The 72,089-nt window shown below is 33.8% G+C and overlaps 1 protein-coding gene across 2 annotated transcripts; it reads right to left on the reverse strand.

The window, feature by feature from the left end:
- Positions 1-9,815: 9,815 nt before the first annotated feature.
- LOC139847076 (probable polyamine transporter At1g31830) lies at positions 9,816-27,914 on the reverse strand. 2 transcript variants are annotated; one of them, XM_071836675.1, is made up of 2 exons: positions 27,570-27,914; positions 9,816-11,446 (listed from the first exon to the last, which is right to left on the reverse strand). In XM_071836675.1, the coding sequence occupies exons 1-2, from the start codon at positions 27,786-27,788 to the stop codon at positions 9,977-9,979; spliced, it is 1,689 nt and encodes a 562-aa protein (XP_071692776.1). In that variant the 5' UTR covers positions 27,789-27,914; the 3' UTR covers positions 9,816-9,976. The 2 variants fall into 2 exon arrangements, with proteins under 2 accessions (XP_071692776.1, XP_071692777.1); XM_071836676.1 differs by lacking the exon at positions 27,570-27,914 and adding an exon at positions 11,854-12,068.
- Positions 27,915-72,089: the final 44,175 nt, after the last annotated feature.

The raw sequence follows: 72,089 nt of genomic DNA on the forward strand, positions 1-72,089 counted from the left end.
TGACCTCTGTATCCTTTATCTCTATTATTATTATTTTTTTTGTTTCTTTCCTGCTCCCAACTCGTGAACCTGTGTTGACATTTTCTCCATTTTTTATCAACCGATCTCTATTATTACAACATGATTATGTATAATTGCAAATCAAATAAAAAGGAAATCCAATGGGATTAAAGAGCACAGCGATATTTTTGTTTTCTTCTTCTCTGCACGCTCCAATTTTTTTTTTCTCTTAATTCAATTTCGAATAAAGTTTCAAAATCTAAAAATGCAGAAAGGTTAGAAATCTTTCTTTGAATCTATCTGCAAAATCTCAACTCTCAAATCTTTATATCGATCTTGAATTTTGAAGTCAAAGTTTAGTTTAAAAAAAGTCAACAATTGTTCTTGAGACAAATTCGCGTTCGTGTATATGTTTCTGATCAAATTGACGATTCCAGTAGTTTTTATACATGTTTAGAAAACTATTTCGTGTTATAAACATTATCTATAATGTTATCTATTACGAAATCAATTTTTTTTGTTTTGTTCCAAGAACCGACGCTGCAGTAGGCCTTTAGTGTTTTTTTTTTATTTTAGAACCCAAATTATTTTTTTTTCTGTAATGTTTTGAAGCTTTAAAGGGAACCCCGATTTTTTATTTTTTTTTGGTTATTGATGTTTTGTTGAATCCATGAGACTTGTGGAGAAGAAGAGGAATAGAAGAAAAACAGTTTATATATAAAATTTAAATTCGATATTAGTACAGAGAATCAGAATTGGTGGGATGGTCGAGAGTGTTTGCGTGTGAGCATGTGGTCACGAGATCGAGTCCAGAGGACGGTAGTTTCTTTTTTTTTTTTGAAACTCTTTTCATGTGAGGTAGTTTTCTTTTCTAATTTTATTATTGTTATTATATATTAATTATTATTAGTATTATTATTATTATTGTGATTGTTTTGATTGTTATTGTTATTGTTATTATTAGTATCATACTTGTTATCATATTTGAAAGTATTATAGACATTACTATTATTATTATGATAGGTATTAATAATATTATTATTAGTAATAAACTTATCATTTTAGTATTTTATCATCATTAGGATTATGATTATGATTATCATTATTATTATTATGAAGGAAATAAAAATATATTATTATCATCAATATTAGAATTTGTACCGGTTTATAAATAATAGTATCATCAGTACATTTACAATTAATAATATCATATTTATCAGTATCATCATTAATATTTACTAGTATTATTATGATTATCATTTATCATTTTATAAATATTAGAACCCTTATTATTAACATAAGTATGGTATTAGTATTAATATTATTTTAGAGTTATTATTATTAGTATCATTAACAGTTATCATTTTCATTTTTTTTGCTATTAGTATTATCATTATTAATAAAATTATTATTATTATTAGTAAATCATTATTATCTAAATTATTATTTTAACAAATAAATCTTTTGTACACTATATATATACTTATGGTATATACTAGGATTGTATTAATAATTCACATAACAAACTAATAAAATTTCATAAATACAATACTAACCACAAATATATGTATATAAATATATTAATGTCACTATTTATATAAACGTAAATCATTATAGATATATATACATAAAATCGATATATATATAAAATATAACTTAAAATATAATATAAGTATACGTTTTAAAATAAAGGTTAGAATAAATTCTACAAAACTATAATATATAAATAATACATATTAATAAATGAAATTTTGTAACTTACATTATACGTATTAATATATACACAATTGATATAGGTTCGTGAATCCGAGGCCAACCCTGCATTGTTCAATGACGTCATATGTATTTTTACTACAAAATACAGTATCGTGAGTTTCATTTGCCTTTTTACCCTTTATATTTTTGGGCTGAGAATACATGCGCAACTTTTATAACTGTTTTACGAAATTGACACAAGTACGTGAAACTACATTCTATGGTTGGATTATCGAAGTCGAATATGCCCCTTTTTATTAAGTCTGGTAATCTAAGAATTAGGGAACAGACACCCTAATTGACGCGAATCCTAAAGATAGATCTATCGGGCCCAACAAGCCCCATCCAAAGTACCGGATGTTTTAGTACTTCGAAATTTATATCATGTCCGAAGGAGGATCCCGGAATGATGGGGATATTCTTATATATGCATATTGTTAATGTCGGTTACCAGGTGTTCAATCCATATGAATGATATTTTTGTCTCTATGCATGGGACGTATGTTTATGAGAAATGGAAATCTGAAATCTTGTGGTCTATTAAAATGATGGAAACGATTGTTTAAGTTAAACTAATGAACTCACCAACCTTTTGGTTGACACTTTAAAGCATGTTTATTCTCAGGTACGAAAGAAATCTTCCGCTGTGTATTTGCTCATTTTATAGATATTACTTGGAGTCATTCATGGCATATTTCAAAAGACGTTGCATTCGAGTCGTCGAGTTCATCAAGATTATTATCAAGTCAATTATAGTTGGATATATTATGAAATGGTATGCATGCCTGTCAACTTTCGATGTAATGAAAGTTTGTCTTTTCAAAAACGAATGCAATGTTTGTAAAATGTATCATATAGAGGTCAAGTACCTCGCGATGTAATCAACTGTTGTGAATCGTTTATAATCGATATGGACTTCGTCCGGATGGATTAGGACGGGTCTTCACATATTAATTGCTAGAAACTTTGATCCTCTTTTCTTGAATTAGTCCATGTTTATAAATATGTTGGTACAATTATGCATGAGTATAACGATGTCAATAAAAGAAGGTTGTTTATACATTCTTTGGATATTGACATAGAACCCCGGCCCTCATGAGTTGTTAATAATTGTGATTGTTGTCAAGACAATGGGTAACAATTGTTAGGCTATTTAACGGGTAGTAATAATCTATTGGATAAGTCACAAAACAATCTTTATGATTGTGAAGTGACTATTTTGTTACTAAATAAAATGTCCATGATATATTTATTCATTGATGAGGTATGTCCATAACTATTTGACGATTTATCAAATTGGCACAAGTTAGTGAAACTAATATGTTTTAATATGAAATAAGGATTACATGTTGTTTATCCGTTTCAAACATCGGTTTGCTTTGGAAATTGGTGGTGTGATGTATGTGATTACATCGAGTGACCAATATAGTATGGTGATAGAAAGATTAAGCATGGTCTAGTAGAAGAATATTGTGATGGAGCTTAAGTACTTTAGCACTTGTAAAAGAGAACCATGAATTATGGTTTAATTCACAATGGAAATCCTTAAGGCATATACATTATTTTGAGTTTATTATTGATCAATAGAATTATACATCTACAAGTTGTTGGTTTTTTAACACTTGGTATAGATGGGGTATCTTGGATCAAAAAGGTTGATGTTGAGATTATGGATATTATAAACTTGTTGTCATTACTTCTTGGTTTTAGAAGTGGATTAACTAAGGTATGTTTATAATTATAATCTTACTATCTAATGTAATGGTAATAATTGTATACACAAGGATAATGGGGATGCATTATCAAGGGTGTATAAATTATAGGTTTACATTGATTACTTGTGAAAGGTGGACATATGCAAGGACTAATCAATCAATTGGTTTGGGTACTCACAAGTTTCTTATGGAAAAATAAGGACTTGGTAAATCCTTGGTTTAAAAGGATTGTAAAAAGGGAAATTGATTGAAGTCATAATGAATAAGATGAAAGTTCATGGTGATCCCTAGTTATGGGATGTCCTTTGACTAAGGCATGTTATTGAAACAAGTGAAAGTCTAGACAATTATGCCTTAGACAAATTGTGTTTCGTGGGTTGGTCACGAATGAAGTGATATATGTGAAGTTTGTTGGGTCACAACAAAGTTTGACTAAATCACTTGATAAAAGCATTAGCCGGATGTGCGCAAAAGTTGGCTAATGTTGTGGGATTGAAGTCCATTTAAATCTTCCATAGTGGGATACTCAATTCCCTTCTAGTACAACGCTAGGAGCTGAATTCAATGAGGAAAGCCTACTATCTGAAGATTGGAACACATTTAATATATGATCCCAAAGTATGTGTTCGGACCCGTGAGATAAAGAAGATTGAAGTTAAATACTTCTTAATAGTTATCATGAAAAATTGCATCGCGGGAGCAAGATTAAAGAAACTACCTACGTGAACATGAGGTTAAGCCGCCTCAAGAAAGCTTGGGACTTAGCTTTTGATATGTTCATGAGAGGATTGAGACACATGGCTTATAACAGTTTCGGGTTAATTGTAGAAAGTATGGAGCTAGTGTGTATATTATCGACAGGTTTTCAAATGAATTGATGGGTTCAAACTATTAGAGCACCTTGATTTTCGAATTCTTGTACGTGTAATATACTATGTGTAAATTCAATCCATGTGACATTTACACTTATGCACTAGTTATCTGTTTGTTGGTATTTTAGTAATCAAGGATCATACTAAAATGGGGGGAAATTGTTGGTGATTTTAGCATGATCCAGCGTCATTTTAGTTGATTGGACTGCTAAGTTGAAAGTGCTCGAACCATTGAAACGCTACACGGATTTGGGGAGTGTGTAGTACACGTTCGTAAATTGTAAAATGGTTTGAGGATATGTTAGTGAGCTTGGAAATAACATTTGGAACTTAAGGAATGCGAAACACGACTTGAAAGAATGCGAAACGCGACTTGAAAGGCTAAACACACTTGAAAATAAGCTTAAACTTGATTTTGGTGTGCAGTAGCTTTAAGCCGAAGCACGGCTCATGGGCCCGCGGCGCGGCTTAAAGGGTGATTTTGAGTTCGAGAGTTTTGGCATTTTTGGAAGTGTTAGCCCGCGACGCGGCTCCTGGACCCGCGGCGCGGCTTAACACTGAATTCGCTGAAAATGTGCCTTTTCAACCCAAAAGGCACATTTGAACCCCAAACGTTATGGGGTTGTTCCAGGATGGCATCTGCTATTAGGGATGTTGCCAAGGAAACCTTAGGTGTGGCAGTAGGGACATCGAGAGGACATAAGTCTAATAGAGAATCATGGTGGATTAGTGATGAGGTTCAAACCAAAGTCGCACTTAAGCAACAGAGGTTTAAGGAGCTCATTACATGCCGGGACGGGACACGTGAAGATAGAACTAGGGCAGAAGAGAGGTATAAAGAAGCCAACAGAGAAGCTAAGAAGGCCGTTGCCCGTGCAAAAGATAAAGCGTATGAAGACTTGTATAGGAAACTAGACTCCAAAGAAGGAGCAAATGATATTTACAGGATTGCAAAAGCTAGGGAGCGTAGGAGGAGGGATATAGATAACATCAAGTTTATCAAGGATGAAGCCGGTCAAACCTTAGTGAAGGAAGAAGAAATTAGGAAAAGATGGGAAGGGTATTTCTCAACTCTTTTCGTGGGTGAAGGACCTGGGCGCCAAGAAGTTCCGCAGGACTTGGGAATAGGACAATTCCGGAACAACAGTTTCTGTAGGAGAATCAGGAAGGAAGAAGTAAGTTCGGCACTACGAAAGATGGGTAGAAACAAAGCTGTAGGACCTGACCAGATCCCAATAGAGGCGTGGCGGTGCCTGGGCGAGGATGGTGTCAGGTGGTTAACGTGTCTTTTCAATAAGACGCTTAGAAGTTATAAAATGCCTACGGAATGGAGACTCAGCGAGATTATCCCTATTTACAAAAATAAAGGGGATGCCCAAATCTGCGGTAATTATAGAGGCATAAAATTACTTAGTCATACTATGAAGCTTTGGGAGAGAGTGATTGAGACTAGACTTCGACGCGAGACTACGGTTTCAGAAAACCAATTTGGTTTCATGCCAGGGCGCTCTTCGATGGAGGCAATTCATATTCTAAGAAGCGTTATGGAGAAGTATAGGGAGAAACAAAAGGGCCTAGAGATGGTCTTCTTAGACTTAGAAAAGGCCTATGATAGCGTACCGCGAAAGCTGATTTGGAAGACACTTAATGTTAGGGGTATCCCAAGTAGATATATTAGAGCTATTATGGATATGTATGATGGGGCGAAGTCCTGTGTCAGGACGCCTGTGGGAAACACAGAGTATTTCCCGATAGAAGTAGGCTTGCACCAGGGATCGACCCTTAGTCCTTTCCTTTTCGCTTTGATTCTAGACGAGCTGTCTCGAGGAATACAAGAGAACATCCCTTGGTGTCTGATTTTTGCTGATGATATCGTGCTTGTATCAGAATCAAATGAGGAGCTTAACAGAAGACTAGAACAATGGAGGGAGGCCTTAGAACAAAATGGGTTACGGATCAGCAGACAAAAGACAGAATATCTTAGGTGCGAATTCAGTAGGAGTGAGGATGAACTAAATGGTGGAGGGATTATCAACATTGGGGACCAGATCTTGCACCCACAAGAGTCGTTTAGATATCTAGGTTCGGTCCTCCACAAATCGGGGAGGATAGACGAAGACGTGACTCATCGTATTAAGGTAGGTTGGTTGAAGTGGAGAGCGGCGAAAGGGGTCTTGTGCGACAAGAAGATCCCACTCAAATTAAAAGGGAAATTCTTTAAAGTAGCTATTAGACCTGCCATGTTGTACGGATCAGAATGTTGGCCAATGACGAAGGCCCAAGAGAGAAGGATGGAAGTAGCAGAAATGAGGATGCTTAGGTGGACGTGTGGTAAAACCATGTTAGATAGGATCCCAAATGGTGTGTTTAGGGAAAACCTTGGAGTCTGTAGCATCATCGACAAGCTAAGGGAAGAACGGCTTCGATGGTTTGGGCATGTGATGAGGCGACCTCGTATTGCCCCGGTAAGGAGAGTCGAGGCACTCACGGTCGATGGCGTAAGGAGAAGGGGTAGACCTACACGTAGGTGGATGGATAGACTTAGGCTCGACATGAGGGAGCTTTCGCTGACTGAGGACATGACTTCTGATAGGGGTGCGTGGAGGGCTAGAATTAGAATAGTCGAGTAGGGTTACGTCCTTTTATGTTATTTTTTTATTTTTAATAGTATTTCTCATTAGGTTTCTTACTTTTGCTTTTTTTTGCTTTTTATTACTTTTTTATTATTATTATTACTTTATTTATTATTATTATTATCTCTATATTATTATTGTTAGTTTTTATTATTATTACTATTTTTATTATTGTTATTTTTATTATTACTATTATTTTTATTATTATTATTATTATTATTATTATTATTATTATTATTATTACTATTATTATTATTATTATTACTATTACTATTAGTATTATTTTTATTATTGTTACTACTACTATAATACTCTTGGTATTACTAGTACTGGTACTATTACGACTACTACTATTACTTTTATTATTATTATTTTTATTATTATTATTATTATTATTATTATTATTATTATTATTATTATTATTATTATTATTATTATTACTATTATTGTATTATGGGTGTGTTAATATTAATTATTAATATTATTTGTGGTATTAATATTATTACTATTGCTTTTAACTATTTTTTACTAACACTAGTACTAGTATTAGTATTTTTATTTTTTAGCCGCTTAGAGTCTAAATTGATTTTCAGGGAGACTTTTAAACCCATGAAATTTTGATCCTATCATTTTCATGGCGTCTCAATATATATATATATATATATATATATATATATATATATATATATATATATATATATATATATATATATATATATATATATATATATATATATATATATTTTTTTTTTTTTTTTTTTTTTTTTTTTATTTTTACTATTTTTATAAATAAATAAAAAAAGGCCGGAGGTCCACTCGGAAGCAATCTCTTTATCCGCCGAATAAAGAGAGGGATGACTTTCTCTACTTTTCTGGGTGGAGAAATGACTTGTTTTTATTCTCGGATAAGGGAAGGATTGTCTACATCTCACCTCCCCCATACACCACTCAAGTGGTATTGGGTACTGTTGTTGTTGTTGTACATGGGTATAAACTTCCAACCTATGTATGGGGTATCATGAAAGGTTGTGACTTTTGGTGAACACCTTTTGACTCATTATAAATATATGGATTCATTTCCATATGAATGGTTAGACACTTTACACAATGTTCCAGATTTTGGACATGTCTAACACACTTTCAACACAAAACTTACAGATTATACTTTCTAGAATTGCAAGGAACAATTATCTTTTTGTCTAGACGATTGTTCATACTAGTCTTATCCTAATAGTGATTTCGTGTAACCCGTGACCAAGTGGGTCGAAATAATCTATTAAGAAAGTGTTTACACGATTCTAGTATCAATCCGGTTATTGATTTTTTACCCACTAATCCATATTTCCCCAACACATATTACGCATAATTAAATATTAAGTTCGACTAAGATTTTATTATAAAAATATACAACAAATATTTTTTTAAGCTAAAATTATATTAATATTAAAGAACAAAATATAACTAGCAAAAACTAGTAAATATAATTAATACATAAAAAAAACTACACATTCGAAAAAAATTCGCCTTAGCCAAACACTACAGTAGCCTGAAACAAAGTCTACTATGAGTCCGACTTCGAGAATTAATAATCATCAAGATCCTCATTGTCCACGTACTAATTCTTCATCAAATCATCGAGAGAACTTTTTGCACCACGTACGTTCATCACAACATGTTTTACGCTTAATTTTTTATTTTTTTTTAATAAAGTGTTGTCTAATTAGGAGCCTAGTGTTTGATTCTTGTATCGAAACAAACCCCCTAGCCAGGGTCATCCCTAGAATCACGTATCAAAACCTTCGGCAGACGAGAAACATCAACAAAATTAATGGGCCCCGAATTAGCCAAGCTTGCATCTGGAACACGAGATGACATCAAAGTATTCAAGATTTTAATAAAAATTATCGACATCCCAAATCTCTTCAAACCTCACAGATCCAAAACGATTTCTGATTGGCAATCACTTCATTGCTAAATACATGTCCCAAACTAAGTCGTATTGACTAAATAACCTCTGGCAATTAGCTCAACCTAGTTATTCGGTAAGTTAAAAAACAAAAACGAATAAACACGGTTCCCACGAATCGAATGACATGAATTGGATCCATCCCTGAAAACATAGGCATAGACGCATAACCAGTCAGCCAAGAACTATACGTGCAAGTTTCCCCAAATGTGGCTCGTCTGTGCTTTTCTATTCGTTGGAAGTACCAATACCCACTACTACGAAGAACCTTACTGATTTCTCCCCTTTTGAACAACCATTCTCCCCCGAGTTGAAAGTCACGCTCACACTTTCTCCTTAATCATGATTCAGAAAGATCTTCACATTGATCGAGTGACATCGAAGGTTGAATGGGAAATTCCAGCCAGAATATCCAACCGGAATAAGATACCAAGAAAGAGAAACGTTAGAATTTCAGTTTATTTTATGATACACATTCATTTTGTCATTTTAATTTTATTTCTTAATATATCAAAGAAATACTTGTTTCAGTCTTGTACAAGTTTCCCAATTTTTAAGGTTTTCATATTCTAAAGGAACGAGTACTTGTAAATGTCTTCCATTTAATTCAAAGTCTATGATATGTATGTGCCTAGAAATGTTTGTGGTATGTGAATTATGTGAACTGAAACACGTTTTAAGTTGAATGCATAAGTTTGAACCAACTCTAGTAAACTCAGATTTAATACATCCAAGATTTTGTGCGTTTAAAATCTCTGGCGTATATTTTTCATTATCACCACATCATAAGAACACATCTTAAGGTACAATCTGTAACCACGTTTCGTATACTGACAACCGATAGCTTCCAACGAGCAAACGTACATGTTGAAAACAACCATACATTAGAAAGAAAGAAAGCTTTACCATAACTTAAAGAAGTTGTAAACCAACCACAAACCGTTAACGACCTACTATCACACCGAACCCATATCTAACCACCCATTTAAAAACCACACCCAAATCAGCATCAGCGTTCTAGCCCATTTCACGTCACTATTGTACTAACGACTCAGAATGCTCATGAGCATTAAAAAGACCGGGAAGATCAGCACTAGTCGAGAACCGGACCCACCTTTTCTTCTCAACATACTTAAGACCCGGCTGCAACACTAGCCCAATGAATATAGCAATAACGCTTACGATCATAACCTTAAGCGAAGAAAGAGCCAACACAACACAAATCAATATAGTTGGAGGAACACACAAAAGAATCGACCCAACCGTCCCCACCGGTATTTTATAAGGCCTAGATGCGGCCGGGTACTTCATTCTTAACCTTACGAAAGCTATGAACTCCAATATCATCCCGAAACAGTATAGAAAGTTTTCAGCAGCTACAATTTCTTGAAAACTTAACCACGAAAGAAGAATCACCCCGGAAGCCGAAAACAATATCCCGATTGACGGGGTCCCGTGACGAGACCTTTTAGCGAAAAACTCGGGAATCATACCCCGTTCAGCCATACCAAGAAGTTGAAACGAGTCGCTACTCATTTCGGTCACAAACATACCCATGTTAGACATGGCGGCACCCGCCTGAATCCACCATCGTAACCATACGCCTCCAACTATGTGAGCCACGTCTGAAAAATACCCATCGGTCCACTGATCACGGTGTAGCGGCACTGCACCAGTGCCCATCAAAAGAGGGAAAAAGTAGCCCGAAATGACAAGGATTAATGCATAGAACAACGCTTTTGGAAGTGTTTTTTTGGGGTTATCTACTTCGCCAGCTAACGTACTTATCGAGTCCCAATAGTTAAGGTTCCAAAAGAGTGTGTTTAAGTATAAATTCCAATCAACCACATGTAAATCCACTACTAACCATCTAGCAGGCTCGATTTTAGGAATCGAAATTACACCCATAATTACAAAAGGAACTAAGGAAAATATACCTAATAAAACAGCAACCCACCCAACTATTGACAAACCTCTAAAGTTCATATAAGTAAGGGCAACAGTCAAAGCTAAAACTGCCAACACTCGTGGATACCCGCCTGCTAAAACGGGTATAGCCGATTTCAAATAATCAAGAAACAGAACCGGGTATAACGCGTTGTCGATAACACCACTAAGCCATTTCATCCAACCTTGTTGAAACCCCCAATAAGGTCCTAAAGCAGATGAAACCCAAACAACATAACCACCATCTTCAGGGAACATTGTACCCATTTCAGCAGTGATTAATGCTTCAGGTACACTCCATATAAATGGAAATACTAAAAAACCTATCAGAGCTAAAAGAGGCCCAGCAGCTTGAACACTGTCCTCAACCCCAAATGGGCCCCCAGAAACCTCATAAAATATGAGAAATATAAGGGGCAATATTGATAGAGTTTTACTGTTGTTGCTATCAGTAGCACGTGCAGGAGATGATATTGATTCATTAATCCCTACATATTGTACCTCTTTATGTTGCCCCATTGCAGTAGATGGTTGTTTGTTATCTGTGTTCTTCAATTTCTGCATTTAAATTAAATAACTAAACATAAGCACATCATGAACAAATGTAACTAACTCAATTTATGTTACAGGATGAAAACTATAAAATCTCTAAATCTAACGTAATAAACCTTAATTCATTTAAACAAAACCTAAAAGATAATTTTTAACGCCCTTTTTATGCAAAGCCTATAAATATTGAAATGGATTTAATTCTTAGATCTTTTTCACTATAACAAATTTTCAAGAAGTGGAATTGAAGTTCAATTGAAGAAGCAAGTAATTAAAAAATCTAGAATTTAGAACAAATATAAGATTTGAAGAATATTGGATAAAAAGTGGAGCAATCAGTTTAACATAATTATAGTTAAGATCCTTAATGAACTGAAAATTAACGATTTAAAATTTAAATAATTTAATTTACGAACCTACAGGGGATCTTCTATTCATGATTTAGGGGTTTGAGGTGGTCGTCGATCTAAATTGAATTTTCTATTGCAAGTGAGGGATAAAAGTGGCGTGGCGAATAAAGAGACCACGTGCTGATAAATAAATATTAAGTTGCCACGTAGCAATGAAATAAAAGTTAAAATTTAATTACTGTATTAAATTACTCCGCTTTACGAAAATTATTTTATTCGACTTATCTTTTTATTATTATTATTAATTATTATATTATTATTATTATATTTTTTTAGTAAATAGGCATGATTCATGTTAGAAATTGTGATTTTCTACGACACTTTATTTCGAATATTCACCAATATGTATAAGTAATTTATTTCAAGACTTGAAACCACAGTAATATTTATTTAAGGGTAATAGATAGATTTGTTATTTTCCCCCCAAAATCTAAGCCATATATCAAGTTATTGTTTTGGCCCTATAAAAAGTTAAAAGTTCCGCCACTAATACAGTAATTAATGACAGATTGATCTTGTGTGAACGTTAATTTGTTGGATGATGATATAAAGAAAAATAAATAAAATTACAATATAATCATGGGTGTATCTATCTATTATGTTATTTATAGCTAATATAGTCTAGGCTAATGTAACGAAAATGTTTAAAGATAAAAAGGAAAAGTCGACAACGAGACCAAATGAGTGGATTCACACTTCACAAGTCACATTACACAATGGTGAGCTATATACATTGTAGTCTTTATTATATGAGGCTATAGACTATTTAAAAATATCCTTTTTATTATTTAAAATATGTTATACGTGATGTGTATAGCTCACCATTGTGAATACTATCACAAGCACTGCTTAATCGTTGGGCTAAGCAGCTTTTTTAGATATGTCATGTGATAGTATTAGTTGGAAAATGTATGCGTATTTAGGGGTGTCTCGAATTGTGATTCAAACACCCTCTTAACATCCCGATATAAGCAATAATGTATATATAACTTTCAACGTTACAAGTAGAAAACTCCGTTATTAAAAGAGACAATTGTGTTGCATGAAAACATGATCATGCTATTTATAAATGTGGGTGTATTTTGAAGAGGGAAAAAGGTACTTAGAAAAAGTTTTCATAGTCATAATAATACATCAACACGCGTGCGTTTTTAATACAAACCATATGGAAAAAAGTTTCAGAAAAACAAAAAGGATGGAGGAAAAACGTATCATTAGATATGAAGTGGAAATGTAAAATACAACTTTAAAGTATCACCTTTTATAATTATTATAAGTATAAGAGCACAAGGAGTTGTAACACTGAACTCGGTGTTCAATTTCAGTTTCCTCCATAACACTGAGATTTAATACTGAATTTAAAACAGGGAAAATCGTTCAGTGTTCAATTCATTATTTAATTTTATTACTAACAAAAAAGGGAAGAAAAAGAAGAAAGAAAAAAAGAAAGAAAGAAAACTGCTTTTGTTCAACGTTGTCCACTCGACGCCGGTTTAACGCCGGCCTGGATTCGCCACCTCCACCATCCCCGACGTTAAAATTGCAAAACAGTGGTTTTGCACCACGACTCCGTGTGCTCTAAAAGAGTTGAGTATTGGTATCATAACGTATAGCTCTCACCTTTTTATATTTTACAAGTTTATAATGTAAACATTATAAAATATAATGCATATATTTTTTTGGTATCCTCAACAATTTATTATTGAAAATGACGAAAAAAAATAAATCAAAATTATTGATTTTGATAATGATAGTCCTTAAAACTATCGTTAACACGCTTTAAAATGGTGTGCATTTTGATACTGTCGCAATGAAAATGACTAATAACTACAATGTGCAATAACTTAATACTCAACGTGTTAATGACATTTTTAAATAACTTAATACATCTTAATGACATCTTTAAAAGTTGTTAACAAGATCGATTAGTTAAAACCCAATATTGGTAAAGTGTGCCGCACCCTTTGAATATACTGAATTTGAATATTAAATTGAATAAATAACTAGGAACAAAAACCCATAGCAAAGATAATAAAAAAGAAACAACTTTTATGCAATTGCACGCTTAAGTGACAATTTGATCCATATTATCTATATCATATAGATAAATATCCTATCGTTGTTCTCTAGTAACCCCCACATGTTCATATTGGTCGGGCCTATTATTCTTTAATTTCTTCATGTTAAATAAATGAGTGGTGATCTCAGATACCAAAAATTGATCTATACACACTAATTAATGTAAACGGACCAAATAACCCTTTCACAATTATTTATTCCGTATTTTGCTACTTCCAAACAAATATTTAGTTCAAACATAAATCACCAATCGTGTGAACTAATTTTATTTGAATTTAGTTCAACAAATATTTGAAAATTAGGGCTCTGACTTTTGGATACAAAAGAAAATAAAAATCGTATAGTAGAAGTAGAGGAATTTAAGATTTTAAATCCGTTTGTATTGTGTTTAAGTAAGAGAAAGAGAGAAATGCTAAACTAATAAGTGGTAGAATTGTCAATTTCAATTAAATAGTGTGCATGAATCAATTTTAAATGTGAGAATATCACCTCCCTAAATAAATACAATAATGAATTATTTTCACCAATAAACCGCACTTAAAGGTACTTAATTTTGCATCACTTTCAACAACTTAATTAACAGATCAAACAAAGTACACTAAATCCAAGTCATAACAATAACAAATATATATATTTAATAATTAATTAGCAGATCAATATGTGCACCAAACTCCCAACATTAATAAATCCAAGTCATAACAAATATAATATGAAAAAAATCAAACAAAGTACACTATAGTCAAATGACGTATCACATTGTATTAAAGAACAAACAGTTTGTAGAAAAATGTTTCCTCTTTTATCACAAGGTCGATCATGATATGTCAAAAACATTAAAATTTTAATCGAATGCTATCATGAAAAAGCTCCCGTAGTAGCATGCTTATTTCACTTTAAGGTTCTAAAAATCTAATCATTCCATGTACCATTAACTCTAAAACACGACTTCAAATTGAAACGTTACATCCTTTTTAGATCAGCAAATCTCCACCTAGTTTCTACTTGATTATCTCACATACAGAGGCGTGTTATAGAGTGTGCAAAATAGACCATCGAAAATGGTCGAAAATTTTGAAAGATAGTTAAAATTTTATATAACCTTTTACATATATGTGTTTTACTATCGATCCAAATAGAGTACAAAAACTGACGCTCGAAACAAATGTGTTCTTTTTCCTTTCTTACCGAAGTCATAAGTTATTTAATTAAAATATTTCGAAAGCAATGATAATTTATTTTGTTATTTAAAATGATAATCTCAAACATTTGAAAAATACTAAAAAGAAAACATATTGAATTAATAGTTAAATTTTTCTATGAAAAAACACACATAGATAGTAACTTTTTATGTGTCATTAATACACCTAGCTTTTTAGTAGTATTATTCTTTTATATTTATCTAAATTTTAACGTTATGAATGTTCATTTTTATATGTCAAATATAAACTTAAAATTAATGACACGATTTTGTTCAAGTTATGTAGACATTGTATACTATTCCCTTCGTCACAGATTAATTGCCCATTATTTTTTCTATATTTTTTTGACTGTCACAGATTAATTGCCCAGTTTCATAAATAAATAAGAATAATAAGTTGAAGTTCTTTTATACCCTTACTTTAAACATGTAAAACAATAAAGTGAATAAAAAATAAAAAGTAAAACTAGAAAGTAAACAGAAAGGTACATTTGACATTTACCTTTTCTTAAATTGAGTAATTTGTTTGGGGCCAATTAATCTGGGACCGAGAAAGTATTAGTTTTAAAACGCCAATAGTTAAATTAAAATTTCTTGGATACCATACTGCTAGATCAAACAATTGTTTTAGTATAAATACAGGGTATTATATTATAATATTACTCCGTAGAACTTAAACTCGTGTACAGAAACAATATGTTAATATTGTAAATTTAATTTATAAAAAGAATGATATCATTATAATTAATTAAGCTAAAAAGTAATATTAATAACGGTTATATATTGATTTAAAGTACTCCGTAATAGGTATGGAATTGTTTAAATTTAAAAATTGCTTTTTTCGGCAAAATTAACAATAACATAAAATAAAGACTTTTCATCAATTAGATGAAAAAAAGAACAAAGATACAATGAAAACAAACGCATTCAAAGTTCGGGATGAACTAAAAAACCCGAATATTGAATAATGATCAATTGACGTTCAATTTTACCATTAGATGTTATAAATGTGTTTATTAATAGTAATATATTTAGGATAATAGGATAGGATTGAACTATGAACCTATATCATTCATTTTCACATAACAAAATGCAATATTAAATCTTAACTCGAGAAAGCCTTTGATAGTCTCAATTGGAAATTCTTAATGGAAGTCATGAAATGCATGGGTTTTGGTGAAAGGTGGAGAAAATGGATAATCAACTGTCTCAAATCGGCTTCTATTTCGGTTTTAGTCAATGGCTCTCCTACTCGGGAATTTTCTTTAGGAAAAGGTGTCCGCCAAGGTGATCCACTATCACCATTCCTTTTTATTCTTGCGGCGGAAGGTTTGAATCACCTTACTAAGGCGGCGGTCGATAAGGGCCTTTTCAAAGGGGTGAAAGTTGGTAATGATAACATTATGATCTCACATCTACAATACGCGGATGATACAATTTTCTTTGGTGAGTGGAGTAAAGTTAATGCACATAATCTCATCAACATTCTTAAATGTTTTGAATTAACGTCGGGTCTCAAGGTAAATTACCAAAAAAGTTGTGTCTATGGTGTTGGGGTTAGTAACACTGAAGTTGAATCGGTAGCTCGGCGGTGGTTGTCAAGCCGGGAAATTCCCTTTCACTTATTTAGGACTTCCCATCGGGGTAAACACGAATAAGCTAAGTGCTTGGCAACCGATTATTGATAAATTCAAAAGAAGACTTTCGGAGTGGAAAATGCGCTCGATGTCTTTTGGTGGTAGATTAGTCCTTGTCAAAGCGGTTCTCAATAGTCTCCCCTTGTATTACTTCTCGCTCTTCCGTGCTCCGGCGTGCGTCATCAAACTACTTGAGAGCGTAAGACGTTCCTTTTTTTGGGGAGGGGATATTTAGCGCAAAAAAATTTCGTGGGTAAAATGGGAAAATGTAGTTGCACCTTACGGGGCGGGAGGGTTAAACATTGGGAGTCTAAAAACAAAAAACCTTGCTTTATTGGGAAAATGGTGGTGGAGGTTTAAAACCGAAACCAATTCTTTGTGGGTCAAATTAATTCGTAGTAAATACGGTCTTCATGACAACCTAACGTCGGAGTATGGGGTTTCTCATACGTCGTCTTTGGGGACTTGGAATAACATCATTCGTGCAGGAAAAGAAATTGAAAACTTGCAGGTTCACTTTGTCTCATCCTTCTCGAAGATTATTGGCGACGGTGGCTCAACTTTATTTTGGAAAGATCATTGGATTGGAAACTCCGCTTTAAAAATTCTATATCCAAGGCTTTACCGACTTGAATCGAGGGTCGATATCACAGTTAAAGATCGACTCGCTGCTGCTATTGTTGGTGAACGAGCTACTGTTACTGTTTCTAATCAACCGGCTACTGCTACTGCTCCGTTTCAAACTACTGTTGGAGATCGATTTGTTGCTGCTGATGCTGGAAATCAAGCTGCTGTTTCTGCTCTTACTCAACAGGCCGCTGCTATTGCTCCAAATCAAGACACTGTTGCGGCTGATCAATCTGTTTCAGTGACCAGGGGCTGGATCAGACAGCCTTCTGGTCGGGCTCTATAACAACCCTCACTTTTTGACTTCTGAAATTACTGAAATGACCCTAGGGTTTACTGTCTGACTATACGTATTAATTATTTAAGGGTTGTTATATACACAGTCAATTTAACGTTGACCAAATAATAAACTTTTATTCGACACTCACTGCTAATTAAAATTTATGCATTTCAATAATATTATTTATAACTATTAATCTATAAGTAATAAATAAAAAGTGACATTTATATAAATAATAAAACAATTGGGAACTTAATAAAAATAAATATAAGTCATGAATTAGTAAAAAGAAAATAATACTTATCATGTAGTAAATGTAAAAATAATAATAAACATAATAATAATAATAATAATAATAGTAATAATAATGAGACTAAAGAATCTTAAACAATTACATCCTTATGTTGACTAAAAATAAAGTATAAACTAGTACATCCTTATGTTGACTAATTATAAACTAGTACCACCTTTTGTTGACTAAAAATTATAAAACAAAATAAAATCATTAATTAGAACATCCTTATGTTGACTAACACTCTAATACTTGCACTATATAAACACTCCTAGACTCCTAGTTTCTCATTCACAAATCACACCAAAATCTTCTCTCAAAAACAATCTCTCCCTCTCCCTCTCTTGTGGTATTCGGATCTTCAAGCTTGTTCTTCGTGTTCTTCAAGAATCTTCAAGGAGTTCTTCAAGATTTTTAAGGCTTTGATCTTCCATCTTCATCATGTTCATCTTTTCTTTGTTAATTATCGTGAATCTTCAAAGGTATAACATAAACCCTAAACTATTTACATAAACTTTAATCTTTGTTAATTCATATTCATATTATAAACTTGTTATTCATAAGTATATACATAAACACTCCTAGATTTATATATACATATATACATGTAAAAAAAAATATTTTTATATATATATATACGAATTATATATACATATACATATTAAAACCTTAAACCCTAATACTACTTATACTAGTATTTAACATGTATACACTATTACTATTACTAGCACCTATAACCTACTACTTATATTGTAGCACAAAAATATTTTGGGATATGTATTAGAGATGTATAGATCTTCGAACTTTCTTGACAAATGGTTTCTACGAGATTCTAGGCAGAGGGTTTGGATTTCCGATTTAAAGGGTCCTATGGCTCAAGCCCCTAGATCTAAATTAGCCATTCGAAGGGAAAGGGGTGATTGGAAGCTTATCTAATACGGCAAGTATCCTAAAATGAAAAACACTCATAAAAGTAGAAACTCTCTAGTCATAGAAACTTAGTAAAATAAGAAACTTTCTAAAAATGGAAACTTTATAAAAATAGTAACTTACTATGAATAGAAACTTAGTAAAATAAACTATACTTAAACACATACTTAAACTTAAACATGGGCAAAACACTTAACTACTCTTAAATGTCAATAGGTTGACTTTCCTGCTCACTCGTTCAACTCTTTATTCCGAGGAATAACTCTCTCTCTACTTACTAAGGTGACTTTCATAGCCCCACTCTTATTGCTATAGCACTTTTTATACTTACTGGGGTGAGACACATGCTGCTTTTATACTTTAAACAACTTAGACACAAGTACGAACCTAAACTGTACTATGACTAGCTTATGCTACTAAGACCCCACAGTGATATTTTTTAATTGCTTTCAGGATAAGGCATTCTTAATTATTGGGGGTAGGCCTATCGGGAGTAACGTCCCCGATACATTTGACCGTGATGTCTTTGTATTACTTAATAATGATTTAAACATGGTGATAAGGTACTGCCAACTTATCATCGGGGCAACAAAACAAACGTTTAGTCTAAAATATCACGAATCAGTACTACTTTTGGATCTGCGAGATCTACTTTTTGATCCTGCGGGAGATCAACTTTACAACTAAATCTTGTGGTCTAAAAACAACGATAACTACTTTTGTTAAACCTATGAACTTCACTCAACCTTTTTGGTTGACACTTTAGCATGTTTTGTCTCAGGTGCTGTTTGATTCAAGCTTTCTTATCTACTACTTATGTGATGCTACTTGGACTTAGGATCAAGAGATATCGCATTTATTACTTCTGCATATGAACAATTACTTTATCGTTATTTCCATTATTGTAACGACATTTCATTTTCCGCTGCGTACTCAATAAAGTTAAATTTTCTCATTTAGTATTGTTCTCGTATTATAATATGTTGGTTTATTTGATATTAGTAACGTTTCTTCCAGACCCTATTGGGAGGACGTTACAGATTGGTATCAGAGCATAACCAGGCTGTTATAGAGAACCAGGATTGCATTTTTATGTGTGCCTTACTTGCTAGCTAGGGTGCCTTAGCAATCTAGGAAACTATAACCTTTCCTGCCTTAGACTTAAAGCATTTAGAATTGCCTTATAATCTTAACAATCATGCTTTACCAAACTTGACTTAAAGATTCTAATCAAAGTCTCTTTCCTAATGTAGGACTACAACTTTCCTTGACCATAGTGCCTTTAATTGTTGCCTTTAACTGTTAAATGCTACACTATACTTTAGAAACTTTACTTATCTTAGAATGCCGAGCTAATCTAAGAACTCTGCTCACTTTCCTGAGTACTATCCAATTACACCACCGCATCTAAATGCGACACAATGATTTCAGAAATTCTTGACATTCATAAGTCATCTATCATGGTTATGTGTATTACATATGTATTACATGAAATATTATCCATGATTTTGAAATTCTTATAATTGTTACTACTCACACTCAAACGTGTATAACTCTCTGTTATATCACGTACCTATATGCCTTATGCCTTTATGCATCGGTTTGCGAATTGAAAAATGTCATTGGGTTATCACAGTATACGAATTGAAAGTCTTTAATCAAAAGATTATTAGATTACATACTTATCACTTTATGATCTCGACACGTCATACTGCCATTATTAAAGTAAAGACACATCATATCTTATTATATCTTATCGTATCTATCCTAATAGATTTTGTCTAACACTTTTCCTAAATTCCCTCCATAAATTACGGAAATTTTTTGCTATATACACGTATTCGAGGAGACGAATATATCATCCAGTATTCAAAACTAATCTCATATCAAAAACCCTAATTCCAAACACATAATATGGATTCCTCGAACTCTTCGAGCTCCAATGGCAGCGTAACCGGAATGAACCAACCAATCAGCCATCATCTATTTTGGATGAATTGGGGATGGGTTCGTAGTAAACTTAATCAATGGAAACAAGAAGAAGGTGATCCCTTCCACCAACCGAATTCACCTCTTGGTGAAGAACCTGAAGTAATTACTGGCGAACCCGTTCGGAACACTATTTTCACCCTCATTTCCAGGATATCCAGTCACGAATATATAATATCTAAAATTTTAGATCTTATTCATCCACTTGTCCGAACCGCCAATCATCCCGGAATAATAGAAGAAGTCAACGAGCTTCGCGCTCGAGTAGTGGCTCTGGAGAATATGGTGCGAAACCTACGAACACCAGCAGCAGCACCAGCAGCATAACCAGTACCACCAGTACCATCGGCATCACCACCAACATCACCAGCTTCACTAACGAAAACATCCGCATTCCACGCCTCAACATCACACTCAGTACCTCAAACATCAACATCATACGCCCCATAGATACCAAGGAATATTACTAATAATGAGTTAAGATGTATTGACTCATTCTTCCTGAAGAATTACATATGTATACTTTATATATATGGATTGGAACAATAATAAATCTTTTCATACTAAGCTATTACGTGTGAATCTTAACTAGTATGTACTACTTGATTAATTCATATCATTAATATGTTATGATGTACATCCTTCGTTAATGACTTAACAATCGTTAATCACTGCTTCAACACAATAAACTCCATTTCATAATAAACCAAGTGTATTACTCAAATACATGATTGATTGTATACTTTCATTTTCGATGTACTCGAAACTTTCTAGAAAACATCATTCGTGCCTTATGAATTTCACAAGAATTCCACGAGCACCAACATCATATACTGAGGTATATCAATAACAATGAACGATGAAGTATTGATTCATAACTTCATTAGCGAAATATTTCGCGACAATTATGAAATCTCTAAGGTTTTGGAGATTATTTATTCTCGTTTCAACCGCAAATCAAATGAGTTTAATATTATATTAACTCATTAAATCTATATTATATCTGAAGAATACATATATGAACGTATATCTTCTCTTTTGTACAAACTGTTAATTGTGAAAATATTTTAATGGGTAGGTAATACGCGAGAAATATTTATATCTCACATTAATATGTTACATTGTACATTCTTCAAATTCTGATTCAATAATCAGTAACTATACTACTTACATCCACATATGTATCCGCGCACCAAAGAACAACCATTTTCATTCAAATCAAATTACATATTCTGAATTTGACATATCAGAATTCAAGTAAAGCTATAGCAGATGTTATCTTCCTAAAGATCACTACATTCATGAATTATATTCATTCGTATTCTATGGTGAATTATCACATCAAACCACCAAAATTATCATTCATTACTTTTGAAATCAACAACGCCTATTCGTCAACCATTAGATCCATTGACGATTACAATCAGCGTTTAATCATCTAAAAATAAAATTTCTTGAAACCATCTCGGGTTGTCAATCAATGATTCAGATTCGTTAACCTTGAGAATGCTGACGAAGCAGCAAATGCTATAGATGTTCTTAAGGGCTAACAGTTTGATAATAAAGAATGGTAAGTTGAAAAAGCCCAAAAGAAAATTTGGAACTGAAAAACGGATTGAGCTAACCATGGAGGAGACCAAGGACAAACACAAGGGCCAAACTCTATATTCAAAGAATCCAGGAAATTCTAAATCCGGTGAAATCTTTAGAGAATATCTTGCTCCAAAGTCATGTTAAAAGCTTGCGGAAAATTTTTCTTCATCAACTTTCGAACTTAGAAATTCCAAAATATCATCATAAATATCCTCTATATTTCGGAAGATATCTTCATAACGATTCATGTCCGCAATTAAGTATCTCTTTGCGATATCTTTATAAAGGAAACTGTTTTAGTTTCTATATTCTGTAAAATTCGAGTTTAAATTATAAATGCTTTGAAGAAGTGATTGGGAATTGAAGCATGAGTTAATATAATATAATGACGTCAGGCCAACGTGATTATATTACAGTAAGTCATGCTCAGTTTTTAATGGAAGATGATGATTCATAGATTTTATAATCATCATTTGCCATGTTACACGACTCTTACATTCTATTTAACCTCTAAACATATCAAGAAAATATTTTTCTTGATGATTCGGTCTTTTTCGAATATTCTGGTAATATGAAAAATCAAATCGTGCTATTACCTTTCCTTTCTACTTTATATATTATGATCAATCAAAACTTCATATCTATGAATTCTGGACCATTACTCGCTTGACTTGAAGTCGGGAAGAAGAAACAAAAACATAAAGCTCTGACATATAAGGGAAAATATAAAGCCCGATAACGACTCCGAAATTACAAACCGTGTATATCAATGCGTATAGCAATATAAAGACACGGGTTAATTAAAAACACTATAACCCCAAGAGCATAGAAGAAGTAAACAGATTCCTCTGGCGGTAAAAGAAAAAGAAGAATGACTGCATAGATGGTCATAACCAGGATCAGAACTGGATTTAGCATTTTCTTAATCTTTTGGAAGTTTGAATTGAGAAAGAAAGTATAGAAGTGGTGAAAATAATGAAACGGAAGAAGCTAATTTATAGCAAAATTCCAAACACATCAATCGAGGCAAATCACCGCATTTAATCAAACAAATCTCAAAATTTCGTAAATACCGGAGAATCAAATCTTATAGATTACGAAGATTTCCTTTAATTCCTTGAATTCCGGAAATCAATCGTGACTACGTCAAAAGTTAAGGCGAACATTTAATTTTCTCATTTCACTCTTTTATGATAGCTTCGTTTATACTCTTCCTATAAATGAATCGTTTTATTCATATTATTCAATAGTGATAAAACTTTATTTTTCAACTTATATTCATCATTAAAATATTCTTGTTGTAAACAATGAAGATCTCTATCAAATTTCATGACTGTGATTTTCACGAACTCCTCTCTGTTTGTCTGCCCTAATATTGTGGCATAAAATGCTCAAGGTTTTAAATGAGCTCAATACCATTCATAACACATTTCATGTATCCAATTTACTGAAATGACTTGTATAACATCATCATTTTGAATGATCTTCGCATTAATGATAAAATGCACTTCGTTGAAGAACCTATAGAAATCATGGAAGGAGAGGTCAAACAAACGCGTAAAAGCAACATACCTATCATTAAAGTCTGTTGGAATTCGCGTAGAGGCCCCGAATATACTTGGGAACGCAAAGACCATATGAAACGGAAATATCCCCATCTCTTCTCAACGACTGATGCATCCGAGAAGTCTACCTAAAACTTCGGGACGAAGTTTTTATTAACGGGGATGTACTATAACAACCCTCACTTTTTGACTTCTGAAATTACTGAAATGACCCTAGGGTTTACTGTCTGACTATACGTATTAATTATTTAAGGGTTGTTATATACACAGTCAATTTAACGTTGACCAAATAATAAACTTTTATTCGACACTCACTGCTAATTAAAATTTATGCATTTCAATAATATTATTTATAACTATTAATCTATAAGTAATAAATAAAAAGTGACATTTATATAAATAATAAAACAATTGGGAACTTAATAAAAATAAATATAAGTCATGAATTAGTAAAAAGAAAATAATACTTATCATGTAGTAAATGTAAAAATAATAATAAACATAATAATAATAATAATAATAGTAATAATAATGAGACTAAAGAATCTTAAACAATTACATCCTTATGTTGACTAAAAATAAAGTATAAACTAGTACATCCTTATGTTGACTAATTATAAACTAGTACCACCTTTTGTTGACTAAAAATTATAAAACAAAATAAAATCATTAATTAGAACATCCTTATGTTGACTAACACTCTAATACTTGCACTATATAAACACTCCTAGACTCCTAGTTTCTCATTCACAAATCACACCAAAATCTTCTCTCAAAAACAATCTCTCCCTCTCCCTCTCTTGTGGTATTCGGATCTTCAAGCTTGTTCTTCGTGTTCTTCAAGAATCTTCAAGGAGTTCTTCAAGATTTTTAAGGCTTTGATCTTCCATCTTCATCATGTTCATCTTTTCTTTGTTAATTATCGTGAATCTTCAAAGGTATAACATAAACCCTAAACTATTTACATAAACTTTAATCTTTGTTAATTCATATTCATATTATAAACTTGTTATTCATAAGTATATACATAAACACTCCTAGATTTATATATACATATATACATGTAAAAAAAAATATTTTTATATATATATATACGAATTATATATACATATACATATTAAAACCTTAAACCCTAATACTACTTATACTAGTATTTAACATGTATACACTATTACTATTACTAGCACCTATAACCTACTACTTATATTGTAGCACAAAAATATTTTGGGATATGTATTAGAGATGTATAGATCTTCGAACTTTCTTGACAAATGGTTTCTACGAGATTCTAGGCAGAGGGTTTGGATTTCCGATTTAAAGGGTCCTATGGCTCAAGCCCCTAGATCTAAATTAGCCATTCGAAGGGAAAGGGGTGATTGGAAGCTTATCTAATACGGCAAGTATCCTAAAATGAAAAACACTCATAAAAGTAGAAACTCTCTAGTCATAGAAACTTAGTAAAATAAGAAACTTTCTAAAAATGGAAACTTTATAAAAATAGTAACTTACTATGAATAGAAACTTAGTAAAATAAACTATACTTAAACACATACTTAAACTTAAACATGGGCAAAACACTTAACTACTCTTAAATGTCAATAGGTTGACTTTCCTGCTCACTCGTTCAACTCTTTATTCCGAGGAATAACTCTCTCTCTACTTACTAAGGTGACTTTCATAGCCCCACTCTTATTGCTATAGCACTTTTTATACTTACTGGGGTGAGACACATGCTGCTTTTATACTTTAAACAACTTAGACACAAGTACGAACCTAAACTGTACTATGACTAGCTTATGCTACTAAGACCCCACAGTGATATTTTTTAATTGCTTTCAGGATAAGGCATTCTTAATTATTGGGGGTAGGCCTATCGGGAGTAACGTCCCCGATACATTTGACCGTGATGTCTTTGTATTACTTAATAATGATTTAAACATGGTGATAAGGTACTGCCAACTTATCATCGGGGCAACAAAACAAACGTTTAGTCTAAAATATCACGAATCAGTACTACTTTTGGATCTGCGAGATCTACTTTTTGATCCTGCGGGAGATCAACTTTACAACTAAATCTTGTGGTCTAAAAACAACGATAACTACTTTTGTTAAACCTATGAACTTCACTCAACCTTTTTGGTTGACACTTTAGCATGTTTTGTCTCAGGTGCTGTTTGATTCAAGCTTTCTTATCTACTACTTATGTGATGCTACTTGGACTTAGGATCAAGAGATATCGCATTTATTACTTCTGCATATGAACAATTACTTTATCGTTATTTCCATTATTGTAACGACATTTCATTTTCCGCTGCGTACTCAATAAAGTTAAATTTTCTCATTTAGTATTGTTCTCGTATTATAATATGTTGGTTTATTTGATATTAGTAACGTTTCTTCCAGACCCTATTGGGAGGACGTTACAGGCTCTTGGCGAGTTAATTCATCTTCGACATCTTATCAATTCTACGTTCTTAGATCCAAAAAAAGAGGATTCGTGGAGATGGAATTCATCTTCAAACGGGATCTTCACGGTCAAAAAATTATCAACTATCATTGAAGAACAAGTATATGCTGAAGCTTATAATCATGGAGAGGTCACAATTCGTAACGCTTTGGTCCCAAATAAGGTTGAAATTTTCGTTTGGCGGACTTTAAAGAAAAGGCTTCCTGTAAGAACCGAGTTAGATAAAAAGGAATCGATTTAGATAGTGTTAGATGCCCCCTCTGTGAAGACGACATTGAAACAATGGAACATTCTTTCGTTTTTTGTAGTCATGCGCAAGAGGTTTGGAATCGGGTGTATCGTTGGTGGAATCTCGGAAACTATGCCCCTTATAGTATCAATGAAATGCTTCGTGATTTTCCCTCACAAGTCGGTTCGGCCACGGGTTCTAGAATTTGGCAAGCGGTAGTTTGGGTTAGCGCTTATTTGAATTGGAAGAATAGGAACAATATGGTCTTTCGTGGCAAAAGGTGGAACGCTCCGGTTGCTCTCAACGAAATCCAAGTTCTCTCTTTCGATTGGATATCTGGGAGAGCTAAAGGGGTCAACATCGATTGGAACGATTGGATATCGAATCCGAGTATATATTTAGCGTAATCGTGTTTTTGTGGGGTGATGCATTCTCGGCATCCCTCCTTTTCGTGTTTACTTAAGCCTTGTTTTTCGTTTTATTTTTTAGTTCATGTAGTTTTCTTCGGGTGGTTTTGTTTCTCTTGGGGTGGTCTTTTCTTAGACCTACCCTCCTGTGTACCTTGTCTTCTTTTTAATATAATTCATGCTTTTCGAAAAAAAATATATATTAAATCTTAACTAATTGCACCGACCCTTGTAACTTCCAAACAAATCAAATCAAACCACGTTCTTAAACAAACAACTCAAAACAAACACTACCGTAATGCTAATAATAATAATTATCATTACATATAAATATAAATATATATAAATATATAAATATACAAATATTTAAAAAGTATTAATGATAAAGATAATGATAATGATTAGGAACAAAGAAATGAAACTAATTACCTCATCTCCGATAAATTCAACAGGTCTCTTAGCCGAAACTTCAGGAGCCGAAGTTTTTAGTGTTACGTCATCAGAAGCGGTGAATTTGGCGGCGAAATTACCGGAGTTTTTGGTTGGTGAACTCGGCGGAGCCGGGACCGGAGGTGTTGAATCGCCGGGAGAAGTTAGAGGAGTTTGTGAAGACCGTTTGGATGGAGCGGTTAATATAGTTGGCACCATATTATCAAAGGCGCATTAAAGCGATTTGTTTATGTTTTTCTAAGCAATCAGAACACGAGAGTTTATGTTAGTGATAACGATAAGCAAGATTTTAAGTAGTCTAGGAGTTTGGATTATATAAGAAGAGATTTTAGATGGACTTTAGGATGTAATTATGGTCCACAAAATGTAATGATGGCAAAGGAAGGTTTATCTATTTTTTTAGAGATTTTGCTTAAGACTTAGTGGGAAAAAAGAATTTGTTAAAAAAACAAAAAAACAAAAAGAAGACTAATTTTTTTTGAAAAGCAAACAAGATTTTATTAGATCACAACATTAGGTTCTCAACATTACACATTAGGATGCCAAGGTGGCAACAATATAGACAATAATGAAAACAAAAAGATAGACCGCAACTATACAAACTACACAATGAAAACAGACTACATTACAATGGAGCTAGGATTGTGTAGCCAATTATTCCAATCGATATTCGTCGCTTTGCACCTTCTCGACACCCACTCAAAACTCTTTGCTTGTATTTCACAAACCGCAACCGGAGCATTCCACACTTTATTTTTGAAGACTTTTTCGTTACGATAGTTCCACAATAGATAAGCACTAGTCCACATTACCGCTTGCCATACTCGATTGTAGGAGACCGAACCATTTTATCCCGAAACAAGAAGGAGAGATAGACTCAAGTTTGGTGGCCTTGGCAAGTTCCACCAATCGAAGATTCTATTCCAAACGTCCCGCACTCTTTCGCAAGATAAAAGGGAATGACAAACACTCTCAATATCATTGTCACAATTTGGACAACGTACCGAATGTAGATCGACTCCCCTTTTATCTAATTCAACGAGAACCGGGATCCGCCCTTTTAAAACTCTCCAAACAAATACCTCCACCTTTTTGGGAGTGAGATTGTTACGCAAAGTGTTCATTTGAGAGGAGTTACTTGTATGTAGGATTTTCTCGTCAATAAGTTTTGAAAGCACGTTTGTTTTGAAGATACCATTGGAACTTAGACTCCACGTCCACGAATCCGCATCCTCCTGATGAAGTTTAACTGAAGACAGCAGCAGCCGCAGGTCCTCCAGCTCTTTCGATGCTCGACCTGATGGATTTCTCACCCAGTTTACAACGAACGATGTCCCTGTAGCTGATTGTCGAATTCTCGAACCCACTGATGTACCCGGATCACATTCTAGATGAAACAACCTCTTGAACCTGTTTTTTAAGATGACATTCCCAACCCACAAGTCGTTTCAAAAGGAGGTTGATAACCCGTCCCCAATCTTTTGAGTGAAAGAAGAGGGGAAAGGAATATCAATACCTTCTAAGGAACACCCAGCTTTAATAATATTAGTCCACACCGAAGAATAAGGAAAAGCATTAGTATCAAAATTTTGTGAAAGTCCACCCGAAGACCCATAGATACTAGAAATAACTTTGACCCATATGGAGTTGGTTTCGGTTTTGAACCTCCACCACTTCTTACCGATCAAAGCTAAATTTTTACTTTTTAAAGAATCCAAATTAAGCCCCCCTTTTTCGTAAGGTAGAAGAGTATCATCCCATTTAACCCAAGAGATTTTAGATTTATCACCCGACCCGCCCCAAAAAAAATTACGACTTACACACTCGAGTTTTTTTACCATACATGGCGGGGCACGGAAGAGCGAGAAGAAGTACAACGGGAGGCTATTCAACACCGATTTCACAAGGGTCAAGCGTCCACCGTATGACACCGAACGGGCCTTCCGCTCCGAGAGTCTTTTCGCAAACTTATCGATGACCGGATTCCAACTTTCAAACTTATTCATTCAACCCCCAACCGGAAGACCTATGTAAGTGATGTAGTGACCCGAACTTTTCCATGTTTATATATATTAATTGAGATTGATGTTTACATGATTAAATGTTTCCAACATGTTAAGCAATCAAACTTGTTAAGACTTGATTAATTGAAATAGGTTTCATATAGACAATTGACCACCCAAGTTGACCGGTGATTCACGAACGTTAAAACTTGTAAAAAACTATATGATGACATATATATGGTTATATATATAGTTAACATGATATTATGATAAGTAAACATATCATTAATTATATTAACAATGAACTACATATGTAAAAACAAGACTACTAACTTAATGATTTTGAAACGAGACATATATGTAACGTTTATCGTTGTAACGACATTTAATGTATATATATCATATTAAGAGATATTCGTACATCATAATATCATGATAATATAATAATTTAAAATCTCTTTTGTTATTATAAACATTGGGTTAACAACATTTAACAAGATCGTTAACCTAAAGGTTTCAAAACAACACTTACATGTAACGACTAACGATGACTTAACGACTCAGTTAAAATGTATATACATGTAGTGTTTTAATATGTATTTATACACTTTTGAAAGACTTCAATACACTTATCAAAATACTTCTACTTAACAAAAATGCTTACAATTACATTCTCGTTCAGTTTCATCAACAATTCTACTCGTATGCACCCGTATTCGTACTCGTACAATACACAGCTTTTAGATGTATGTACTATTGGTATATACACTCCAATGATCAGCTCTTAGCAGCCCATGTGAGTCACCTAACACATGTGGGAACCATCATTTGGCAACTAGCATGAAATATCTCATAAGATTACAAAAATATGAGTAATCATTCATGACTTATTTACATGAAAACAAAATTACATATCCTTTATATCTAATCCATACACCAACGACCAAAAACACCTATAAACACTTTCATTCTTCAATTTTCTTCATCTAATTGAACTCTCTCAAGTTCTATCTTCAAGTTCTAAGTGTTCTTCATAAATTCCAAAAGTTCTAGTTTCATAAAATCAAGAATACTTTCAAGTTTGCTAGCTCACTTCCAATCTTGTAAGGTGATCATCCAACCTCAAGAAATCTTTGTTTCTTACAGTAGGTTATCATTCTAATACAAGGTAATAATCATATTCAAACTTTGGTTCAATTTCTATAACTATAACAATCTTATTTCAAGTGATGATCTTACTTGAACTTGTTTTCGTGTCATGATTTTGCTTCAAGAACTTTGAGCCATCCAAGGATCCATTGAAGCTAGATCCATTTTTCTCTTTTCCAGTAGGTTCATCCAAGGAACTTAAGGTAGTAATGATGTTCATAACATCATTCGATTCATACATATAAAGCTATCTTATTCGAAGGTTTAAACTTGTAATCACTAGAACATAGTTTAGTTAATTCTAAACTTGTTCGCAAACAAAAGTTAATCCTTCTAACTTGACTTTTAAAATCAACTAAACACATGTTCTATATCTATATGATATGCTAACTTAATGATTTAAAACCTGGAAACACGAAAAACACCGTAAAACCGGATTTACGCCGTCGTAGTAACACCGCGGGCTGTTTTGGGTTAGTTAATTAAAAACTATGATAAACTTTAATTTAAAAGTTGTTATTCTGAGAAAATGATTTTTATTATGAACATGAAACTATATCCAAAAATTATGGTTAAACTCAAAGTGGAAGTATGTTTTCTAAAATGGTCATCTAGACGTCGTTCTTTCGACTGAAATGACTACCTTTACAAAAACGACTTGTAACTTATTTTTCCGACTAGAAACCTATACTTTTTTTGTTTAGATTCATAAAATAGAGTTCAATATGAAACCATAGCAATTTGATTCACTCAAAACGGATTTAAAATGAAGAAGTTATGGGTAAAACAAGATTGGATAATTTTTCTCATTTTAGCTACGTGAAAATTGGTAACAAATCTATTCCAACCATAACTTAATCAACTTGTATTATATATTATGTAATCTTGAGATACCATAGACACGTATACAATGTTTCGACCTATCATGTCGACACATCTATATATATTTCGGAACAACCATAGACACTCTATATGTGAATGTTGGAGTTAGCTATACAGGGTTGAGGTTGATTCCAAAATATATATAGTTTGAGTTGTGATCAATACTGAGATACGTATACACTGGGTCGTGGATTGATTCAAGATAATATTTATCGATTTATTTCTGTACATCTAACTGTGGACAACTAGTTGTAGGTTACTAACGAGGACAGCTGACTTAATAAACTTAAAACATCAAAATATATTAAAAGTGTTGTAAATATATTTTGAACATACTTTGATATATATGTATATATTGTTATAGGTTCGTGAATCAACCAGTGGCCAAGTCTTACTTCCCGACGAAGTAAAAATCTGTGAAAGTGAGTTATAGTCCCACTTTTAAAATCTAATATTTTTGGGATGAGAATACATGCAGGTTTTATAAATGATTTACAAAATAGACACAAGTACGTGAAACTACATTCTATGGTTGAATTATCGAAATCGAATATGCCCCTTTTTATTAAGTCTGGTAATCTAAGAATTAGGGAACAGACACCCTAATTGACGCGAATCCTAAAGATAGATCTATTGGGTCTAACAAACCCCATCCAAAGTACCGGATGCTTTAGTACTTCGAAATTTATATCATATCCGAAGGGTGTCCCGGAATGATGGGGGTATTCTTATATATGCATCTTGTTAATGTCGGTTACCAGGTGTTCACCATATGAATGATTTTTATCTCTATGTATGGGATGTGTATTGAAATATGAAATCTTGTGGTCTATTATTATGATTTGATATATATATGTTAAACCTATAACTCACCAACATTTTTGTTGACGTTTTAAGCATGTTTATTCTCAGGTGATTATTAAGAGCTTCCGCTGTCGCATACTTAAATAAGGACAAGATTTGGAGTCCATGCTTGTATGATATTGTGTAAAAAAACTGCATTCAAGAAACTTATTTTGTTGTAACATATTTGTATTGTAAACCATTATGTAATGGTCGTGTGTAAACAGGATATTTTAGATTATCATTATTTGATAATCTACGTAAAGCTTTTTAAACCTTTATTGATGAAATAAAGGTTATGGTTTGTTTAAAAATGAATGCAGTCTTTGAAAAACGTCTCATATAGAGGTCAAAACCTCGCAACGAAATCAATTAATATGGAACGTTTTTAATCAATAAGAACGGGACATTTCAGTTGGTATCCGAGCGTTGGTCTTAGAGAACCAGAAAATTTGCATTAGTGTGTCTTATCGAGTTTGTTAGGATGCATTAGTGAGTCTGGACTTCGACCGTGTTTTCTTTAAAAATGATTGCTTAACATTTTTGTTGGAAACTATATATTTTTAACATATGAATATTATGTGATATATTAATCTCTTAACGTGTTTGATATTATGTGATAGATGTCTACCTCTAGAACAAGTCCCATTGACTCACCTAATAATAATGAAGAGTCAAATGTAAATTGGAATGATTTGTGGACTGATTCACAAGTTCCCGAAGAGGAACCGGAAGAAGAGTCGGAACCGGAAGAAGAATCGGAACCGGAAGAAGAATCGGAACCGGATGAAGAAATAGAACCGGTGGGGGAAATAATAAAACGGTTAAGTAAAAGAAAATCCTCAACCAACCGACCAAAGTTAATTATGGTCAATGGTGTTTCCGCCAAGGAAGCAAAATATTGGGAGGATTACCAATTCTCCGATGAATCGGATTCCGACGAGAATTCCGATGATGTTATAGAAATTACCCCAACTGAATTTAAAAAGGCAAAAGAAAATAATAAGGGAAAGGGCATAAAAATAGAGAAATCTAATTCCAACCCCGATGAACTTTATATGTATCGTCAACCCCCGAAGTCCTTAAGTTGTAACAATGACCCGGGAACCTCTAAACCACCAGGTTTTTCTAAACCAATGTGGATAACGACGGCTCGTATTAGGGGAACATCATATATCCCTAGAAACTTGGCAAAACGAACCAAAACCGAAGAAGAAGAAACGAGCGAGTCGGAATAAGATAGTTGTATTCGTGTGGTGTAATATATGTAATATAGTGTTCTTATGCTTTATGATATATGTAAAAATTGCTTGTATTAATAAGTATTTTTTTTATGAAACTAACTCTTGTCTATTTTACAGTTTAAAAACACAAAATGGATAGACAACCCAATATTTTAAGAGACCTACCCGGAGACATGATTGATGAAATCTTGTCTAGAGTCGGCCAGAATTCTTCGGCACAACTATTTAAGGCGAGATCAGTTTGTAAGACATTCGAAGAACGTTCCAAGAATGTCTTGGTTTATAAGAGACTTTCGTTTGAAAGATGGGGGATATCACATTGGGAAACCCATAAGTTACGATGTGTTTACTTTGACGCATATATTGCGGGGAACCCAAATGCTATTTTACGCAACGGGTTAAGAAATTATTTTGACTCAATATATCCGAATATTGGACTTCGTGATTTAGAAAAAGCGGCTAACATGCAACATAAAGAAGCATGTTATGCTTACGGATTAGTAATGTTCGCTTCTCACCAAAGTGAGAACAAGAACATCGGGCTACAACTATTAAACAAAACGTTTCCACAAGTGACGGAGTCGGTAATTGGGGTAAGAAATGAGGTTTTTAGATTATTACGGGACTGTTGGACATTACGTAACCCTCGTCCCTTTGATGACGTTACGACACGCTGTCTTATCAACGGCCATAACGGTTATGTTGCACAAGACCAAGGATGGGAAGTAGTCCTAGTAAAACCAGAATGCATGACTTGTTTCTGGACGTATGAATTACGTGTCTTTATTGCCTTTGCTGAACGACTTGTGTACTAGCTAGAATTGTCTTCACAACTATCTTGTATCATTGTGTGCTATATTTCATGCTTTATGTAAAATAAGCGGTATTGTAAGTTTGTAAAATATTGTATAAAAGTTTGAACGCGAAATATTATTATAATCAGTTTTTCATATAGAATTGTAGTAGTTGAATTGTATATTAGCTACTAAGTATGAACTTAACGGGTAGGTACTACCCGAATTTAAACTTATAAAACGCTAATATGAAGAAAAAGCTTTTATAAATGAGTTCATATTATGCTACGAAATACTATTAACTACTCTTAATATTCTGTATGATTAACTTGTTCCATTTAACTATTTTGAAGGAAATGGCACCGACTACTCGACACACCGTGAATATGAATGAAGAGGAATTCCGTACTTTTCTAGCTTCAAACATAGCCGCTATACAGGCTGCGCTACATACCAACAATAACCTTGGATCTAGCAGTACAGGAAATCGTGTAGGATGCACCTACAAAGAATTCACTGCCTGCAAACCTTTGGAATTTGATGGAACCGAAGGACCGATCGGATTGAAACGGTGGACCGAGAAGGTTGAATCGGTGTTTGCCATAAGTAAGTGTACTGAAGAGGACAAAGTGAAGTACGCTACGCATACCTTCACAGGTTCTGCGTTAACATGGTGGAATACCTATCTAGAGCAAGTGGGACAAGATGATGCGTACGCACTACCGTGGTCAGCATTCAAGCACTTGATGAATGAGAAGTACCGTCCCAGAACCGAGGTCAATAAGCTCAAGACAGAACTTAGAGGGTTACGAACCCAAGGATTTGATATTACCACGTACGAAAGACGATTCACAGAATTGTGCCTATTGTGTCCGGGAGCATTCGAAGATGAGGAAGAGAAGATCGACGCGTTTGTGAAAGGATTACCGGAAAGAATCCAAGAAGATATAAGTTCACACGAGCCCGCCTCCATACAACAGGCATGTAGAATGGCTCACAAACTAGTGAACCAGATTGAAGAAAGAATTAAAGAACAGACTGCTGAGGAGGCCAATGTGAAGCAAGTAAAAAGAAAGTGGGAGGAAAACGGTGATAAGAATCACCAATACAACAACAACAACAGCAATTACAACAATAATCGCAACAATTATCCCAACAATCGCAACATCAATCGCAACTACAACAAACGGCCCAACAACAATAATAACCGCAACAACAACAACAATCAGAAGCAGTTATGCCAAAGGTGTGAAAAGAATCACTCGGGGTTCTGCACCAAATTTTGCAACAAGTGTAAAAGAAATGGTCATAGCGCGGCGAAGTGTGAGGTCTACGGACCAGGGGTTAATAGAACGAAAGGAACAAATGGTGTCGGAACGAGTAATGGTGGAGCAAGTAGTGTCGGAGCAAGTTATGCCAATGTAGTTTGTTATAAATGTGGAAAACCAGGCCACATTATTAGAAATTGCCCGAACCAGGAGAACACGAATGGACAAGGCCGTGGAAGAGTTTTCAATATTAATGCGGTAGAGGCACAGGAAGACCCGGAGCTTGTTACGGGTACGTTTCTTATTGACAATAAATCTGCTTACGTTTTATTTGATTCGGGTGCGGATAGAAGCTATATGAGTAGAGATTTTTGTGCTAAATTAAGTTGTCCATTGACGCCTTTGGATAGTAAATTTTTACTCGAATTAGCAAATGGTAAATTAATTTCAGCAGATAATATATGTCGGAATCGAGAAATTAAACTGGTTAGCGAAACATTTAAGATTGATTTGATACCAGTAGAGTTAGGGAGTTTTGATGTGATAATCGGTATGGACTGGTTGAAAGAAGTGAAAGCGGAAATCGTTTGTTACAAAAATGCAATTCGCATTATACGAGAAAAAGGAAAACCCTTAATGGTGTACGGAGAAAAGGGCAACACGAAGCTACATCTTATTAGTAATTTGAAGGCACAAAAACTAATAAGAAAAGGTTGCTATGCTGTTCTAGCACACGTTGAGAAAGTACAAACTGAAGAAAAGAGCATCAATGATGTTCCCATTGCAAAAGAATTTCCCGATGTATTTCCGAAAGAACTACCGGGATTACCCCCACATCGATCCGTTGAATTTCAAATAGATCTTGTACCAGGAGCTGCACCAATAGCTCGTGCTCCTTACAGACTCGCACCCAGCGAGATGAAAGAACTGCAAAGCCAATTACAAGAACTTTTAGAGCGTGGTTTCATTCGACCAAGCACATCACCGTGGGGAGCTCCTGTTTTGTTTGTCAAGAAGAAAGATGGTACATTCAGGTTGTGTATCGACTACCGAGAGTTGAACAAACTTACCATCAAGAACCGCTACCCACTACCGAGAATCGACGACTTATTTGATCAACTACAAGGCTCGTCTGTTTATTCAAAGATTGACTTACGTTCCGGGTATCATCAAATGCGGGTGAAAGAAGATGATATTCCAAAGACTGCTTTCAGAACACGTTACGGTCATTACGAGTTTATGGTCATGCCGTTTGGTTTAACTAATGCACCAGCTGTGTTCATGGACCTTATGAACCGAGTGTGTGGACCATACCTTGACAAGTTTGTCATTGTTTTCATTGATGACATACTTATTTACTCAAAGAATGACCAAGAACACGGTGAACATTTGAGAAAGGTGTTAGAAGTATTGAGGAAGGAAGAATTGTACGCTAAGTTTTCAAAGTGTGCATTTTGGTTGGAAGAAGTTCAATTCCTCGGTCACATAGTGAACAAAGAAGGTATTAAGGTGGATCCGGCAAAGATAAAAACTGTTGAAAAGTGGGAAACCCCGAAAACTCCGAAACACATACGCCAGTTTTTAGGACTAGCTGGTTACTACAGAAGGTTCATCCAAGACTTTTCCAGAATAGCAAAACCCTTGACTGCATTAACGCATAAAGGGAAGAAATTTGAATGGAATGATGAACAAGAGAAAGCGTTTCAGTTATTGAAGAAAAAGCTAACTACGGCACCTATATTGTCATTGCCTGAAGGGAATGATGATTTTGTGATTTATTGTGACGCATCAAAGCAAGGTCTCGGTTGTGTATTAATGCAACGAACGAAGGTGATTGCTTATGCGTCTAGACAATTGAAGATTCACGAACAAAATTATACGACGCATGATTTGGAATTAGGCGCGGTTGTTTTTGCATTAAAGACTTGGAGGCACTACTTATATGGGGTCAAAAGTATTATATATACCGACCACAAAAGTCTTCAACACATATTTAATCAGAAACAACTGAATATGAGGCAGCGTAGGTGGATTGAATTATTGAATGATTACGATTTTGAGATTCGTTACCACCCGGGGAAGGCAAATGTGGTAGCCGATGCCTTGAGCAGGAAGGATAGAGAACCCATTCGAGTAAAATCTATGAATATAATGATTCATAATAACATTACTACTCAAATAAAGGAGGCGCAACAAGGAGTTTTAAAAGAGGGAAATTTAAAGGATGAAATACCCAAAGGATCGGAGAAGCATCTTAATATTCGGGAAGACGGAACCCGGTATAGGGCTGAAAGGATTTGGGTACCAAAATTTGGAGATATGAGAGAAATGGTACTTAGAGAAGCTCATAAAACCAGATACTCAATACATCCTGGAACGGGGAAGATGTACAAGGATCTCAAGAAACATTTTTGGTGGCCGGGTATGAAAGCCGATGTTGCTAAATACGTAGGAGAATGTTTGACGTGTTCTAAGGTCAAAGCTGAGCATCAGAAACCATCAGGTCTACTTCAACAACCCGAAATCCCGGAATGGAAATGGGAAAACATTACCATGGATTTCATCACTAAATTGCCATGGACTGCAAGTGGTTTTGATACTATTTGGGTAATAGTTGATCGTCTCACCAAATCAGCACACTTCCTACCAATAAGAGAAGATGACAAGATGGAGAAGTTAGCACGACTGTATTTGAAGGAAGTCGTCTCCAGACATGGAATACCAATCTCTATTATCTCTGATAGGGATGGCAGATTTATTTCAAGATTCTGGCAGACATTACAGCAAGCATTAGGAACTCGTCTAGACATGAGTACTGCCTATCATCCACAAACTGATGGGCAGAGCGAAAGGACGATACAAACGCTTGAAGACATGCTACGAGCATGTGTTATTGATTTCGGAAACAGTTGGGATCGACATTTACCGTTAGCAGAATTTTCCTACAACAACAGCTACCATTCAAGCATTGAGATGGCGCCGTTTGAAGCACTTTATGGTAGAAAGTGCAGGTCTCCGATTTGTTGGAGTGAGGTGGGGGATAGACAGATTACGGGTCCGGAGATTATACAAGAAACTACCGAGAAGATCATCCAAATTCAACAACGGTTGAAAACCGCCCAAAGTCGACAAAAGAGCTACGCTGACATTAAAAGAAAAGATATAGAATTTGAAATTGGAGAGATGGTCATGCTTAAAGTTTCACCTTGGAAAGGCGTTGTTCGATTTGGTAAACGAGGGAAATTAAATCCAAGGTATATTGGACCATTCAAGATTATTGATCGTGTCGGACCAGTAGCTTACCGACTTGAGTTACCTCAACAACTCGCGGCTGTACATAACACTTTCCACGTCTCGAATTTGAAGAAATGTTTTGCTAAAGAAGATCTCACTATTCCGTTAGATGAAATTCAAATCAACGAAAAACTCCAATTCATCGAAGAACCCGTCGAAATAATGGATCGTGAGGTTAAAAGACTTAAGCAAAACAAGATACCAATTGTTAAGGTTCGATGGAATGCTCGTAGAGGACCCGAGTTCACCTGGGAGCGTGAAGATCAGATGAAGAAGAAATACCCGCATCTATTTCCAGAAGATTCGTCAACACCTTCAACAGCTTAAAATTTCGGGACGAAATTTATTTAACGGGTAGGTACTGTAGTGACCCGAACTTTTCCATGTTTATATATATTAATTGAGATTGATGTTTACATGATTAAATGTTTCCAACATGTTAAGCAATCAAACTTGTTAAGACTTGATTAATTGAAATAGGTTTCATATAGACAATTGACCACCCAAGTTGACCGGTGATTCACGAACGTTAAAACTTGTAAAAAACTATATGATGACATATATATGGTTATATATATAGTTAACATGATATTATGATAAGTAAACATATCATTAATTATATTAACAATGAACTACATATGTAAAAACAAGACTACTAACTTAATGATTTTGAAACGAGACATATATGTAACGTTTATCGTTGTAACGACATTTAATGTATATATATCATATTAAGAGATATTCGTACATCATAATATCATGATAATATAATAATTTAAAATCTCTTTTGTTATTATAAACATTGGGTTAACAACATTTAACAAGATCGTTAACCTAAAGGTTTCAAAACAACACTTACATGTAACGACTAACGATGACTTAACGACTCAGTTAAAATGTATATACATGTAGTGTTTTAATATGTATTTATACACTTTTGAAAGACTTCAATACACTTATCAAAATACTTCTACTTAACAAAAATGCTTACAATTACATTCTCGTTCAGTTTCATCAACAATTCTACTCGTATGCACCCGTATTCGTACTCGTACAATACACAGCTTTTAGATGTATGTACTATTGGTATATACACTCCAATGATCAGCTCTTAGCAGCCCATGTGAGTCACCTAACACATGTGGGAACCATCATTTGGCAACTAGCATGAAATATCTCATAAGATTACAAAAATATGAGTAATCATTCATGACTTATTTACATGAAAACAAAATTACATATCCTTTATATCTAATCCATACACCAACGACCAAAAACACCTACAAACACTTTCATTCTTCAATTTTCTTCATCTAATTGAACTCTCTCAAGTTCTATCTTCAAGTTCTAAGTGTTCTTCATAAATTCCAAAAGTTCTAGTTTCATAAAATCAAGAATACTTTCAAGTTTGCTAGCTCACTTCCAATCTTGTAAGGTGATCATCCAACCTCAAGAAATCTTTGTTTCTTACAGTAGGTTATCATTCTAATACAAGGTAATAATCATATTCAAACTTTGGTTCAATTTCTATAACTATAACAATCTTATTTCAAGTGATGATCTTACTTGAACTTGTTTTCGTGTCATGATTTTGCTTCAAGAACTTTGAGCCATCCAAGGATCCATTGAAGCTAGATCCATTTTTCTCTTTTCCAGTAGGTTCATCCAAGGAACTTAAGGTAGTAATGATGTTCATAACATCATTCGATTCATACATATAAAGCTATCTTATTCGAAGGTTTAAACTTGTAATCACTAGAACATAGTTTAGTTAATTCTAAACTTGTTCGCAAACAAAAGTTAATCCTTCTAACTTGACTTTTAAAATCAACTAAACACATGTTCTATATCTATATGATATGCTAACTTAATGATTTAAAACCTGGAAACACGAAAAACACCGTAAAACCGGATTTACGCCGTCGTAGTAACACCGCGGGCTGTTTTGGGTTAGTTAATTAAAAACTATGATAAACTTTAATTTAAAAGTTGTTATTCTGAGAAAATGATTTTTATTATGAACATGAAACTATATCCAAAAATTATGGTTAAACTCAAAGTGGAAGTATGTTTTCTAAAATGGTCATCTAGACGTCGTTCTTTCGACTGAAATGACTACCTTTACAAAAACGACTTGTAACTTATTTTTCCGACTAGAAACCTATACTTTTTTTGTTTAGATTCATAAAATAGAGTTCAATATGAAACCATAGCAATTTGATTCACTCAAAACGGATTTAAAATGAAGAAGTTATGGGTAAAACAAGATTGGATAATTTTTCTCATTTTAGCTACGTGAAAATTGGTAACAAATCTATTCCAACCATAACTTAATCAACTTGTATTATATATTATGTAATCTTGAGATACCATAGACACGTATACAATGTTTCGACCTATCATGTCGACACATCTATATATATTTCGGAACAACCATAGACACTCTATATGTGAATGTTGGAGTTAGCTATACAGGGTTGAGGTTGATTCCAAAATATATATAGTTTGAGTTGTGATCAATACTGAGATACGTATACACTGGGTCGTGGATTGATTCAAGATAATATTTATCGATTTATTTCTGTACATCTAACTGTGGACAACTAGTTGTAGGTTACTAACGAGGACAGCTGACTTAATAAACTTAAAACATCAAAATATATTAAAAGTGTTGTAAATATATTTTGAACATACTTTGATATATATGTATATATTGTTATAGGTTCGTGAATCAACCAGTGGCCAAGTCTTACTTCCCGACGAAGTAAAAATCTGTGAAAGTGAGTTATAGTCCCACTTTTAAAATCTAATATTTTTGGGATGAGAATACATGCAGGTTTTATAAATGATTTACAAAATAGACACAAGTACGTGAAACTACATTCTATGGTTGAATTATCGAAATCGAATATGCCCCTTTTTATTAAGTCTGGTAATCTAAGAATTAGGGAACAGACACCCTAATTGACGCGAATCCTAAAGATAGATCTATTGGGTCTAACAAACCCCATCCAAAGTACCGGATGCTTTAGTACTTCGAAATTTATATCATATCCGAAGGGTGTCCCGGAATGATGGGGATATTCTTATATATGCATCTTGTTAATGTCGGTTACCAGGTGTTCACCATATGAATGATTTTTATCTCTATGTATGGGATGTGTATTGAAATATGAAATCTTGTGGTCTATTATTATGATTTGATATATATATGTTAAACCTATAACTCACCAACATTTTTGTTGACGTTTTAAGCATGTTTATTCTCAGGTGATTATTAAGAGCTTCCGCTGTCGCATACTTAAATAAGGACAAGATTTGGAGTCCATGCTTGTATGATATTGTGTAAAAAAACTGCATTCAAGAAACTTATTTTGTTGTAACATATTTGTATTGTAAACCATTATGTAATGGTCGTGTGTAAACAGGATATTTTAGATTATCATTATTTGATAATCTACGTAAAGCTTTTTAAACCTTTATTGATGAAATAAAGGTTATGGTTTGTTTAAAAATGAATGCAGTCTTTGAAAAACGTCTCATATAGAGGTCAAAACCTCGCAACGAAATCAATTAATATGGAACGTTTTTAATCAATAAGAACGGGACATTTCAAGTGAACGGGAGTGTACCATGGTTACAACCAAACATGCTAGCCATACTTTCCACCTCCACCTTTTCTACTCCAATCCCGAAGAGGTTGCTTTTAAGGTAGTTAACTTTCAAACCGGACGTGAGCTCGAAACATTTAAGGAGTGTAAAAAGGTTCCTCAAGTTTGAGATACTCCACTCACCAAAGAAGATGGTATCATCCGCATATTGAAGATGTGAGATGGGAATTTTATCCGATCTGATTTCCACACCCAAGATTTTTTTACTATGAACCGCCTTTTTTGTCAAAACATTTAATCCTTCCGCTGCAATGATAAATAGAAAATGTGATAACGGATCACCTTGTCTAACCCCTTTCTCCATTTTAAACTCACCTGTGGGTGACCCATTAACAAGGACCGAAACGGAAGCTGACTTAAGACATGAACGAATCCAACCTCTCCACCTTGACCTGAACCCTATTATTTCCATTACTTCCAAAAGGTATTCCCAACTCAAGCAATCAAATGCTTTCTCGAAATCCACTTTAAAGATTAAACTCTTGGCACGCTTGTGTTTTAAGAAACTTATAGATTCACTAGCAATTAACGCCCCATCAAGAATATTCCTATTTTTTATGAAAGCACTTTGTTCGAACCCGACGAGAGATGAGATTACCTTCCTTAGTCTATTCGAAAGTAGCTTCGCAATAATTTTGTAGAAGCTTCCGATAAGACTAATAGGACGGTAATCATTGAGGACCAAAGCATCTTGTTTCTTGGGGACCAAAGTAATGAATGACGCGTTGCACCCTTCGTTGATAATACCTTTGCACCAGAAGTCATGAATGGCTACCATTAGATCATCTTTAACAACATGCCAAAACTTCTTAAAAAAACCCATGTTGAACCCGTCCGGGCCCGGGGCTTTAGAACTGCCGCACCCCTTAATCGCCTCCCATACTTCGTCTTCGGTGAATTTAGCTTCCAACAAGGTTGCTCTCTCGGTTGAAATAGAAAATAATACAGGCCCCATAGGAATGGTACCAGGCCCGCTGTCCAGTGGGTTTAAACTGACAGGGATATCCGAACCAGCAGGCTCACAGGCTGCTCCTACGGCCCAATTAACAGATTGCAGAAGTCTGGGCCTATGAGATCTGGACTGACCCGCATAAAAACGTTCCTGAAAATGAGATTGGACTGTTGCTTTGATTATGGATGGATCCTCGCACCAAACGTCGTTAACCATTAGTCCTCTAAGATTATTTTTATTATATTTTCTGCGCGTTGTCGAATGAAAAAACTTTGAGTTTTCATCACCTTCTAAAACCCAACGAATACGTGCTTTTTGCTTTAACATCCCCACTTTGACCTTTTCTTTCGCGAGCCAATTCTTCCGAGATTCAAGCCAACACTTACGATCACCCTCGGATAAGACTCCACTTTTCGCTTTCAATTCCCAACTTTGAGCAATGTTCTTTAGGTCCCTAATTTCTTCGTCAAGATTCCCAAATTCCTCCTTACTCCACTCTCTCAAATTGGCTTTTACATTTTTCAATTTATCCCGGAAACAATAATCCTTTTTACGAGAACGAACCTCCCTATTCCAACCCTCACTTATTACTTTATCTACCCCTTCTTTGTTCAACCATTCGTCAAAATTTTTAAATGGTTTTAGACCGAAGTCAATCAACCCATCTCTAAGAATTAAGGGACAATGATCGACTCCATTCTATCAAGGACATTGATGGAGAGATCGTTCCAAAGATTAATGAAGTTGTTCGAGACAAGAAACTGATCAAGCTTACTAAATTTGGATCCGTCGTCACTAATTCTTGTGAATTTCCTACCATTAAGTGGTACCTCGAATAGATTATTCCGAACGATGAACTCATTAAATCTCCTAGCTCTTGCTTCATGGAATACGCAATTAAGTCTATCCTCACGTACTCTAACCTCGTTGAAATCACCGCATAATACCCATGTCGAATCTATACTCAACATAAGATTATCAAGGGCCTCCCACATTCTTTTCTTATCTTTATCACAATGGGGGCTATAGACATTGACGATGATTGTGTCATAACCAAAACCCACCCAATTGCCTCTAATTGCTAAGAAAAAGTCACCACCAACCGCACAATTGACCTTGAACCTATTAATATCCCACACCAGTAACAAATCACCCAAATTCCCGATAGCATCCTTTTGAACATAACCTATATCACTATGCCCCCACAATTGGTTTACCCACAAATCATTAAGGCCTTTGCATCTTGTTTCTTGGAACACCGCAATGTCAGGTTTCTCACTAAAACACAAACCTTTAACCCAACTAAATTTGCCCGCAACCCCAAAACCCCTAACGTTTAATGATATGATCTTTATAACGAACCAATTAACAAACGAAGAGTTTGGCCATTTAAGGCCAATACCCTCACCGAACTCCTTAAGCTCAACATCATTAATAGACCCACCTACAGAGATTCCAGCATCACAACTTTTCTCAGGCTTCTTAGGTTTGCGTCTGTTGGGATTCGATTTACTGTTGCAATTCTTACAATTGATACGTCCCGCAACTCTAGCCAGCTTCTTGAGTTTCATTATGCGAGAAGATGCCTTCCAATTGCCAATCGTAGACCAGTAGCACTCATTACACACAGAAACTTCAATTGAGCCACAAGAATTACACGATCTACCATTGTTTCTCCTTTTTTGACCAGTAGGTTTTTTGGGGCGATTATAATTATGCGAGTCAGACTCTACAGGCATGTTATGATTTTGGGCATCTGACGTCACAGGCCCACTGGGATTTAACTGGGCTTGTGTGTTGGCATGGCCCGCTTGACTCATCAGATTATCCCTCTCAGGGGCCACTTGACAATCAGGTTCATTACCAGAATCCTTAGAAGTAGTTGGGCTTGGTTTAGTAGTTGGACTTAATGCTGGTGTTGGCCCAACATTGGTGACCGGATCAGATACCGTTGGAACCTTATCCCCACTCCTGTAATTATTGCACTTTTTGGGACTAGGGTTTTGAGTTTCCCCAACAACCTCATTATTATCTTCAAACAAATGCCCAATCCCAAAGCAGCAGGACCCTTGGTCTTCTTCAACCGATGCAACATTTTTACCCTGACTCTTAGTATTCTCACCACCGTGAAATCCGACCGGTTTGAACCCCGTAATCGGAACAGATTCAGGATACTCACTCAGATCTGATTCGAGCGATTCAAACGAATTATTGTCGTCCACCTCCTTATCCATTATATCTTCGTACTCATCCTCACTAGGAAATTCATCCGAATTGATAGAATCATCACTATTACCTGACATGTCCATGTCAGAGTTATAACTATCACCTGAGTAAAATGGATTCTTCCTTTCTTCTGAAACAGTGATGAAATATGAACTTTTTTTGTACTTAAGGGTAATGGAATCCTTCACTTTATTAGGCTTTAATAACTTGACATGTACCCTACCAACGTCCAGATTTGTCGCTGTCTTAATCTCACAATTGTCGAATTCATACACCACTTCCCACCATTCCGCTATGGACATGAACATTTTTTCATTCCAGCATTGTGGTGGCACCCCTCGTATTTGTAGCCACACCATTCGATTTTCAGGCCATTGATCCGGGTTCCAGCGACTAATTTTTTGTATCCACTTCCTAAGTGGATGGTTTGACCTATTGAGTACATCACTAACAGATGCTTCTTCATTGAAGATTAGTAGCACATTTAGCCCTCCTAGACTTTTAACCTGGACATTGACTATACCCTCCTCAACACAGATGGCATCAAGATTATTGATGACCAAAAAGTTTATGGCTTCACCTACGATTTTAGATTTTAACAGCTCGTCATTACCATCACCATCTTTAACACTCACAACCCTTTCATTCTCAGCATCAGCTTTCGACATTAATTTTGTTCGAAGATCGACCTTGTGTTGGTTGAGCATCTGACGTAGATCCACTTTTCACCCCCCAAAACCTCGACATATCTCCTTCCATCCCAGTGGCGCCGATTGAACTTATTTTCCCCACCCCCACCATTGTTTTGGTGTTCTTTGTATGAGTGCTTGGTTCTGCTATCTTCATCCTTTGGTTTTCGGTTGGTTGCTTTGAACACTTTGATAGTTTTATCCCCAAAACTAATCCCTTCCAATCGACCTAGCAAAGCATCTGGGTATTTGACGTCTGCAAAGCGTACAAACGCAAACCTTTCACCACCTTTGAGTAGACTACCTGCAACATACACATCTCGAACTGCTCCATATGGTTTGAAAGTCTTCCATAGATCGATAACTTTGTATTCACCAGGAAAGTTGAAGAACGTGAACGATGTCAAATCGTTTCTACTCGACCATTTGAACCGGTGTTGGAATTTGTCGCCGTTGTACCCCTTCGCTGCCCTAGCCGAACTCGCCTTCTCTCTCTCTCTCTCTCTAGTTTCTCTCTCACACATTCTCTTGCTGGTAGCTCAAAATCCCTAAGGCCTGATCCTTTGTTTCAGCGAAACATAACCAAGATAAAAAAAAAGACTAATTAAAGAATTCTTATAAGAAAACATACATTATATTCATATATATGATGAAAATAGTGATAGCTCGCAGAGATTCAGTGAAGTTTCACCATTTTAGTCATGTATATTTTTTTATAAGGACTCTAATTCAATTAATTCAAAGTTAAAACATTCGTAACTCAAAGACCTATTATATTCATATTCATATATATTTTTAAAATAATTTAATTAAATATAATAGTGATCTTGACTACTTATTGGCCAGAGGTCCACTCGGAAGCAATCTCTTTATCCGTCGAATAGAGAGAGATGACTTTCTCTGCTTTTGAGAGTGTTTCACTCTGGATGGAGAAATGACTTGTTTTTATTCTCACCTCCCCCATACACCACTCATGTTATATTGGATTTTGTTGTTTTTTTAGTGATCTTGACTCCCTAATGAACAAATTCAACGTCTAAGTATATAATACAGTGATCCTTGCTCTCTAATGAACAAATTCAAAACTTCGTCACTGAAAATCCTTTATTATTGCTTGTTACTCAAATCATAACATTTTCCCAAAGTTTTAACTATTGATGATGTCTGCACATGTAATGCAGTTGCACAATATTACCAACTACTCAATGGAGTATCTATTTTTAATATATAGATCATAATCAAATATGTTTAAAACATCAAAGCTTAAATTTAAGGTATATTGTTTTTTGAAAAGGGACAAACTCACACACTCAATACGAGTTTATACATTTTTCCAAAGATATACCTGGACATGAATCCCCAAACTTATGAGGTCGCCTGGATATTGATATCGAAAATGGTAGGCCTTATAAAGTTAAATAGTTGACATAATAGGTACAAATGTTACAAATATAATAAGACACACTCACATACCTTATGCACTAATCTGTATATGACTTATGTAGATGCTAGTAATAATTTTCTTTATCCTTATTCAATTGCCAATCCTTGTTTTTTTTCACTTATATAGTTATATATGTTTTCTGATACAATGTTTTTAGCTTCTTTATAGTTGACACGATTCATTTGTTCTGCAGGGAAGATAACTCACATTTGACTTTTGTTTATCAATTAGTTAAAATGAAGGATCCGATTACATTCAATAGGTAAATTAGTCAAAAAATTGATCTTTATTCTCTTGATTATTTTTAACACCAAACGGCTCTGAAACTGTGATATAACTGAGGCAAAAACTAGGTAACTAATCAGGTCAATACATGTATAGCAAGATTATACACAGCAAGCAATTATTTACCATTAATGGCATATTATTTCAATAACTTTAGTGCTAAAACTTCTTGTAAAAATCAATTTGAAGGTACACAAAAATTGACAGTTGATTTATGCAATGTTCTAGATTCACACACTTTTACAATATCCTAAAGAAAAGATTGATTCTAATTCTTCATGTAATATTTAGTTATAACCAATGTAAATGGGTCTAAATAGTTCATCCAAAATAGAAAATTAGATACAAACATGCTACTTCACAGTAACTAAATCGATATTAGTGAATAAACTGACTTGTATAAAGAATCAAAATAAACAAATATGCAAAGATAGATGACTTAAATTAAAGACTCATCAGATATTGATTTTGTAGCAGAACTGTTGAGTTAAATGTACAAGAGAACTACTTTAACATCAGTAAAAAACTAGAACGTGCTATTGCATTAGTATATACAAAAAAGTAGAATTTACACAAATACGAAATCATATAATTCTAATACTACCTACTGCATTGGTCTAAATAACAAAAAACACAGATACACTTGTAATCAAAACAGAAGCAATGACATGACTTGCCGATACAAACTTAGGTTTCTCATAACTTACTATTCGCTAAGACAATTGCGGTGAAGTTGCAAGACCACAAAAGCAGTCTTTTAAGTGGCTTTCCTTCATATCACATTGTATCTTCACCCAATCTACAATTTCATTCATGACAGTTTCAGCTTCTACACGCAAACTATGAAACCTTGCTTCCACTTTATCCTTCTTTAATGTCGGCAATTTAGTCAGTAAACCTTCAATACGTTGCAGAATTGACATGATGTAACAAGTCTTTGCTTTCCTAAACTGAATTTGAAAACTCATGTCTTCCCAACATGTCTGTACAATGTTACCAGGTTGGTCCCCATGTTTCAGAAATTGTGCGAAACCTTCCTCATGCATCTTTTTTCTTGAGATTCTCCATTAATGCTTTCTCCTGGTCTAGTATCACCTTCAGTTCAGCCATAATGTTTTGTGCTGATGTGGAATCCCTCACTGCTCTATCTTCCTTCAAGTATTTTCCATCGTATTATAATATTTATTTATAGAAACAGTAAATTAGCCTACATTTATGTCATAACATAACTTCGAACCAACAACAGTCAGACAATATCTAAAAGATTAAAACAAAACATAAAAAACACCCTCCAGAGCTATATAAGAAAATATAACTGGATTATGACATAGGAGGTAACGTTCTGATCTTCTGTAGTAATTTAACATGCTATTCTAGACATATGATAATTGCTGAATGTAATGCAGCAATTACAATTATACCTAGCAAACGGGTCAAGTTGGGTTAGTTTGGGTAACTGGTCAAAACAGTTTTGGGTTGAAATGGGTCATGGGTCAAATAGGTCCAAATGGGTCAGGTTAGGATGGGTTGGGTAACATGTCGAAACAGGTCATGGGTCAAATGGGTCCTAACAGGTCATATATTTTTACATTTGATTTTTTTTGCATTTATTATATTATTTTAGTTATTATCATTTATTATATATATAAGAATATATTAATATAAGAATATATTAATATACATAATAAATGATATAACCATGAATGCTTACACAAATGTATGGCAAATGAAACTTGTTACGCTTAACCCATTTGACACATTCATAAGACCCATTAGACCTATCTCTTTTTATTGAGCTTTAGGAATTGATACCCATTACATCTGTTCCTTTATACATTGTATAGGAGAGCCAATAAGTTCGAGGGAAACCCATTGGACCTTTTATTGAGTATTGATTTACATTGTCATGCCAAATTTTTCTCAAGACCCAATTTGTAGTGACCCGAACTTTTCCATGTTTATATATATTAATTGAGATTGATATTTACATGATTAAATGTTTCCAACATGTTAAGCAATCAAACTTGTTAAGACTTGATTAATTGAAATATTTTCATATAGACAATTGACCACCCAAGTTGACCGGTGATTCACGAACGTTAAAACTTGTAAAAACTATATGATGACATATATATGGATATATATATAGTTAACATGATACTACGATAAGTAAACATATCATTAAGTATATTAACAATGAACTACATATGTAAAAACAAGACTACTAACTTAATGATTTTTAAACGAGACATATATGTAACGATTATCGTTGTAAAGACATTTAATGTATATATATATCATATTAAGAGATATTCATACATGATAATATCATGATAATATAATAATTTAAAATCTCATTTGATATTATAAACATTGGGTTAACAACATTTAACAAGATCGTTAACCTAAAGGTTTCAAAACAATACTTACATGTAACGACTAACGATGACTTAACGACTCAGTTAAAATGTATATACATGTAGTGTTTTAATATGTATTTATACACTTTTGAAAGACTTCAATACACTTATCAAAATACTTCTACTTACCAAAAATTCTTACAATTACATCCTCGTTCAGTTTCATCAACAATTCTACTCGTATGCACCCGTATTCGTACTCGTACAATACACAGCTTTTAGATGTATGTACTATTGGTATATACACTCCAATGATCAGCTCTTAGCAGCCCATGTGAGTCACCTAACACATGTGGGAACCATCATTTGGCAACTAGCATGAAATATCTCATAAAATTACAAAAATATGAGTAATCATTCATGACTTATTTACATGAAAACAAAATTACATATCCTTTATATCTAATCCATACACCAACGACCAAAAACACCTACAAACACTTTCATTCTTCAATTTTCTTCATCTAATTGATCTCTCTCAAGTTCTATCTTCAAGTTCTAAGTGTTCTTCATATATTCTACAAGTTCTAGTTACATAAAATCAAGAATACTTTCAAGTTTGCTAGCTCACTTCCAATCTTGTAAGGTGATCATCCAACCTCAAGAAATCTTTGTTTCTTACAGTAGGTTATCATTCTAATACAAGGTAATAATCATATTCAAACTTTGGTTCAATTTCTATAACTATAACAATCTTATTTCAAGTGATGATCTTACTTGAACTTGTTTTCGTGTCATGATTCTGCTTTAAGAACTTCGAGCCATCTAAGGATCCGTTGAAGCTAGATCCATTTTTCTCTTTTCCAGTAGGTTTATCCAAGGAACTTAAGGTAGTAATGATGTTCATAACATCATTCGATTCATACATATAAAGCTATCTTATTCGAAGGTTTAAACTTGTAATCACTAGAACATAGTTTAGTTAATTCTAAACTTGTTCTCAAACAAAAGTTAATCCTTCTAACTTGACTTTTAAAATCAACTAAACACATGTTCTATATCTATATGATATGCTAACTTAATGATTTAAAACCTGGAAACACGAAAAACACCGTAAAACCGGATTTACGCCGTCGTAGTAACACCGCGGGCTGTTTTGGGTTAGTTAATTAAAAACTATGATAAACTTTGATTTAAAAGTTGTTATTCTAAGAAAATGATTTTTATTATTAACATGAAACTATATCCAAAAATTATGGTTAAACTCAAAGTGGAAGTATGTTTTCTAAAATGGTCATCTAGACGTCGTTCTTTCGACTGAAATGACTACCTTTACAAAAACGACTTGTAACTTATTTTTCCAACTATAAACCTATACTTTTTCTATTTAGATTCATAAAATAGAGTTCAATATGAAACCATAGCAATTTGATTCACTCAAAATGGATTTAAAATGAAGAAGTTATGGGTAAAACAAGATTTGATAATTTTTCTCATTTTAGCTACGTGAAAATTGGTAACAAATCTATTCCAACCATAACTTAATCAACTTGTATTGTATATTATGTAATCTTGAGATACCATAGACACGTATACAATGTTTCGACCTATCATGTCGACACATCTATATATGTTTCGGAACAACCATAGACACTCTATATGTGAATGTTGGAGTTAGCTATACAGGGTTGAGGTTGATTCCAAAATATATATAGTTTGAGTTGTGATCAATACTGAGATACGTATACACTGGGTCGTGGATTGATTCAAGATAATATTTATCGATTTATTTCTGTACATCTAACTGTGGACAACTAGTTGTAGGTTAATAACGAGGACAGCTGACTTAATAAACTTAAAACATCAAAATATATTAAAAGTGTTGTAAATATATTTTGAACATACTTTGATATTTATGTATATATTGTTATAGGTTCGTGAATCAACCAGTGGCCAAGTCTTACTTCCCGACGAAGTAAAAATCTGTGAAAGTGAGTTATAGTCCCACTTTTAAAATCTAATATTTTTGGGATGAGAATACATGCAGGTTTTATAAATGATTTATAAAATAGACACAAGTACGTGAAACTACATTCTATGGTTAAATTATTGAAATCGAATATGCCCCTTTTTATTAAGTCTGGTAATCTAAGAATTAGGGAACAGACACCCTAATTGACGCGAATCCTAAAGATAGATCTATTGGGCCTAACAAACCCCATACAAAGTACCGGATGCTTTAGTACTTCGAAATTTATATCATATCCGAAGGGTGTCCCGGAATGATGGGGATATTCTTATATATGCATCTTGTTAATGTCGGTTACCAGGTGTTCACCATATGAATGATTTTTATCTCTATGTATGGGATGTGTATTGAAATATGAAATCTTGTGGTCTATTATTATGATTTGATATATATAGGTTAAACCTATAACTCACCAACATTTTTGTTGACGTTTTAAGCATGTTTATTCTCAGGTAATTATTAAGAGCTTCCGCTGTCGCATACTTAAATAAGGACGAGATTTGGAGTCCATGCTTGTTTGATATTGTGTAAAAACTGCATTCAAGAAACTTATTTTGTTGTAACATATTTGTATTGTAAACCATTATGTAATGGTCGTGTGTAAACAAGATATTTTAGATTATCATTATTTGATAATCTACGTAAAGCTTTTTAAACCTTTATTGATGAAATAAAGGTTATGGTTTGTTTTAAAATGAATGCAGTCTTTGAAAAACGTCTCATATAGAGGTCAAAACCTCGCAACGAAATCAATTAATATGGAACATTTTTAATCAATAAGAACGGGACATTTCACAATTGACCTGAAAGCTTGACCCAAATGACACAAATTTGAGAGTATAGATCTCAATTGCCAGGTATAATTACAACGCATGAGAGATAAGAATATAGTTTCCTTGTGCAAATACCTCACGTGTAATCAATGTGAAAGTGGCTGTTGAAGAACTATCTAAAAAATAGTTTTTGACTTCAATTGGCGTGTTTACTTCTTTGCATGCTTCAACTGTCAATAATTCTGGTTCTGGATAGATCTTAAAACTTGTTAAGTTAGCAAAAGGCGAAGGTTGATGTAAGATTAGTTCCACCGATGAATACAGAAGCTGCACAATAGTATAAAAGAATATTATACGAAGAAAACAGAATGGTTAATTTAACATCCATGAGTGTGTATCTTTTGGATTGTTAATTTAATTTAAATACCTCAATAATTTCCAAGTTAACTTTAAAAAATGTGGCATTACTGAACTGTTCAAGCAGATTAACAACTTTTTTAACACCTAACTCTGATGGTTTGCTGATACAAAGATCAACTTTCTCCAAAGAAGGAAGGCAAACTTCCTTTAGTTAATGGCAAAGAAGACTGACTTTTAGATATCAATGATATAAGATCAGGTGCACAAATCTGAATCTCGCCAACACAATTTATAATACTGAGAGTTTTAAGTCGAGGCGTGACAACATTAGAATCATCTGACCAGTCTTCTGTTGGAGTGTGGAGACCTTTAAACAACAAGAAAATTGGTCCTGGTGAGCGATGAGGCGCATCGCTCAAGCGATGAGGCGCATCCATGCAGCGTTTTTTGCCGAAGGTTTTAGATGCGGGGTTTTCAACTGATATGGCGCATCAAACTAGTGAGATGCGGCGCATCGTGAGATAGATGTGGCGCATCTTGACCTGGAACTTGAACCTGCAGTTGCAAACTTGGATCTGTCGTGGAAATTGAAGGGATGCGGCACATCACCTCTCAGATGCGGCGCATCTCTTGTAGCCTGCCACTTGCCCAAGTTGCACACATGTTATACGGACATATTTGATCTACCTTTTGCTTTAGGTGCAAAGTTGTCTACTTTACACCTAAAATTATGGCTGTGAACATGCCAATGCTAGGTTGTAAAAGGATCAAATGGGCTAGCATGATGATTACTTGAAGCATGATGAAGATCAAGTTGAAGTTTGGTTGTTCTTGTTCTCTCCTATATATAGAACTCATTGTATGCAATTGTAAATACACCACTCTCAAATATTCAGTAAATAAACGATCTCTAGTTGGTCTGTGGACTAAAGCAATCACAACGATTGCATATAACCACGTTATATCTTGTGTCGTTCTTACATTTCTTGCATTTTAATCTTTCGTTCATTAAGTGGGTTGAGTGATCTTGATAGTATCACTACTCGGCTAGTAGTCTTGTAGAATTACTAGCATTGTTTGGGTCCTAATATCCTAACAACTGGTATCTAGAGCACAAGGTTTCATTAAGGGGACGATGACGGAAGACGGAAAGTTTAGAATCGACCGATTCGATGGGAGAGACTTTGGCTTTTGGAAGATGCAAATTGAAGATTACTTGTATCAAAAGAAGCTACACCAACCCTTGTTAGAGACCAAGCCCAAAAGCTTGGACGATACCGATTGGACGCTTTTGGATTGTCAAGCTTTGGGTGCTATTCGTCTTTCACTTACTAAGAACATTGCATACAACGTTGTGAATGAGAAGACGATGTTTGCTTGCTTGAAAGCACTCTCTAACATGTATGAGAAACCTACAGCTGCAAATAAGGTATTTCTCATGCGTCAATTGTTCAATACTAAGTTGAAGGAAGGTACGAGTGTAATGGATCATATCAATGAATTTAATAATATCGTTTCAAGGCTTGAATCGGTAGAGATTAAGTTTGATGATGAACTAAAAGCGCTTATCTTGCTTTCATCATTACCGGAAAGTTGATCGGGTACGGTTACCGTGGTTAGTAGCTCTACGGGAACTACTAAGCTAGTGTTTGAAGCTATAAGGGATTTGATTCTTGGTGAAGATACTCGTAGGAGAAACTCGGGGGAGAAACTTGGATCTTCTTTGGTAAAATACGATAATATATCTCGATTGTTCTGTCTGATATTTCACTATGAATTCACTCTCTTTGATTCCTTTATATTCCGGAGTTCCATACTTTTGTTTTCTCTTCCCGACTTTAAGTCAAGCGAATAATGGTCCAAAATTTGTAAGTATGAGTTTTGGAATGAACATGACTAATGTTCTAAGAGAGAAATTGTAATAGCATGATTTTGATTGATTAAATTACCAGAATTCATGAGAACAGATAGAACTATCAAGAAATATGTTCTTGATATGTTTGGAGATTAGATAGAATGTAAGAATCATGTAACATGGCACATGATGACGTTATGGTCTGTGAATCATCACGTTTCATTAGAAACTCAGCATGACTTACTGCAATATAATCACGTTGATCAAGTATCATTATATTATACTAACTCATGCTTCAGTTCCCAACACTACTTCAAAAACATTCATATTTAAACTTGAAGTTTTACAGAATTTAGAAACTAAAACAGTTTCCTTTATGATGTAACACAGATAATGCGAAGAGCTATTGATTTTAGATAAGAATAATTATGACAAATATCTTCAGAAATATGAAGGATATTTATAATGAAAGATACGATAATATCTTAGAATTTTAGAATCAAATTGTGATGAAGAAATTCATTCACGATGATTTAGAGCGATTAAGGAGCAAGGTATTCGCTAAATATTTCATCAGAAACAGAATCACCAGGATTCTTTATGTACACGTTTAGTCCTTGTGATTTGTTCAGAGACTCCTTCGTAGTTTGCTCAATCAGTTTTTCAGTTTCAAACTTTTTCTGAGCTTTGCCAACATACAATTCTTTATCATCAACTTTTGGCTGTTGAGGTCATTTACAGTTTTTGTTGCTTCATTCAACTTTTCAAAATTCAGAGCATTAATTCGCAGACTGGGTGCTTTTCAGAATTTCAGAATGGAAGATCATAGTTCTAAGAGATAAATGTTATATGGATACATATAACTGTTGGTGGAAACGTTGCGAGACTCACAATACAGATTTGCTGATTCCCTGTAATTGGTATGGTAATTCTTGTTACAAGATGCGGATGAGTACATGATGAGACTTCAATAGATAAATATAGTGATTTGTCGGAGATATTTAAGCCAAGGAGCAACGAGATTGCTGGTACGTCTGCTGGTAATATGATGGAATATAAAAGGTTCCCCGGTAACAATAAAAGAGCACGCATATACATCAAAGTTATAATAAGGTTGTTTCGAACGAAAAGTCAAATTTGTCTTGCTGGAGCTGTGACAAAATTTGCTACTTTGAAAGGGATTATCAAGTTATTTTGGGTAATAATAACACTAAGGAATTAGCACAACTACGTGTTAAATGTTTACCCAGTTTCTGAGAGTTTTTCAGGGGCATAACTATATGCATAAATCTTTTCTTCCGTAGATAAAGTGCGGTTGGTTTATCCTCTCGATTGAAGTGTTTTCAAGAATCATGAAAGGTTTGAACACAAATTGTAATCGTCAAGATACAAATGAGGTTTAAGATGAAATCAAGTGGCAAACTTGAAGAATTGTTTAGTTTCATATGTTATAATCAATATTTTAATTCATTTTAATTGTCCAATGTTATTAGTCCACAGTCGATAGTCCACAGTTAACAGTCCAATAATTCATATATAGTTTAATATATAATATTCGAATTAATTAATACGTATCATGACCCGTGTACATGTCTCAGACTCGATCACAACTCAAAGTATATATATTATTATAGAATCAACCTCAACCCTGTATAGCTAACTCTCGCATTACTACATATAAAGTGTCTATGGTTATTCCAAATAATATATATAGATGCGTCGATATGATATGTCAAAACCTTGTATACGTGTCCCGATATTTAAAGTGCGTAAAATAAATAACAAAAATTAAATGACGATAAATAAAATTGCGAGAATAAAAATTGCGATAATAAATTGCGATAAATAAATTGCGATAATTAAATTGCGATAATGTAATAGGGAATTAACAGTTAGCTAGGAACAGTTAGCTAGGATTTTGTTAGCGTGAATTCTTAACAAAATTTCTCATAGTTAATTTGTTTGTTTCTAACAAATTTTATTTTATCCAATGTTTTCTTCATTATGCCACTTGTTGGATTCTGATAGATCAAAATCTAAATATGAAATTGAATGAAAAGGGTTATTCTGCGGTGAATGGATACGTATATCGGTGGTTGTAAATATGATAGTAAATGACTGTTGAATTAGATTTGAAAGAATGTACAGTGTACTTATTAACGTGAAATCTAAATATTCCTCGGGTATTACCTACCCGTTAAAATATTTTCATCATTAACAGTTTGTACAAAAGAATTTTTAATTACAATCTTTATGAAAATATACTTACATATATATTTTCTTCAGATGTAATCATGAATTTAATGAGTCAATATGATATTAAACTCATTTGATTTACCGTTAGAACTAGAATACATAATCTCTAAAATATTAGAGATTACATAATCGCCAGGAAAAACGAAGATAAATGATGTGGAACGATTCATAGAACGATGATTATGCTCGAGGTACATAATGAGATGTTGAGGCGTGTGATGCTGAAACTTGAGTTGTTGGTGGTACTGGTGTTGATGTTGTTGCTGAAGCTGGTAAGTTTTGCACCATATTCTCCAAATTGATTACTCGAGCGCGAAACTTGTTGACTTCTTCCATTATTCCGGAATGATAGTCGGTCGGAACGAGTGGCTGAATAAGGTTTAGAATTGTGGATAGAATATAATCGTGATGAGCTACCCTGGAAATGAGGCTAAAAATGGTGTTTCGGGTAGGTTCGCCAGTAAGTGCTTCAGGTTCTTCACCAAGAGGGAAATTCGGTGGGTGGAAGGATCACCTTCTTCTTGTCTCCAATGATTAAGTAGATCACGAATCCATCAGATAAATTGGGGATGGATGATTGGTTGATTCATTCTGGTGACGCTGCTTCCGGAGCTAAGGTGAATATCCGTGTCGGAATAACTGTCGGTGATGTGTTAAACGTGGTATATGAATTGTAGTATGGAAAATACCGGTTTTAAAGATTACACACACTAACGGGCAGTGTACCCGATCGTGTAGTAGTATATATAATGGTAAAATCCGTGTATCGTTCCAAGGACAGTTATATGTGCAAGTTAAGATTGTATAAACTAAATTGAGTTTTAACTAGATAAAATGAAATCAAACAAATACAAGATATTGGGTTGCCATTTAACGATGGACAAATCAATAAAGGAATAAGTTTAAAGGACAATATTTTTGGTATTTTAGATTTAAAAAAAAAATGAAAAGATAGTTTTATATCAAATTAAACAAATATGCTCATCTAGACTTTTTAACCACGAATGTTGATTGTTGTTTTAGGATTAAGACTGGATTGATTGACTACGTACGAGAACTAATTAATTGGTTTACCAAGAGTAGTCTTGTGCAAACACTCAAACGGGATTACACGACGCAAGTGATGTTCTTGTCATCTAAGACCTCCTATTTGTAATCAATTAATTCAACTAGCCTAAAAACTTGAATGATGATCATGCTAATGATGTGTTGATCATGATCCACTCCTATATCAACTAATGATTTAGCTTAGTTCATTCCCTTGGTCAGGTTAAATGCTCAATTCACCCAACCCAAGTAATCAATTAAGTGTAGTAATAGGATCCCTATAAACGTCACTAGATAAAACAAATTTCTAACACCTATTAGCTATATGGAATTGAGTAGTGAAAATATGTATAACATATTCTAGGAAATTGATCGTTCTCCTAGACAACTACACATATCAATTAAGCTATCCGAAAGTATCTACAAGAGTCGTTCTTACATTCCTATATAGATTAATCGTTTAAACGCAACTTACCCCTTTTAGTAAAAGACGGGCAAACACTTGTCACTAGGTGCAAATCAATATACTAAATCAACAAGATGGTGTTTCTTAGTTGAACAAGTATACTAACTAATTGAATCGAAAAGATTAAACTTAACAAGAATGGTTCTTGTATTCAAACATCAAACTATCATGCATAAGAACAATCAATCAACAAAGATAAACAATCAACATCTCGATTATTAATCTAGACAAACATAAAAAGAACTAGCTAACAATCATATTTAAAGACAATAACAAACTGGAAACAAAGATAGAATTCATTGAACTAACAAGAATCGACCTCTTGAAGCAATCTTGGATGATGATCCTGATGATTCTTGATTCCGAATTGAAATGATGGATTAGGTGATCCTGGATTACTCCAAGGATCACCTTGAATCGTAACCTCTGCCTCTAAAATGACTATGTAGTGGTGTCTCAAGAATGAAGCTGGAAAGAGGTTTAAAAAGGTTGAACAGTAGCTGGAAAGTAGGGTGCGCCGAGCGCACAAAAGCACGTGCGCGGTGCGCACTGTTCACCTACCACAATTCCACTTTACAGCTCGAGTTGCACGTTCAGATCTACTTTACACGTCAGAGTGCGCGAAGAAAGTGCGCTGAGCGCATTCCTTGGCGCACTCTGCTATTCATGCTTTTTAAATTGTTTTCATCCCAGAATTCTCTGATCAAAATTTGGACGAGTGAGCTGAGCGCACACCCGTGGCGCACTCCTTGGCGCACTCTACTATTCATCGACTTTTTGACTTGTTTTCGATCTCTGAATAGTATCATCCAAAATCTTCCATATTTCTTCAATTACACAATGATTCTAACTATTTTACAATAAAATGGAATACAAACGAAAATACTATGTTTACACACTGTGACGATCGCTCCAAATCCATATGGACGAACACGTCATTCATTGATTTCATTGCGAGGTATTTGAGTTATATGTGATACATTTTGTAACATTGTATTCGTTTGAAAAGGTATTTCATAAATGAATATATAAATTCCAGGTTTTTAACATCTGATGATTTCTACGTATAGACAATCACCATTTAAATGGTTTACAATAATACATCTGTTGACAATACAGTCAAAATAAGATACATGGTAATGGTTTGGTGAATGCAAGTTTCTTGTATATAGCATGTATGACTCCAAGCACATATCTTGTATCACGTATAAGCAAACAGCGGAAGACTTCTAGAATCCTGAGAATAAACATACTTCAAGTGTCAACACAAAGGTTGGTGAGTTCATAGTTTTAATATTACACATAATCCGTATATCAATGTGGATTACAAAAGTTCAGTTGTTTTATTCAAAACGTTTATCAATAGGTTTTACATAAAAGGTGGATCACAAGATTTCAGTTGTTTCATCCGAAACGTTTATCAATCGGTTCTACAAAGTTGAGCACCCTGGTAACTAAACTTTAATGTTTATATAATTTGTACCCTTTGTATAATCATCTTAATAATACACGCAAACCAACGTGTACACTTCTCAAATAGCATACGTCCGTTAAAAGGCTAGTGCTCTAGCTCGGACGGGGATATCAAGCCCCATGGATCCATATACTACTACTCGCGCCCACCAGTTCTTATAACTGGCAGTTACTAGTTACCAAAGCTAAGGGATTTTCGGTTCAAACTCGGTGTAGAATTTAGTATGTACTTGTATCCATTGCGTTTGAAATAAAGTGCATGTATTCTCAGCCCAAAAATATAGATTGCAAAAGCAATTAAAAAGAGAGCAAATGAAACTCACGCATATAAATATTGTATATCGGTTAATAAAGCATTTGCATGTATTCTCAGCCCAAAAATGTAGAGAGTAAAAGGGATCTTATGAAACTCACTCAAATCAGTTTTAGTTTTTGTATTCATTTTATAAAACAGCGCATGTATTCTCAGCCCAAAAATATGTATAAAAAGGGATCAATGAAACTCACGCATATAAATCTAGTATTTTCAGTATTTATAAACAGTCGCATGTATTCTCAGCCCAAAAATATATTGAGTAAAAGGGATCATATGAAACTCACAGTTTAATATTGATATACAATATTGCAGGAAAGCACGTAGACGCATTGGAGATAATAAGCACGAGGTTTGATTCACAAAAATATACCCCCGAACATTACCCATAACCTCCTTGGCAATAACCCATAATTTCCTTAGCTCTAGCTTGCTCGAAAACTCATTTTTAAAAATTACTTGGACAGCACTCCGTCGTAATATTTTATGTACATTATTATTTTTGTATCGCAAAAATAATAACATTAATAATAAAAATAATAAGATTAATAATAATCTTATTAATAATAATAATAATAATAATAATAATAATAATAATAATAATAATAATAATAATAAATAATATTACGGAGTATATCTATATTTGTGTATGTGTGTGATTATCTCGAGCCAAAAACTGCAATTTATAGATCCTGGCCTGAAATCTGGAGTCATGCGACTCGCATGGAAATGGCCTTCTGGCCATGCGACTCGCATGAGGACCAGGGACAGCTCACATTGTTTTGGCTCCTAGCTTGTCGACATAATATAAAATAAATATAAATATATAAATAATTAATATAATTATTTATATATTATATTTTATTCTTGTGCATAGTAGACTAGATATTTTTGGTCCGTTGCGTCGGGCGTTTCTTCTTGACTCGGGTCCCGGTTCCGGATTTTCAGACGTCCTTGCGTACTATTTTATATCGTGTACTTTGCGTTCCGCAACTTGTACTCTTGTCATTTTTAGACGTTCTTCATCAATAATTTGAACCTTTTTAATTGTATCTTGTACATTTGAGCATTTTGGACCTTTCCGTCTTCAATTCTTCGTTTTCGCCTTTTGTCTTCGCACTTATTAAATATAAACGAATATTACTTGAATATGGAACAATTACAACTAAAATCCTGTCTTTCTTGGGGGATAATGCTATGAAATATATGTTCCTTTTTAGCTTTATCAATAGCCTTAAATTATCCCTTAATTATATCACTCAAAGTGTATCTTAAACTTTCGAGTGTTTTGGTCATTTACTTCTATAAATCATCGTCTCGCTATTTGTTAAAATACATTTTTATAATAGCGTTTTGCTGTAGCAAAGTCACTGTAGCAAAGTCAAATTTTACTGTAGCAATTCACTGTAGCAAAGTCAATTTCACTGTAGCAAATAGTGATTTTCGAAAACACTGTAGCATTTTGAGTAATGTGGCAATTTGAAAACACTGTAACAAATTAGTGTTTAACTGGTTCATCTTAAACGCTTTAGTTAACTTATCTAAATATCAATTGAATCAATAAACGAATGTTACTATCGTTTATTATATATATGTATATATCTTTTTAATATACATAAATCAGTTTTTAAATACACATTGGAAGTTATTTATAAATAAATTTTAATAATAAATATTTCAACTTATCATATACATTCAAATAGATATTTAAACCAATAAGTTTAATGTACGGTATCAAACAATTAATACATTGTTACCTTTTCATGTTATAGTATATATGTATCTATTTACATATAATTGTTCGCGAATCGTCGAAAACAACCGAAGGGTATTTAAATATATAAAAGTAATTCAAAAATTTTGAGATTCAGTTTTACAGACTTTGCTTATCGTGTCGGAAATGTTAATCATACAAAGATTAAGTTTAAATTTAGTCAGAAATTTTTGGGTCATCACACACACGAAATAAACAACGATAGAACTTGATATTGCAACTAAAGATATGTCTAATTTGAGCAATATCAAATCCCCCACACTTAACTCTTGCTGGTCCTCAAGCAAGTCTTGTTTCAAAAATACTAATACAGAGCACAAAATAGAATACACACAAATTTATTGAAGAACACAATAATAGGAATCATACTCACACGATATAGTACACAAGTTTACACTAGTCACACGAAGTACACGAAACACACACGTTCTTTTGGAACACCAAACTCACGCTATATGAAACACATAATACACAAATGGAATACTCACATGTTGTGGTACACACACAATTTATGAATCACACGCACACATTTGGATTTTTGGGAGAAACGAACTTTGGTGAAAGTTCTTAAAAATTTGGATCCTTAGGGAAAAGTGGATCTTGAGAAAACGTTTTAAGTTTTTTTTTTTTTTTTGAAAATGTCAATGCTAGTTTTAAACTAGACACGTTTTCCGGTTTTAACCTCAAATTCCGGTTGAGGGTAACTGAAAATCAAAGTCTCAGTCGACGATTAGCAAGCTATCCGCCCCCATGATTGTAGTATCATGGAACTCTTAACCGGGTGCCCCCTGACGCGATATTAATATCGGTCTTTCATGACAATTTGTACATTTTAATTCAAGGGTTAAAACTGCGAAGACTAAGCTATCGCGTGGGACAGATCCTGCTCCAGCTTATTCACCGTAATCGGTCTTACACTGGATAGCGACTTGAATTTACCCTACCAAGTTTATTTTCGGGTTTGAAAGTTCAAGACTTTCCCTTCCCACTTTACCTTTATATCGTGAAATGATATTGGTATGAAATGACATAGTTTAGGAAGTTTGCTATATCAAGTAAGCTAACATTCGGAAGACTTTACTTCCTTCAAGGATGGACTAGATACATCCTTTAGGTTTAGTGACATTATTCTTTTTCCTTTCAAGCCAAAAGTATTTTAAACATTTTTTTTAGCAAAATTTGGTGATAGTAATTCGAAAAGATTAGTAAAATCCCCCACACTTGGCTTTTTCGTTAAGACTTTTATTTCAAAATTTTTTAAAATTTCCCATTAAATTATGAAAATGAGCCAAGTTGAATACTGTTTGAATACCCGCGAGAATTTATACCATCCCCCACACATAAGATTAAGTAATGCCCTCATTACTTAAAATCAGTAAAATTTAAATTCGAGAGGACAATATTGAGAAAAAGGAGTTCGAAAAACCTAGGTCCAAAAATCGGAGATCGTGGAATATAGGTGAGCGATGGCGCATCCTTCATTCCTTGATCTTCATCACACAAATTCTAATTTGATAGGTACCTTGCTGAATTTTATTGCTAGTGTCACTAAAACCTTTGAAAAACATCGTACACTTTTATTAACGCGTCATGCACTCGACTGGACCCCAAAATTTAATGCCTAGTGGGGTTAAACTCCTCCACACTTTATTGGACGCGACGTGAAGTCGGTGGAAAAAGTTCCACGAATCAGAATAGTGAGCCAATCATTTATACCTCGGGTGGTGTATATTATATGTAATAAATCCTTTTTTAGTTTCCCGAAAAAGGATGACCAAACCGGAGGGTTAACATACGACTCCTCTCCAAGTGCGGATTTCAGTAAAACTTTTATTCTTATTGGTGGATCTTGGTCAAATGGGTCTTTAAAGATTGTCTTCCCCAAATTGACATCCTCTGGAATAAGCGTGGACCTTCTGTGAATCTCAACTATAGAGCGGGGCTCAATTTCCAGCTTCAATTCCTTTAATTCTTCAGTTGTAGGCTCATAGCCATTAGCCATGAGAACGGTTAATAATGCTTTTTCATCAATCATAGCAACCTCTTCTTCATCACCAAACGAACGGGAATGCAAATCCTGCAATTCTGGGAATTCCATCATTAACTCAGAAAGTGTGTCTATTGGGATTGGCTCATGATCAACTTCATTTATTATCGACTCATCTCCAATATCAGCACACTCTTGCCCACTCGGAAGGTGAACCAACATCTGTGATATGTTGCTTATTTGTTTCCCTATGTTCTGAAAGAAGATTTCTTAATCTCCAAACATTTGTGCATACCTCTCACTACTTTGTGTTTGAGCGGCAATAAGTTCTGTTTGAGAGGCAATAAGCTCATTCATCATATCTTCTAATCTGTTTGAGAGGCCACGTTCTTCATCTCTTCTAACAAGCTCATTAGTTTCATCCTCCAATTTGCTAATCAAGTAATTAAGCATCATCAACTGACAAAAACTAGAAAAGAATAAAAGCACCGACACTAAACAGAAATAATAATAATAATAATAATAATAAAATAAAAAAAATAATCACAACTTAATAAACAATTCTTATCTTGACACAACTGTCCCCGGCAGCGGCGCCAAAAACTTGATGTGTTAAACGTGGTATATGAATTGTTGTATGGAAAATACCGGTTTTAAAGATTACACACACTAACGGGCAGTGTACCCGATCGTGTAGTAGTATAGATAATGGTAAAATCCGTGTATCGTTCCAATGACAGTTATATGTGCAAGTTAAGATTGTATAAACTAAATTGAGTTTTAACTAGATAAAATGAAATCAAACAAATACAAGATATTGGGTTGCCGTTTAACGATGGACAAATCAATAAAGGAATAAGTTTAAAGGACAATATTTTTGGTATTTTAGATTTAAAAAAAAAAATGAAAAGATAGTTTTATATCAAATTAAACAAATATGCTCAACTAGACTTTTTAACCACGAATGTTGATTGTTGTTTTAGGATTAAGACTGGATTGATTGACTACGTACGAGAACTAATTAATTGGTTTACCAAGAGTAGTCTTGTGCAAACACTCAAACCGGATTACACGACGCAAGTGATGTTCTTGTCATCTAAGACCTCCTATTTGTAATCAATTAATTCAACTAGCCTAAAGACTTGAATGATGATCATGCCAATGATTGTTGATCATGATCCACTCCTATGTCAACTAATGATTTAGCTTAGTTCATTCCCTTGGTCCGGTTAAATGCTCAATTCACCCAACCCAAGTAATCAATTAAGTGTAGTAATAGGATCCCTATAAACGTCACTAGATAAGGCAAATTTCTAACACCTATTAGCTATATGGAATTGAGTAGTGAAAATATGTATAACATATTCTAGGGAATTGATCGTTCTCCTAGACAACTACACATATCAATTAAGCTATCCGAAAGTATCTACAAGAGTCGTTCTTACATTCCTATATAGATTAATCGTTTGAACGCAACTTACCCCTTTTGGTAAAAGACGGGCAAACACTTGTCACTAGGTGCAAATCAATATACTAAATCAACAAGATGGTGTTTCTTAGTTGAACAAGTATACTAACTAATTGAATCGAAAAGATTAAACTTAACAAGAATGGTTCTTGTATTCAAACATCAAACTATCATGCATAAGAACAATCAATCAACAAAGATAAACAATCAACATCTCGATTATTAATCTAGACAAACATAAAAAGAACTAGCTAACAATCATATTTAAAGACAATAACAAACTGGAAACAAAGATAGAATTCATTGAACTAACAAGAATCGACCTCTTGAAGCAATCTTGGATGATGATCCTGATGGTTCTTGATTCCGGATTGAAATGATGGATTAGGTGATCCTGGATTACTCCAAGGATCACCTTGAATCGTAACCTCTGCCTCTGAAAATGACTGTGTAGTGGTGTCTCAAGAATGAAGCTGGAAAGGGGTTTAAAAAGGTTGAACAGTAGCTGGAAAGTAGGGTGCGCCGAGCGCACAAAAGCACGTGCGCGGTGCGCACTGTTCACCTACCACAATTCCACTTTACAGCTCGAGTTGCACATTCAGATCTACTTTACACGTCAGAGTGCGCGAAGAAAGTGCGCTGAGCGCATTCCTTGGCGCACTCTGCTATTCATGCTTTTTAAATTGTTTTCATCCCAGAATTCTCTGATCAAAATTTGGACGAGTGAGCTGAGCGCACACCCGTGGCGCACTCCTTGGCGCACTCTACTATTCATCGACTTTTTGACTTGTTTTCGATCTCTGAGTAGTATCATCCAAAATCTTCCATATTTCTTCAATTACACAACGATTCTAACTATTTTACAATAAAATGGAATACAAATGAAAATACTATGTTTACACACGAAATAAATAACGATAGAACTTGATATTGCGAATAAAGATATGTCTAATTTGAGCAATATCGGTCGAAATCTGAGGAATTCGAACTGGTTGAGGGATCCATATCGTACGATCAAATGAAGGATTTTCAATAAGAAATAGATTATAGGATGTAGATTAGTACCCTGCAATACATAATTTACATATGCATATATCATACTAAAATCCCATAAGTTACGGAGGAATCTACGGAAGCTGTCAGGCAAAGGTAACAATAACAGATACGCTAAGATATGAAATTTGTCTATACACTATTCATGCAATCAATGCAGTAAGATGTGTCTAGACTAGGAATGATAAGCAGGTAATTTCCTACGGATGATAAGCAGGTAATTTTCGACACGAAATGATAAGCAAAACTTTTGACATGCAGACACGGTCGAAGTCCAGACCCACTAATGCATCTAAACAACTATCAGTTAGACACACTAATGCAAGACCTAGTTCGCTAAGATCACCGCTCTGATACTACATGGGACGACCCGTCCTAATCCATAAGGACGAATACAATAACATATGATTACATCGCGAGGTACTTGACCTCTATATGATACATTTTACAAACATTGCATTCGTTTTAAAAGACAAACTTTCATTTACATCGAAAGTTGACAGGCATGCATACCATTTCATAATATCTATCTATAATTGACTTAGTATTAATCTTGACTAACTCGACGACTCGAATGCAACGTCTTTTGAAATATGTCATGAATGACTCCAAGTAATATCTCTGAAATGAGCAAATGCACAACGGAAGATTTCTTTCATACCTGAGAATAAACATGCTTTAAAGTGTCAACCAAAAGGTTGATGAGTTCATTAGTTTATCATAATCGATCATTTTCATCATTTTAATAGACCACAATATTTTCATTTCCATTTCTCATAAATATACGTACCATGCATAGAGACAAAAATATCATTCATATGGATTAAACACCTGGTAACCGACATTAACAAGATGCATATAAGAATATCCCCTATCATTTCGGGACATCCATCAGACATGATAAAAACAAATTCGAAGTATTAAAGCATCCGGTACTTTGGATGGGGTTTGTTAGGCCCGATAGATATATCTTTAGAATTCGCGTCAATTAGGGGTGCACTAATTCTCAAAATTAGTGAGGTTCTCTAATTCTTAGGCTACTAAGCAAAAGGGGCATATTCGGCTTCGATCATTCAACCATATAATGTAGTTTCGATTACTTGTGTCTATTTCGTAAAACATTTATAAAAATTCGCATGTATTCTCAGCCCAAAAATATAAAGGGAAAAAAGGCAAATGAAACTCACTCTACAATATTTTGTAGTAAAAATATTCATACGACGAAACTGAACAATGTAGGGTTGTCCTTGAATTCATGAACCTATATCAGTTGCATATATATTATCACATATCCTATTTAATCAACTAAGTTTACTTATATTTTATAATTTATTAAATTTAGTATCTTTAAATATAATTATACTTATATGATTTATAATTTAATTAAAGTTTTATCAATATGAATGGTAATATATTAGTTAAAAACATATTAGTATGTAATATTAGTTGAATTGTAATATATTTTTATATAAATAACATTTATTTGTTAAAAAAAATAATAATTATAATAATACTAAAAATAATCATAGTAGTGATAATAATAAAAATGATAATACTTTTAATAATAATAATAATACTAATAATAAAATGATAAAAATGTTATATGAAAATAATAACAAAAGTGGTAAAAATACTAGTAATAATAATAATAATGTTAGTGATGATAATAAAAATAATAATACTTATAATGATAATGAAAATGATAATAAAAATACTTTTTGTTAATAATATTAATTTCAAAAATAATAATAATTTTAAGGATGATACTAATAATAATATTAATGGTAATAATAATCCAAATGCTCATTTTAATAATAATAATAATAATAATAATAATAATAATAATAATAATAATAATAATAATAATAATAATAATAATAATATACATAACAAAATTAATACCGATGGCCTGCTGGGCATTTGAGTTGGACCAGTTGCTACAGTTCGACCCAATCAAGAAACACGGCCCAATTGAAATTAAGACATGGTGGCCCGTTTAAGGAGAAATCTGACACGGTATAAGTCCTTAACCCTAAATCACAGACAGATCGATCTGGTAACCGAATCAAAGCATCTGGAGGTTCACTAATTGATTGAAATATTATCAATCATGATCATAAATGTTTCTATAGATACTTCACAGTAGCAATCAAGAATTTCAGTTTTGGGATCCCGGTCGTCGACAGTAGCAGGTGCAGAAACTCAATTATCCTCAGTAATTGAGTATAGGAAGTTGTAGCAACAATCAATCGATCAACAAGATCATCGGTTCATCAATTGATCAGATAAGTGATCGATTCCTCTATATTCTATTAATTTCTTAAATCCCTTATGTGTATCTTGTACTTTTATCTGATCTATCTAAAGCATCAATTAAGGGTGTTCTTGGTGTGTTTGATGATGATGTTCACATGTGATGATTTATCTTGATTTAATTATATGATGGTTTATGGGTGTTCAATTCACAGGAAGTTCAGTTTGGGATTAGTGACGATTTATTGGATAAAGAATTTAATTGAAAGGTTAACTATAAATAATCGACTAACTGTTTTGTTGAAGTTAATTTGATTGAAACAATAGTAGTGATTTGAAATCGTCAAGGAACAGAAATAAGATAGTTCTTCACAGGTTTGAAAATTTAATTCGAGATCTTAGGTGTTGCAGGTGTAGAAGATGGTTGTGATTGAGGGTTTGATGGTTGTAGCAGAAAAAAATAAGGCAATCAAAAAGCAACCGTAAACAGTTTGTTGGGTAAGTATATGGATATAAAAATTAGGATGGTTACTAGCTTCTTATTAATTTGGATTTTGGAATATTAGGCCAACATCATACCATGTTAGTTGTTACATCTTCTATAGTCGAAACGATGCTCCATTGTGTGCTATTAAAACTTCTTAAACTGATAGTATGGGTGTTTCTTTATTGGAACAGTAACAGATAACGAGCACTATCAGCAGCTATTTGTAGCAGTAATAGTGAGTGAAGGAAGTAGTGATCGATGGTTTATTGGAGATACACGGCAGAGAAACAGAAAAAAACAAGCAGTAATAGTGATCATATTTTCGAGTAAACCAGAAAGAAAAGAAAAGAGAAATGCAGTAGCAGCGTAGTTTAATGTAGGGTTCATTGGTGAGTTAAGGTTGTTTTATCTCAGTAGAAGACAGGAAACAAGTAGTAGCAGGTGGTCTGAGGTGTGTGCATGGGTTTCGGTTTAAATACTAAGACAGAAGTAACAAGTATATGATGGTGAAGGTTGGTTATCTCGGACAGAGCACAGGACATGTAGCAGTGATGGTGTTTGCTTTCGGTTTTAGTCGAATAGAAACTGCAAAGAGGGGGAAGGTGATGTGGTTGGTTTCATTGATCACAACACAAATATAAATGGGGTACACAAGTCTTCTTTTTAGGCTATGACAAGTTGATATTATGCTTATTATATAGATTTCACTTTAGATATAACAATGCAAAATAGACTTTGTTCAGCTGGACTTGAATTGAGATGTATGCTTATAATATTTCCCATGTGAAATGGGTGTATATTTAATCAAGATTAAATCACAACAAGTTGTAAAGTAAATTGTAATTATTATTAAATCGTTGTTTGACAAATAAGTTGTAAAGTAAATAATAAATAACTATTATTTAAATCATCTAATTTGTGTAATTAGTAGTCCCGTGAAAGTTATTTGTTTATAAGCTACCAACACTTTTTATGAAGTGGTTATGGTGGGGATTCTTGAATTAGACAGAAAACATAAAGTTGATGATGTGTTGGCCATGTATATATATATATATATATATATATATATATATATATATATATATATATATATATATATATATATATATATATATATGCATTATTCAAGTATGCAAGAAAATAGAAAGTGATGTCACCCTTCTCCATTTGGCCATAATTTAATATACATATACAATTATGATTGAAATTAGTTGGTAGTGGGAAGAAATAAACAAACACAGTAAATCATAATAATCAATTGGATTCACGGGTTTGATCCACTAATTGAAAAAAATATAATATTATAATATAAACGAGTGAGTGTAAAGAAACAGTTGGCAGTCATCTAATTAGATTATTGTGCTGACAGTTTTTACGGAGTGCTATATCTTGCCCCGTGGTTAATCAGTGGTAGATAAAAATATTCAGAAAATCCCAATTAATTATCTTTATCTATTTCAGCCATTATTGTATAATTAGGGTCATTAATTATTTTAGAATATATTAAATAATTATTAAATCAACTGTTCGCGCTCGATCTCAGGTAAAATATAAAAAGTTCTAAAATTTAACAAATAGCTCCTAAATACATTTTTAATAAACCTATAATTTATATCACTTATTTTCATATCACCGTTTATTTTAAAATCACATAAGTTCATTTTTAACCTGATTAATAACTATCAAGATGACAAACGAGTGTTACGAGCGTTAAATAAACTCTAAATCATATATGTATATATATATATTCAATATATTTTTCATATATATATATATATATATATATATAGATTTATAGTAA

The sequence above is a fragment of the Rutidosis leptorrhynchoides genome, chromosome 5 (assembly GCF_046630445.1).
Source record: "Rutidosis leptorrhynchoides isolate AG116_Rl617_1_P2 chromosome 5, CSIRO_AGI_Rlap_v1, whole genome shotgun sequence".
Classification (NCBI taxonomy): domain Eukaryota; kingdom Viridiplantae; phylum Streptophyta; class Magnoliopsida; order Asterales; family Asteraceae; genus Rutidosis; species Rutidosis leptorrhynchoides.

Excerpts from the sequence above, each read along its gene's own strand:
- LOC139847076 (XM_071836675.1), bottom strand. The coding sequence starts at position 27,788 with ATGGTGCCAACTATATTAACCGCTCCATCCAAACGGTCTTCACAAACT. Across the intron at positions 11,447-27,569 it reads TTGAATTTATCGGAGATGAG|AAATTGAAGAACACAGATAA; the intron begins GTAATTAGTTTC and ends ATTTAAATGCAG.